The 71,373-nt window shown below is 33.4% G+C and overlaps 5 protein-coding genes, 1 long non-coding RNA gene, 1 other non-coding gene and 1 pseudogene across 9 annotated transcripts; 4 read left to right on the top strand and 4 right to left on the bottom strand.

The window, feature by feature from the left end:
- The first annotated feature begins 7,249 nt into the window (after positions 1–7,249).
- Positions 7,250–8,007, top strand: LOC128281677 (uncharacterized). The gene is made up of 2 exons (XR_008271932.1): positions 7,250–7,580; positions 7,917–8,007. It is a non-coding gene; the product is annotated as an uncharacterized LOC128281677 (long non-coding RNA).
- Positions 8,008–12,116: 4,109 nt separating this feature from the next.
- On the top strand, positions 12,117–18,824 carry LOC108483566 (casein kinase 1-like protein HD16). Of its 2 annotated transcripts, none has more exons than XM_053019847.1 (17): positions 12,117–12,215; positions 12,517–13,062; positions 15,008–15,139; positions 15,229–15,302; positions 15,399–15,468; positions 15,561–15,616; positions 15,721–15,792; positions 15,965–16,059; positions 16,146–16,212; positions 16,305–16,434; positions 16,547–16,765; positions 16,961–17,103; positions 17,291–17,465; positions 17,624–17,714; positions 17,792–17,949; positions 18,036–18,224; positions 18,304–18,824. In XM_053019847.1, exons 2-17 carry the CDS (start codon positions 12,610–12,612, stop codon positions 18,361–18,363), a joined length of 2,184 nt encoding a protein of 727 aa, XP_052875807.1. In that variant the 5' UTR covers positions 12,117–12,215; positions 12,517–12,609; the 3' UTR covers positions 18,364–18,824. The 2 variants fall into 2 exon arrangements, with proteins under 2 accessions (XP_052875807.1, XP_052875806.1); XM_053019846.1 differs by lacking the exon at positions 12,117–12,215 and adding an exon at positions 12,229–12,430.
- A 309-nt stretch (positions 18,825–19,133) lies between these two features.
- Positions 19,134–22,323, bottom strand: LOC108480746 (protein SAWADEE HOMEODOMAIN HOMOLOG 1). The gene is made up of 9 exons (XM_017783839.2): positions 22,108–22,323; positions 21,800–21,885; positions 21,683–21,728; positions 21,452–21,587; positions 20,821–20,881; positions 20,229–20,280; positions 19,911–20,054; positions 19,713–19,832; positions 19,134–19,570 (listed from the first exon to the last, which is right to left on the bottom strand). Exons 1-9 carry the CDS (start codon positions 22,156–22,158, stop codon positions 19,526–19,528), a joined length of 741 nt encoding a protein of 246 aa, XP_017639328.1. The 5' UTR covers positions 22,159–22,323; the 3' UTR covers positions 19,134–19,525.
- A 5,184-nt stretch (positions 22,324–27,507) lies between these two features.
- On the bottom strand, positions 27,508–29,500 carry LOC108482372 (S-norcoclaurine synthase 1-like). Its single transcript, XM_017785504.2, has 3 exons — positions 28,649–29,500; positions 28,187–28,547; positions 27,508–27,800 (listed from the first exon to the last, which is right to left on the bottom strand). Exons 1-3 carry the CDS (start codon positions 29,191–29,193, stop codon positions 27,570–27,572), a joined length of 1,137 nt encoding a protein of 378 aa, XP_017640993.1. The 5' UTR covers positions 29,194–29,500; the 3' UTR covers positions 27,508–27,569.
- Positions 29,501–34,001: 4,501 nt separating this feature from the next.
- On the bottom strand, positions 34,002–39,016 carry LOC108481237 (17.3 kDa class I heat shock protein-like; annotated as a pseudogene).
- Positions 39,017–45,144: 6,128 nt separating this feature from the next.
- LOC108483166 (ABC transporter G family member 35-like) lies at positions 45,145–52,775 on the top strand. 2 transcript variants are annotated; one of them, XM_017786402.2, is made up of 21 exons: positions 45,145–45,925; positions 46,045–46,254; positions 46,343–46,427; positions 46,587–46,746; positions 46,853–46,929; positions 47,034–47,087; positions 47,360–47,450; positions 47,643–47,944; positions 48,092–48,690; positions 48,822–48,982; positions 49,084–49,193; positions 49,327–49,480; positions 49,584–49,724; positions 49,815–49,984; positions 50,113–50,445; positions 50,541–50,915; positions 51,015–51,148; positions 51,240–51,467; positions 51,582–51,753; positions 51,881–52,135; positions 52,231–52,775. In XM_017786402.2, exons 1-21 carry the CDS (start codon positions 45,546–45,548, stop codon positions 52,501–52,503), a joined length of 4,464 nt encoding a protein of 1,487 aa, XP_017641891.2. In that variant the 5' UTR covers positions 45,145–45,545; the 3' UTR covers positions 52,504–52,775. The 2 variants fall into 2 exon arrangements, with proteins under 2 accessions (XP_017641891.2, XP_017641890.2); XM_017786401.2 differs by having other exon boundaries at positions 49,812–49,984.
- Positions 52,776–53,794: 1,019 nt separating this feature from the next.
- LOC108481236 (secreted RxLR effector protein 161-like) lies at positions 53,795–54,355 on the bottom strand. The gene has a single exon (XM_017784398.1). It carries the CDS (start codon positions 54,353–54,355, stop codon positions 53,795–53,797), a length of 561 nt encoding a protein of 186 aa, XP_017639887.1.
- A 14,535-nt stretch (positions 54,356–68,890) lies between these two features.
- LOC128283152 (small nucleolar RNA R71) lies at positions 68,891–68,997 on the top strand. Its single transcript, XR_008273493.1, has one exon. It is a non-coding gene; the product is annotated as a small nucleolar RNA R71 (small nucleolar RNA).
- The last annotated feature ends 2,376 nt before the right edge of the window (positions 68,998–71,373 follow it).

The raw sequence follows: 71,373 nt of genomic DNA, 5'->3' as shown, positions 1-71,373 counted from the left end.
ATACTTATGCATATAATCTTTAACGTCATATTTTTTTCCCCATAATGGTAGCAATTTCATGTGGACATGGGATATTAGGGAGGTCTCGAGTCCTATAGTTGCAAGACTATCTCTAAAGGTCAACAACAACCAAATCTCCCATATGTTTGACTTTAAACCTTTTTTATAACACTCCTCATCTGGCCTGATCATCAAGTCTGAGCTACAGGGTGCTACATTCGTTGTCGAAGCAACTGCAGTTAATTAGGTAGCGCTTAATCATTTGCACGTGTAATTTAGTATCAATCACATGCAAATTATGTTATACAATAATTTTTGGGTGTTATACAAGCTTACAAAAGCTCTTTTGTAAACTCGAGCATGAAATAATACTGAATTATAAAGTTTGGAAAATCTCGGGCCAATGTCGCGACCTCACAATTTTCACGTCGTAACGTCATCAATACAATAAATCATATTGCAACTTGGGTTGTTACTTACTATCGACGTTGCGACGTGGGATGTTGCTCATCGAGACATGACCCTTATTTTTGGCAAAATGCACATTTTGGTACATATCCCATAGCTTCTAACCAAAATCTTTCAACATTAACACCCAACGAGAAAAAATACCTAACCAAAACATGACAAACAAGTTTATTACAAATTCGATCAATCATTTAACATGGCATTCAATACATATTCATAATTTATCCTAAGAAAATCATTTGTTCACCAAAGCAATTCAATTATGGCATTTAAGTTTATTACAACTTACCTACTCATTTCATTTTATACCTTATGAACCTATAAGACTTTATTAAACAAGGCATACATTAAACTTACTTCTAAACAATCAATGAACTTGACCTACAATTTACCAAAACATACAACAAGCTACATTTCATGCTTAGCATTCCAAACTTACCATTTCTTCTATATGCAATTCTTAGCATACATATATGACATATGCAAGTTTAAAGATCATCAACTAAATAACATCAACCATAGTTAAACCATACACTATTTGTCACATACCAACCTTTACATACAATTCAACCTTTTCCACAAACATCAAGCATACCATTTAACAAGAAAATGATCAGTTCCATGTCACATTATCCCTTTTTACATGCCACAACTTTAACGACCAAAAAGAACATATTATTATCAATTTGATAATAGTATGAGCTTCGTGATGATTCAACTCGATGAGTTCTACTAGGTGACAATCTACAAGAGAGAGAAAACAACAGAGGTAAGCATATAAAATGATTAGTAAGTTCATATGTATCTTATACAAGACTTACCTTATTCTTTTACCTAAACAATTTAACTTACCTTAGCTTGGTATAATTTTGGTTAGACATGGCAATCAAAAACACCAACAATGTGAACATTGAATTATAATCAAAACAATTTAATACCACAAGCACTTAAAATGTCAATCATGTCACTTTTTTTGTAACTTATTTCAAAGGCACATTTAATCAACCATCATAAGATTTTAACAAGTACATATAAATCAATCATCAATACTATCTCCGATCATAAAAATAGTTGAAGTTTTTGAATGTTTATAGTATATTTTAAATATTAGAAATGAAATAATACTAATTTGTTAAGTACATTTTGTTAGTTTTGTTTATAAAGACTAAATTACAATAACGTAAAATTTGTCATGAAATTTCTGGAAATTATGTTTTTAGAGGGCTGTATAGTGATGAAATTGTAATGGGATTGAAAATCAAAGCTTGATATTCAAAGATATAATAGTTCTGGTTGTAAGGACTTAATTGAATAAAATGCAAAACTTTAAGAAAATTGTGTAAAATGAAATTAAGTTTTTATATGCATATAATAAAGTGCGATAAGGTTGTTGGAATTGATAAATTGTAATGAATCATTATAGATTTGGAATTGAATCAATTGGAAGTTAATCGAGAAATAGGAGAAATTGCATATTAGCCCCTAATACTTTGGTGGTTGTCATTTTTTAGGTAAGTTCATATAAGACTTACTTCATTGTTTGATGGTATATTTGTATTATAATGTTATGTTTCATAATTGAATTGTTATTATATAATGTTTTGACATAAAAAAAAAGTGAGATCAAATAAAAAAAAATGAGATATCTATATGTGAAATAGATATTGACTAGGTAGCTGTTGATTAATGGTATGGAGTAACTATATGTAGTTTAATTGATGGATTAAGTTTTTGGTGAAATGTTGATTCTCATGATGGAGGACTAAACAGTATAGAATGGAATATAGTGTATTTTGATGCAAGTAAGGGAAAGACAAAGTCATCGGCGAATAGCTCAGAGTATACAGTTTGTGTTTCTATAACCCAAACTACTCGTAATTGTTGCATATTGAATTGGTTATGCATGGTAAAAACATAAGGTGGGACATTTTATGATTGTGAGATATATTGGATTGATTTGAATTGATTTATGTTCATGTGGCATGTTGATGTTGGATGAGTCTTTAAAGTTCAAGTGATTGAATGAGCTACAAGAGATGTGAATTTGATATTGATATGGAAAATGGTTAGTAATTGGAAAGTGAAATGGAATGTGTCATATTATAAATTTAAATGTCAAATGATAAGTGAAGTTATTAATCATGTTTAGATATTGCTAAATTATATTTGCTTTGATTCAAGAATATAAGAAATGGTTAGATGACATTAAATTGCATAATGTCATCCATTTTTATCTTTTTTTCTAAAAGGTTTTATGTTATGTTCTTGGATTATTGAAATACCACTGAGTTGTATCAGCGTACGGTTTTATTTTTTAGTGCGCAGGTTAAGTATTTAGTGGTTCAATCGTTGACTCAGCATCCAGCAGCCATCCCGAGCTCAACTGTTAGTGATGTTCTTATTTTTTATTTGGCATGTACTTAGGAAATCCTTTAAGTTATAAAGTTAGCTTTGTATTTTAATGGTCATTTTGTATCTTGTTGGTATTTGGGTTTCTATGTTATAAGTATTACATATATGTATGTGTGTGGTTGGTAGGATTGGTTATATTGAAAATGTCTTGTTAAGTAGTTTGATTATGTGCATATTGATCAAATGGTTGAAAAGTTATTATGCTAGGTGAGCTTTTGGTTAATGCATAGTTATGAGAAAGATGGATGATAGATGATTTGAACTCGCAATGGATGATAATGCTTTGGTGTATGTTTACAAATGAAATTGGAAGCTTAGTTATTCATGTTGAAGTTCCTTAATGGTTGATTGTTTAGGTGGGTTGAAGTTAAGCATATGTATTTGGCTTAGATATTGATTATTGAATTGAGTTGTACATGAATGGAATGTTTGGATGTTGAGTTACATGCCTTTATTATGCTTAGGTAAATTTTGAGCATAAGTGGAACTTTTAAATATAAGTTTTTACCATTTCTCAACTCAAGTATCGATATTTTTGCATCTGGTATTGATACCTTCCCTTATGTACAGTTTTAAAATAAATAGAATGCCAAAATGTTATCGGTTTTTATTTAAGTATCGATACTTTTTCATAAAATATTGATACCATAAAATAAATGTCGATGTCATATATTTTAAGGTAAACATAATTGAATTTTGGTATCGGTTTTCAGAAGGTGTCGATTTGGTATCGATACCATCTGTGAATTTCTATTATTGACTTTTAACTTTAAAATTTTACAATCCAATCTTACTATATGCTTGTATTTCGTAATTTGGTCATTGTAGAATTCTTATTATTTAATATATTTCTTTATATCCAAAATTTATTGAGAAATAATTGAATTTTCATTAAATAAGGTATTTATTAAATTGTTGAATTATGTCATAGCATCTTATTACTCGGGTCCTACAACTGGGACATGTAAGGGGTGTTACAATATCCGTGTATCCAATTACGTTTCTATGATTGGTTAATCGAGACAAAAATCTATCTGATGTGCTAAAGATTCAATGTGAAAAGTTTAATTGTCAAACATTTGTTATAATAACTTGATAAGAAATATCACCTTATGATTGTATGCCTTATAGACATTACTTGGAGTTAATTACCTTTTTAATTTGTTAATGAATAAGCAAAGCATGATGTGAGCACATTGATTTTGCTTACTAATGATTGGATGTTGTAACTTGTTTGCTAGAATGCTTTTGATTTTAGCGTCATATATGGTATCGATGGATATTTGAAATGCACCATTTAGCTTTGAAGAAAGCTTAACGTGTGAATTTTTGTTCCTTGAGCAGAATTGTAGGAGTGGAAGTGTGGTCCTTAGTTTTGTGCAGCATCAACTTTATAGATCTCACTTGATGATATCATTGATTGTTTTGTTTGTATTACTTCGGTGACGAATGTGATATTTTACATCAGATTATCTTTTAAGGTGGGTGTAGGGTGTTACAAGTCCAGTTCTAAAAACACTGATACTATATATAATGTGTTTGATTGAATTGTTATCTTGAGTCAACTTAACACCAATTCAGTACAGTAAATTACTTAAAAGTCTTTTTTAATTAAGTAATGAAATATTAATTTAATTGTATTTTTATGGAAAATAATGGTATTTCTATTTTTTACTATTTTATATGAAATGTTTAAACCATACAAATAAAATTAAAATATCTAAGAATTGAACTCTTAGTTAAAGGATTTATTTATAAGCACTTTACTATTTTACTTACAGCTTAATTATTAATTTTTTTATAAATATAAATTTGATATTATGTTTTTCTTTCACTTATATATATAATGAGTGTATCGAATATTTTTTTAAGAATAATTTTTCATTCTTAATCAGATCACACCAATTATTAAATTCATAAAATAATGAAAATTTTATATAATATTTTAAAAATATATAATAATCAAATATAATTTTAGTTAAAATAATAAATTTAAAGTTGTTAAGCATTACAATGCTTTGGGTTCAAAAGTCATCAATATAAAAACAAAAAAGATAAAATTATCCTGACCGTAAACTTAATTGAATAATAAACCATTAAACTATACCATTTATTTGAGGTTAAGTACTTAATTTTTGTTGTGTATTTTTTTTGTGCCTTATAATAATAGGGTAAAACCTAAACAATTAATACAATTAATTTAAATTTAACTCGAGCTACATCTAAAATGATGAATACCCTTAATTATCTACCATCACATAAAATTTATTTTTGTTGTGTATTTAAATTATAATTTGGTAGCTATTATGTGTCTCAATTATTACCTTCCGAAGAACCTTTTTTTGAGCGAATAAAATTACAACGCGTGACACATTTATTTACTTTATTATTGATTTATTCTTTCATTTAGGATTTTCACTTTTTTTTTTCTTTTTTTCTCTTTCACGTTCTTTTCCATTTTTTCATTTTCTTTTCTCCTCTCTTCTTCTTCCCACAGCGTCTGTAGATTAGGAATCCACCATTTCCATTCATCATCGAACCCACCTCCGGTCACTACCAAAACATCACCTTCATCCCCTTCCCACCAACAACCCAGTCGCAACCCATTTCCGTTACCTCGTTATCCCTCAAAATTGTCATTCTTTGTCACCTAAATTTTTTTTCACCTTCATAAGTGTTTCTTCAACAAATTAGTCTTAAAAGCATCTTTTGGGAGAAAAATACCTACTGAATTATATAATATCCATGCTTATAAAACACACAATAAGGGATATGAGGGAGTTTCATCTCAGAATGTTCCAGATGCAGGAAAAAAACATCATTTATCACCTCAAGACAACATTACTCTTACCTTGAAGCTTTAATTGTACCAAGCTTAAGAGTATCTTTTATCATATATCTCAAAGAGCAGAAGCAACTAAACCAATAAATTTGCATCACACAACCATATAATCATGTAGGAAAGAAAAGATGAAAGAAAATGTTAACCGAATCATTATATTTTCTTCCATGATTTCTAACATTGTTACAGTGTCGAACAAGTTAGCAGAAAGATTTAAAGAATAGTTGGGGCAAAAGTTGAATGCTTTTCTTCTATGTAGAACAAGCCTTGTAGACAGAACTGAAGAACCTAGGGCAAATCAACAAACAAAAGATTGAAAGAAGAAAAAAAACTGCCCATTTACAGAAGATTTCAACAACGACCCATATCCATAATATATGTAATCCCTTTCTAAGCTCAGTAGATTATTCGTTTTTCTCAGTCTAAAAAAAGAACTCCCTAAAATGAATTGAACTGCAGACCCCAAAAACTTGGCGGCAATTTCATGAAGAAGAAGAGCAAGTATCATATGTAATTGTGGGAAGCAGAAGAAAAAAGAAATTGATCTATTAAACTGAGAAGAAGTAGAAGATACAGAGGAGAAAAAAATATAACTAAAAATAATAAATATGCCAAGTGCCACAATTCAATTGGCTTCAATTTTTTCAGGGAGGATGTAGCCCATAAATGGTTAGAGAATTATAGTTTAGTGTCTATTTTCGATAAATGTAATTCCCTCACACAAATTATATATTTTATGGGTTTATTATTGAATAAAGACTTAAATAATATAAAATAAATTATTCTAATGGGTGATATAAATTTAGTGTTTGGGATTTAATCAATGAGTGATACAAATTAAGTAAAAATTTAAATTTAGCATTGGAATTCAATTAAGTTGAGACTTTATTAATGAGTGATAAATTTATTCAGAATATTAAATTTAGTATTTATTGTTTTGTAATTTAACTACTGATTTGAAACTCGGTTAATAGGTAGCACTTTTGACAATTTCACGACTGAGATGTCTTTAGGACTAAGTTTTTTATACTAAGGATATGTTTGTTTACATGTAAAATATTTTACGGAATTTTTTTTATATTTTTCTATTTTTGTTTTCACATAAAACAGTTTGGTCTACTGAAAATGACGTACAGGTCAACAAAAAATAAACCATTTTTTCTGTAAAATGACTTACCCTTTTGAAAAAACGTAAGTCATCCTCCAAAAAAAATTCTCTATGGATAATTTTATTTTCATATAAAATTAACTTAAATTATTTTTAATATTATTATATTGATAATAATTTTATTTTATTTTAAAAATATTTAAAATATTAATTTAAAATATTATATTTTTCAATATTGTTAAACATATCTATTTATTTATATTTATTCATATAATAAGCTATTAATATAATTAATATAATTTATTATTTTAATAAGTTATTTAATATTTTAATTTAATTTTAATAACTAATTTTAAAATAATAATTTTAAATAATATTATTCACATTTTATTGAAAATATTCAATATTACATCACGTTTGGTTGGAGGGAATGGAATAGTCATTCCCTCCTTATTCTTAAATGAATAGTTAAGCCATAGTTTGCTTCACCGTTTTCTTCATTCGACGAATGGCTATTCCTCTCCTATTCATCTAATTTGCCGAATCATCATTCAGTGAAGGGGGCTAAGAATAATCTATTCAACAATGGACGTAATAGCAAAATTTCCCCTCCAGACAATTTTACCCTGTATTTGTTCAACCATCGTTCGTCAATTTCGTCGTTGTTGTGAAAGTGGTGCCTCTGTCGATTCATCTCCGACTCATTCCCTGCCTCCGCAAAGCTGCCTCCTTTCCCTTGTGAGAACCTCTGTAAGTTCCCCTTTTTTCTTCCTCTTCTTGTTTTATAATTTCAACTATGTTTGTATTATTGGTTTTGTTTTTCCTCTTTTCTTTCGAATTTTTTTTCAATTATCATTGTTATAAGAATCACCAAGAAGAATAGTGAGAAATCTAGTTCACATTAAGTAATTATTTTCCATAATTTTCTTGAATTTTGAAGAAAAATGGAATTTTTTTAACGTTCCTCTCTTATAATCTTCCAAAGTGGCATTTGGGTTACATTTTCATTATCTCGAATCTTATTTTTCTTGAAGTTCTTCGTTCACGTATAATGTTGTCTGAATCTGTGTTTATGGGGATGAGCAGAGAATTTGGACCAATTTGAACGTGATGGGTTTATAGTGGATGATGAAGAGGAGGAGGAAGATGAAAATGATCAAGTTTTGAAAAGCAAGAAGACGAAAAAGAAAATGAGGGAAAGGTAAACTTTATATCCCAATGTGTTATGTTGATTGATTTTAATCTTATGACTATCTTTGCCATTTATGAAGTGCTACTGGCTTTTAATTCTCCAGGAGATCAGTGAAGGATCCTGTTATGTATGATGATGATGGTGAATTTGTTTAAGAAAACAGAATTTCAGGCATTTGTCAATTTCCAAAAGTAAACATTGAACTTGATCCATACACTCAATTTTATTCGTTGCTATCATTTGTGTTACTAATCATTGTAAGATAGTTCTAGCATTCTTAAGAAAAATTCCTATGTTTGACATTTGATATGAGCTGCCGAGGTTACAATATTTATGATTTTCCCTGATGGCTTTGTTGGATGAAAATTTACTCAGGAAACTGAAATGTTTAAGCGGCTTAAAAGGGCTGGAAAACGTACTAAGGTGGTTGAGCAATCTGGTTCTTCTGATGATGAGGGTAATTTCCTACTCTAATTTGAGTAATCTTTCTCTTGTTCTGCTGAATGATGTTGGAAACAATTTTACTTGTTGTTTGCCTCTGATTGTCACTAATTGCTCAAATGTTTTAACTTGCCTATGCATTGCCTACCAAGAAAGAAAGAATGAATAAAGCGTTATTAATGTAGTTAGATATTGTAGGCCTGCTATTTGATAATATATTCGGAGAAGAGAAAGTTTCATTCTGTGGTCAAAACTATGAGATGAGTGATTTTATTGTGGGTGAGGAAAAATCTTATGGAGAGGGATCATCTCTAAGGTACATATTACTCATCATAAAGTCACTTTTTATGAAGCTTTTGACAAACATTAAGTACCTTGAATATTGGTTGAGTGTTAAACATTTTACCTTATATTATCTGTTTGTTAATGCTAACTATCTTTGTACGTGGTTGAAGATGAACAAAAAGAAGATGGAGCAAGTCATAAACATTTGTTCATCTACCTTAGATGACAAGGTTCCTATTACTGATGATGCCAATTAGACCCTGAATCATCAGAAGCAAGTTCAAGCTTCAAAAGTGAACATGGATAATTCTAGTGAGTTTGAGCCCTTTTTTTCTAGCCAACAAGTATATAACTGAGAGGGATGATCTTATCAGGCAGACTGATATCCCAGAGAGGATGCAGGTATATTTTGTTGCATTCAATCCCTTAAGGTACCAGACTTGTATTAATTTCTCTATTTCTTTTCCTTGGATGATTGAAGAAATCGTGGGGCCTCCTCCACTTGATAAAAGGAGCATAAAAGAGGGGACTATTTGGATACATAATCAACTTGTAATGAATTCATATATATTGTTCGCAAGAAAAGAACTGAAAAAAGATCTAGAGGTATCATTCTCTTGAACAAAATTAAGAAGGAAGATATTATGAGGTTCCTGGAATTGCATCATGTGGAGAAGTTTGATGTAAGTATACTAAAACTTTTGTTCAAAGTTTGAAATTAAAATGCAAACTTACATGCATGTTTTCTCTCTATGCTAGGTTCCATTTATTGTCATGTATCGGAAGGAGCAATGTTTGAGTCTGCTGGATGATTTTGAGCAAAATGAGGCTGAGAATTAAGATAATAATGATGTTGGACAAGCAGGGCAATTGAAGTGGCATAAGGTAAGTTTTTTATTAAATTTTTGCTAATGTGCCAAGAGTCGAGAGTGGCTCAGATGCCTTAATCAATGGCCGAGCCATAATAATGGTCTCGATATTGTGATGGTATACTGAAAGTGTGACTTCCAAGAACAAGTTCTATTTACTGCATTATTTTCAGGTACTTTGGATTATAAAAGAATTAGACATGTGGTTGCTCTTTCAGAAGCGTATGAGTGTGCTTCAGATGCACCAAAGGAAAATTTACGATGAGGAATGCCTGAAGATTGATAACAGTGAAAAGTATACTTTGAATAAGCAGTTATTCGAATCAATATCAAAGTCTCTCAATGAAGCTGAAATGAAAGAAGAGATTGATGACGTGGATGCAAAGTATACTCTGAATAAGCTGTTATCTGGGTCAACATAATCTGCACCATCTACAATTTATGTTATTTGGATTCATTCGATTGTAGGTGTTGAGTAGGGTATGTATTATGTATCTAGTGTAGGTCTATTCATTATTTTTGAGATTTTTATATACAAAATTCTTAAAAGATCCATGTTTAAATGTTAATAATACTATATGTTATTTGCTCAAAAAAATGAATTTGACAAAATGAAAAAAAGAAATTTGGTAGCTCCGTAGTAGAATCACTAGTCTATCTCTCGGCATGTAATAATTTTGAGAAAGAAAATATTGGTATAGTTATTGTTTTATTTTGTATTCACATGTACGTGTCGATTCAAAGTTTTAATATTATTCCATACTAAGATTTTTTAATAATCTTTTACTTTTTCTATTTTTAATGAATTTCGGATAATATTGTTAAATATAATTTTGTAAGTTTTATAATTGATTGGATTTAATATATTCCTCATATAGATATTATGCAAAGGTACTCCTTGATTAAATTCAATTTATATCGTAATAATAAAGTCATGAAGACTTGACTCTCCCAAAATAGTAAATTTGTTATAAAACCTTTTAAATTTTATCAAATCATAAATTAATATAATTATAAAATTATAATTTGATCTCTTATAAATTAATTATTCATTTTAACCCTTAAAATAATTTTTAACTTCTCCCTTGCTTTTAGCACGTTAAATTGTAATGCAGTTTAAAAATAATAAAGTAGATTATATATTATTTTAATAATATTATATATTATGATCTTTGAATTCATATAATAATTATATTAAGAATATTATTAAATTGTATATTATTTTATTAAATTATATTTAATAATAATTATGTTAAAATATGATTAAATTATTTATTATTTTATTAAATTATTTTTAATAATAATCTTATTAAAATTTAATAATAATAACAATAATCATCTACCTAACAAAAAATTCTACTAAGGGTATTCTAGTCATTTTAGTTTTTTTTCTTATTCTATTACAACATCATTCCATTCAACCAAATATAAAAATACTATTACAGTTCTATTCCATTCCATTCAACCAAACAGTTGAATTACGATTCTGACTCTATTTTATTACAACTCTATTCTATTACAGCTCTATTCAATTACAGACTCTATTCCATTACAGATGAACCAAACGTCTTTGTTAATATTTTAATAATCAATACTTATTACAATTATAAATATATTAATAATAAATGTTTTGTAGTATAAAGGTTAAAATATGTTATAAGTTTAGGTACTCTTCACAAATTTACAATTTAGCCTTTATATTTTTATTTTCAAGAATTTAATCCTCTATTTTTCACATTTGAAAATCAAGTCTAATTATTGACATTGTTAATTTTTTTTGTCAATTTTGTTGATGTCACATTTTAAATAAAAAATACTCACTTGATAGTCATGTAATTAAAAATGATGTTGTAGTGAACTTGAATTTAAGAAAATATTTTTAGCATATGCAAAAAACAATGTAAAATATAAATTTATAGATTTAAAATATACTCAATTAAATAATGAAAAGATAAAAAAATCAAATGTATGCTTGTTTTATTGAAAACAACTATGAAATATTTAAAAAAATCATCAAACAACATAAAATATTTTACATAGATTCATCTAAATACAAAAAGAAAATTATCTTTTCTAAGAAAACAAACCGGCCCTAAGTGTAAAATTATCTATAATCCCTCTCTAAACCTTTAATTAGGTGAATAAAACAAGCTTGAATCATTACCCTCCTATATTGACAGTAATATCGATATCAACTGAACTAAAATCTAATTGAAACTTTAAGATTAAGTTAAATGCGATTTATTGACAATACTGACTTAATCCTAGAGATATTAATATAACGTTGGAACAACAACATTATTCGTAATTAGCTAGGTTTTTTTAATTACATAAAAAATTAATAATTCATAAACAACTTTAAAAATTAATATATATTTTTAAAAAAATATTTCTTTTTAACATTTTATTATACCTTATAAAATATTTATGAATTTAAATCTAAACTCCAATTTTAATGTACGAAATAATTTCCATATATATAAAAAGAATTATAGAACTTCCAAGCCTAAGTTTAGAAATTATTTGTAATCATTAAATGAAATAAACCCGTATCCACCCATGTCTTACATCTCCCTGCAACAGGCTCTATTGTACCACGTAATTATTATTATTATTTATTTTTTCCAGAATATTATATAATCTGAAGAAAAACTGATAGGGAAAATAAAAGCCCTTTTCTTTACTTTGTTTGTGCACAGGACAGATCTCTTAACTTTCACAATCATCGAATCTCCCATTTTTCTTCTTTCTTACATTACTCGATTTTTCGCTCCATTGCCGCTTCTTTCTTTTTCTCCCGTTCCTTCATCTATGTATTATTATTATAATTGTTAATTACTAATTATTAAATAATTTGTTAAGTTTCTTTTTCCTGAAAATAATTAGCGCTGTAATTTAGGTATTATTGAACGATTATTTGGCAAAGAGAAGGAGAAAGGGACAGAAAATATATTTTTTTTTTATGAGAATTGACGGAGAAGAAGAATGAACGATGCCGGTACTGCGTAACGGAGCACGCAGGGGCCGGGCAGCAGCACCGAAGCGACAACAGCAGCAGCAACAGCAAAATCCGATCGAGGAGGGGGAAGCGATTGCAACGCGGACTAGGCGGCGGCGGAGGGCGGCAGAAGCGGCGGCCGCAGCAGCAGTTGATGTGCCTGTGACTAACAATAACAACGGCGACAGCGAGAATAAGAATAAAAATAAGAAACAGGGGGCGCTGGGGGTCAATGAGAAGTTAGCCGTCGGGGCGGCTGGGGAGGCGGCAGCTGGGAAGGAGGACAACAATAATAATCTTAATAGGGTTTTAGTGGAACGGGAGAGAGCAGAAGGAGAGGAAGTTGGGGAGAAGCCGATGGACGGGTGTGGTAGCGGAGGAAGGCGGAGCAATGATAAGGGTAATGCTGGTGAGGATGAAGGCAGCACCGCACCGCTTCCTGAAATGGTTTGCCATTTCCTTATTAAATTTATCTTTTCTGGTTTCCTATTGTTAAATTAGCTTATATTATATCGGTTTAAAGGCTGTTAGATTATTATTATTATTATTATTATTATTATTATTTTGTGGAAATAGTTTGATCTTAGGATTTGGTTGTATTCTTGTCTTGAGTTCAGAGTCTGGACTTAAAGAGTTCCGGGTTGCATTTCTTTCATCAATGTTTTCAGTGTTTGGATATGGATGCTAAAAAACTGTCAGATTTATTATCTTATGAGTTGCTTTGTTTCAAGGAGCCAGATATTTGGTACCAAAACATGAAGGAATATGCATCTTATTAATATGGCTAATTACGCAGTTGTTGGTGTTAAAAGTTTATAATTTTTGTATTATTGAATTATATATATTGTGGAAATTACTGGACGTATATTGTGTAAGATTGGTAGAGTACTGACAGCCTTTTTTTTTTTTTCAAGCTAATGCTAGCTTTTTAAGCTTTTGCAATTATATATATATATATTAATTACTTATCTTTCCCATCTAGGAATCATTAAATTGAAGTCCCTATTGTCCGAGAAAAAACAGTTTTTATAACAAGCTACTACTTTGTCAGATGATAAGGACTTAAATTATTGGAAATATTAGGGCAATCTTGCCATGAAATGAAAAAAAGAATGTGCTTAGAAAATGGATACAATATAGCCTTTTATTGAATTACAATTGAAGTGTTTAGTTTTGTCCCTTTGGTGTTACCTGTTAACGGGTTTGGTAACAAATATGGAGGTGTTTTGGCTTGCTTGTGAGAGTTTCTTGTTATGCTTATAGTTTTATCAATTGAGTTCTACATTTGGTTGCATGTTCATATACTTGATGTTTTCAGCACTCTGATAGCTTAATTCCCGAAATAAGGTTTTTTCTTACCAATATGATTACTATCTTATTTTGATTACCTATCTACAAATAAAAGTTGTTCTTTAAATATTGAGAAAATATATACTTCTTGTCTAGCATCTTTTGAAGGTTTTCATTTTTATTTTGTTTGGTTATTTTGATTTATGTCCAATGGTATTATAATCAAATCAATGGAAGGTTATGTGCCGCTTTTCCAATTGTGATGTGTAAAATCAAAGTTGTTTTTGGGTAGCAACTGCTGAAGTAGATAAGATCTCCAAATGGAAGTGAGAATATTCTTGAACTGTTGGACCTATTTCCATTTACTTTCTTTAGTTTCTATATACTGGATTTTTTTGTGAATCTGCACATACTTAGTTCTTCCATTTCTTTTTTTTTTAACTAATTCTTTATTTTGTTTCTTCCATTATTCAATTCAGAGTTAAGAGAAACAAAAGAAATTTTATTCAAAACCCATAGTAGTAGGCTGGATATTTTGAGTTCATAATATCTAATGTTTGGTTACATAACATAAACCGACTATTCATATGGATTCAATCAGATCTAGAATTATTCCTCAAAGAATAGACTGGAGTTGGCCTATGGGCAGTAGATTCCATATCCCTAATTCTGTTCATCCATTTATATTTTTCCTAATCATTTTTCTAATACTGTTTATTTATTTATAAATTTGTTTCTTTAGCTATAATCTTCTCACATGGATACCACCTAAATGGACAAATTCATTAGAGCAAATCATTGTGTAAAAATAAAAATCAATATCGGTTTTGATTGAGCTAAGTTCATGCAACTTATTTCTTTATATATTAGAAATTTCTTTTGGTCAGTCTTGGACTGATTGAAGTTGACTGAAACAAGAATCATTTTATAGAAAGAATAGATTTTTTTAAATCATATACCCTAAATATTTGGTCTTCCCCTCCTGATTTTTATGTATGCTTTTTCAGCGAATATTTAGATCTACAGTTTATGGCAAAAAGATTTTATTTAAGACCTTTTATTGTATCATTCTTCTGAAAGTTCTATAATTACCTTGCTGCAGGTTCAATTTGGAGGTTCTGCAGTGTATAGAATTGAAAAGAAGTTGGGCAAGGGTGGCTTTGGACAGGTCTGTGTAGGTCGACGTATTTCTGCTGTAAATACAAATGATAGAAATGGCTCTGGGGCTCTAGAGGTATGCCCTTTTTAATAGATATTGTGTTTGATCTTCTTTAACGACAAAAAGTTTTCTCTTTGCACTCTACATGATCTCTTTGTTTTTAGGTTGCCTTGAAATTTGAGCATAGAAGTAGCAAAGGCTGTAACTATGGACCACCACATGAGTGGCAAGTTTACAAGTTAGTCTTGTTGCACTTCTAATTTGTTTGTAATTTTTTAAGTATGTATCCCTACTTATATTTACGATATTTGCTTGCTTCTTGTCATTGCTGTAGCACTCTTGGTGGCAGTCATGGTATACCCCGAGTGCACTATAAGGGTCGTCAAGGTGACTATTATGTCATGGTATGTATTGTCGATTTGTTGTTCCTGTTCATCTTGCCTGCTTTTGGTATTTAGGTTTGAGCAGCTTTCTGATTAGACCTTTTATCATGCAGGTTATGGATATGCTGGGTCCTAGTCTGTGGGATGTTTGGAATAATAACAGTCATACGTGAGTGATACTAAACTAAGATGTATTCTTTAATCTTATACTGGCTATTGTGTTCATCTTCTTTGAAATTTTAGTTGCATAATTAGAATATGCTCTTAACACAGAATGTCTGTTGAAATGGTTGCTTGCATTGCTATTGAAGCAATATCCATATTGGAGAAGGTGCACTCTAAAGGGTAAGCAGTTCAATCCCTGACACCTTTTAACTTATGTTGGCCTGAAAAGCATTGTTCCCTCACCCTTCCCAGGATTGTTGAATAGCTTAACAAGAAAATTGTCATCTGGATCTCTAATGGCCTGTCTTATAACAACAAAAAACATTAATAGATTTTCTGGTACTTTGGGCAGCTATGTGCATGGAGATGTGAAGCCTGAGAATTTTCTTCTAGGTCCTGTGGGAACTCGTGATGAAAAAAAATTATTTCTTGTTGATCTTGGATTAGGTAATTTTAAGTTGCATCATTTTTATATGTCAAATACCCCCAGCTAAATCATTACCTCATCATTCCTAACCTGTTTTCTCAATCAGCAACTAGGTGGCGAGATAGTTCAACAGGTTCACATATTGAATATGACCAAAGGCCAGATGTTTTTAGGTATCACGAGTTCTTACCTAATGATTTTCATAAGATAGTTTTTTGTATATTGCTTCATTATCTTATTTAATGGGAGTGCTTTTGTGTATTAGAGGCACAGTCCGTTATGCCAGTGTGCATGCTCATTTAGGGAGAACTTGTAGCCGGAGGGATGATCTAGAATCTCTTGCGTATACACTTGTTTTCCTTCTTAGAGGCCGTTTGCCTTGGCAAGGATATCAGGTTGGTCCTTCAATGAGATCAACTTTTTTAACTCAAATATTCTTGTTTGCATTTTTCATGTATATAATTATTTGAGATTTTCTATTAATTTTTTTAAAAAAATAAATGTCAGGGAGAGAATAAAGGGTTCCTTGTTTGTAAGAAGAAGATGTCAACATCTCCAGAGGCCTTGTGTTGCTTCTGTCCGTTGCCTTTCAAGCAGTTTGTTGAATGTGTAGTCAACTTGAAGTTTGATGAAGAACCTAATTACGCAAAATACATTTCTCTGTTTGATGGGATTGTTGGTCCAAATCCTGATATTCGTCCAATTAACACAGAAGGTGCACTGAAGGTACAGATTATTCTTTGTCAATGTGAAGATTCTTTTTGTTGTACTGGGCCTTGTTTTTGCTATCGAAGTTGTTTTAGCTGTAAGAGTGTAATTAAAAAAATAGTAAATGAAACTATTACAAATAAAATATGTTGCTTTTTTTCTTGGCCTGTAAAATTTGACACTCCTGACTTTTTTTATAAATATATTGTAAAGCTTATTTATCAAGTTGGTCAAAAGAGAGGCCGGTTGTCTATGGATGAGGAGGAAGATGAACAACCAAAGAAAAAGGTTCGTATGGGCATGCCAGCAATGCAATGGATTAGTGTTTACAATGCTCATAGACCTATGAAGCAAAGGTATTTATGCCTTAGGTTATTTGTTTTTCTCTTTTGGCTTTTTTGGTTGATTTAATACCTGCTTCAATTTACTGTTTCATTCGTCATCGTTCTACATTTCAAATCTATTAGTAAACTAATTAGTGATCCAGTTGGCTCGGTATAGAAAATATTCAAGGGTGAGAAGTGTAATTGGTCATTTTTTCAGGTATCACTATAATGTGTCAGATGTAAGGCTTGCACAGCACGTCGAAAGAGGAAATGTGGATGGCTTATTTATTAGCAGTGTAGCTTCCTGCCAGAACCTATGGGCCCTTATAATGGATGCTGGCACTGGATTCTCTGCACAAGTCCATCAACTCTCGCCGTATTTTCTTTATAAGGTACATCTTTTTATATATTCTGTTGATGTTGAGCAGTTCTCTAGTTTTAATGTGTTCTATTTTACTTTCTCTTGTATGCCTTTAGTATTCCTCTAGTTAGAAGATGCTTATGAATTTAGATTCTACCAGTGATTGATTTGATGTTTTGCTGTCTGAAGGAATGGATAATGGAGCAGTGGGAGAAGAACTATTATATCAGTGCAATTGCGGGGGCTACAGATGGAGGCTCCTTAGTAGTAATGTCAAAGGGTAACGTTCCAGTATCTGATTTTCATTGGTCAAATCTGGTTGGTTTCATTTACTTGGTTTTGATTCACTGCATTCAGGTACATCGTATTTGCAGCAGTCGTACAAAGTGAGCGAATCTTTTCCTTTTAAGTGGATTAACAAAAAATGGAGAGAGGGTTTTTATGTCACCTCAATGGCCACTTCTGGTAGCAGATGGGCAGTTGTTATGTCTCGTGGTGCTGGATTTTCCGACCAGGTACTGATCAGTTTTAATGGAAATTTATCCCAGCTCATTCCTTAAAAGAAGCATCTATAACAGTGTTTTTTGTATGTTCATTCTAGGTGGTTGAACTTGACTTCCTTTATCCTAGCGAAGGCATCCACCGTCGGTGGGATTGTGGGTATCGTATAACTGCTACTGCAGCAACGTGGGACCAGGCTGCTTTTATTCTTAGTTTGCCAAGGAGGAGGCCAGTAGATGAAACACAGGAAACTCTCAGAACATCAGCATTTCCAAGCACTCATGTCAAGGTTGATAAATGATTATCTGAACCTTACTAGCTTTGGGCTTCTGTTTACTTAATTAACTCTAAGTTTCTTTACCTTGCAGGAGAAGTGGGCAAAGAATCTTTACCTAGCTTCCATTTGTTATGGACGTACAGTTTCATAAGCTGCCCCATTCTTTTGTTTAGGATCTCCTTGGTGACATGGTTGAAGGTGCAGGCCTGTTAAACTCTCTACTAGCTATCCATACAGTAAAAGCTCAAACCCTCCGTCTTCTGAAGGTGCATCAATGAGGGTATAGTGAAATCTTAACCAGTACAGGCTTTCAAAGTCAATTGTAACTAAAATATAGGTGCTTTTAGTTGAACTTTTCTGTTGCATTCCTCCCACCACTGTGTGGGATCTCTTCGTCTCATGTGCCCCGGAATTCCAGAAATGATGGGTCAGTCTGTTAACTCTCCGTAGTTTCTAAGTAACAAGAACTTTGTTTAGGTCAGATGCAAAATGGCAAAAGTTTCCTATTTTCTTGGTTTGCTTGTTGATGTGAAAATATTGCCAATGTTCCTTTGATCATATTGTTCAATTTAGTGAGTAATGGGACAAGTAAAAGCGAGCAGCATTTTTAAAGTTTTGAAACTTTTGGGGGATGTAAGTAATTATTATTTGGGTTAAAAGGATTGGGTGGATGAATCTCTTGTGCACTTGTTTTACCTCCATCAGGGCCCCTTTCCTGATCCAAGTATTGCTAACAAATACAAATCTAGATTTATTATACCATTTCAAAAACATGTTAACAGGTGAAATGACACTTCGACGGCAGCAGCTATCACGTTCAGAAAATGTACTATCCTGCATCATTACTTCATTTTTTTTCCTCAAATATGTATTCAAATTTTGATTCAAAAGTGTGCAACTTTATACAATCATGACACATCATTAAAAAAAAATTATTTAATTTATAATATTGTCATAATTTAATATTAAAGTTATTATTCACTGTTGGATTACCTTTTTAAAAGGATTTGAGACATCATTGGGTTACAACTGTTATGCTGCTACTAAAGATGATTGTGTACCAAGAAATTGTTATTTTCTTCTTTTCATCATAGACTTCAATGAAGGCTTACATTAAACTTACAAATTGCTCATCAAAGGAGAGACGTATTCCTCCTTACGAACTACATCACTCCCTCAATAAGAAAATGCCGTTTTAAGAAGCTTGGATGAAGGCCCCTGACATCTCTTGTTTGCGAAAAATGTAAACACCAACTCATTGAAGAGTTGTTTACGGTTAATTTCGTCAATTTGTTTCTGCACAACTTCAGCTTTTAAGTAATAGGCCTGCGACATATCCTCTCCAGCGAAACATTTTCCTGGTGTGTATAACCAAGATAAATGAATGCGTGACAACATTAGTATGATTAAAACATCAAGTTGCAGCTATCCGTAAGGTGGATGGACACAAGCCAAAACAAAGAGAGGAGATGGAAGAGTGTGGTTATTGAGTTTGTATACCTCAGAGTAGTCATGGTCATAGCAGACCACGAATATGCATGTACATCCTTTATCATCATGTGTCTGCCTTTGAATATCCACAACATGCGCATCACAGTAGAGTTGATAATACTCTCTATCCTAATAGATCAACAGAGGTGCCGAGTGATTCAAATGGCCACCAACATCTAATCAAATAAGATAGTAAAAGGAAAATACCAGGTAGCACAGCACAAGGTCCCCAATATTAACCATACCACATTCCGAAGGTTCTAAAGGAATAGATCGTTCACGCACTGCAGTTTCTACATTCACCCACTCATCCTCTGCTTTATCAAATCCAGCAAACCGTACACGTACTTCCTACAATATATAACAGGTCATATGCATTAATAAATACTTGCAGTCTCCTTTTTTATAGTTAACTATAACCAGTAACAAAGGAACCAACAAAGGAAAGCATTAAAACAAGCACAGTAAGATACAGGAGCCTGCTACTTTATATCATAAAATACAAAACCGGTACAAGAATCTTACAAGTTCACCATTACAAAGGACCCTATAGTTGAGAAATGTTTCAACATCATACCTGAAAGCCAAAGAAATATTAGTCACATGCACTAGTTTAAGCCGCAAGGACCTTCATAAGATCCAAAAATAGTTTGGGTTTTGTCCTAATTCTATTAAAATAAAGATTCAATAGAATTACAACGTCTATATGTCCAGCCAAAAATTTGGAAGGCCAATCCAAAATCTATATCACACATCATTGGATCCTAAGTGCACCTCGTCCACAAATACAAGCCGCAATATCACTTCATTTCTTTACTATTTCCGGCTTTCTTAGTTTCTTTTCTATTCATCTGGGAGATTAATCTTTACCATAAATGTCCATGATTCCACACAACTTGACTAATAAGGGGTGCTTTATTAGATTCCTATTTTGGACATCCTCTTAGCATTCTTGATAAATTAGATACTGAAATCCAATCTAAACCTGAAATTTCGAGTCAATAATTTACTTCAAGATATAATAGCGAAGGTGTAGGCTTATAATGGCTTCTCTGAAGGTTAGACAAAAAACATTTGAATGACTTTTGCATGCCTTCATCAATATAGTCTTCCTCACCATGCATAATCTTTTGCTGATCTGGCTTCAAATGACAACTCCTTAAGGTCTTCAACTGTACCTGCATTAAAATGAATACAAGAAAATCCATACAGTTTCAGTTTCAACCAAAAAATAGAAGAACTTTGCAAGTTGGATAAAACACTACTTTTAAAATTTTGTGCTATTCATGATAGTGATAATTGTAACCATCGCCTCCAATTGTATATGTATATATGGTTGCTTGGCCTTAGAAATGAACCAACTTGAATGGTAGCTTTGGCTCGATTAGTTGACATAATTCAGTCAAGAATGCAGGCTAATCATAATAGTAATCTCTGCTTCTAAACTGAGTTTGAAAGAAGGGTATTAACATCAGCCTAATTTATGACAAGTAGCGGTCAATCGATAATGGTTAAACTATCAGACATTCATTTCATTCTTTTCGCTATGCAAGTTTTAAAATATTCCTTTTAGCACTTGTAAAACTTCAAACTTTATGAAAGTGACATCTTGATGTAGCAGCTAGCAAGTAAAGCTAGACAAAGCTAGGTCATATAGGATGAATCAAGCAACAATTCCCGAGTAACCATAAGATATTTACCGATAAATTAGACTAAAAAAATGTAAACTATGATGCCAACAAGTAAACCTTTTCGCTTTTGCATGACCTCTAGCGGTTTGCTTGAATCTTCACCAGAAAGATCAACAAATAGCTTTAAGGCCATTGCTGATGACTCTTGCTGAGTTTGTACCTCCATTTGTTTTTCTTGGAAAAAAAGTTGGACCTAAAAGACAAAAAGAGAGAGAGAGAGAGAGAAGATTTGTGAATGCCATTATGAACTTAACATGAAATCCGTAGGTACAATGAAATAAAACAAACCTGTTGCCATGTTATAGTAGATTTTCCAAGACGGTTTGAAGAGCAACTGTAAGAACAAAAAAACCCAAAGTAAGGAAAAAATAATAATCTTTTTATTTATAAAATAGAAAAAATCACCTGAATCTGGTAGCTAGATTGTTGCAGAATTCCTCATTAAGCGTTTCATCTCCTATTGCCTTGTACTTGTTCTCCATTTCCAGAATCTTTTAATCAGAGGGGAAAAAATGAGGATGTTTGGGAGATTAAAGAGGGAAAATCAAGAGGAACAATACAAAAGGGGAATTCAAAGAGAGGAAGGCGCTTCCATTTATGCGATGATCAAAACAGAAAGATTAAGCATAGGTAGAGAGGGAATTGAGGGTGGTCAAGAAGTTAGAAAAAAAAAAGAGGGGAAATGAAGAGGCCGAAGAGAGAGAATTACTTACCTCAGCTAAGGTGAATTCAGAAAGGGAATCCCATGAATCGTTGTCCACCATGTCTGACCAAAATCTGAAAAATCTTTGCCGTCGACACGACAGACACAGAATCTTCAAAAGTAACTTGGGTTTTGTTTTGAGGTTTACTTCTACTATTATTAGTATGTAATATGTCGGAGGTTTTTAATTTTATTGCTATCTTTTCAGCGAGTATGGACACTCAAACCTGGCCCAACCCAATTCTTTTCCATTGAATTTTTCTTTTTTCTTTTTAATTTTTTAACCAAGCATAGAGTCCACCATCTCTTCTTCTTTCGAGCTAAATATTGATGGAACTCACATTCCGTATTCAGTATTGGCATTTTCGGCAGCAATAGCAAAAGATGAATACTGTAGATGAATGTGAAGATAGGATATGCTAATTGCGATAGAATTATTGTTGAAATTGGAGGTACTCTAACTGTCGAAATCTTTCTTTTGAAAACGGAGTTATTTTTATTTTGAAAATGAAAAATAAAAAAAAAAGTCACGATCAATTTTTTTTATGAAGTGTGATTGGATCACATCATAATTTGATCATTTTAATAAGAGATTTGATTTCTTAAAATGATATTTTTAGTTTACGAAAATTTAGAAAATAAGTTCGGGAGTCAGTTACGTACGAGGAAGGATTAGCACCCTCGTAACGCCCAAAATTAGTACCTAGTTGATTAATTAATGTCTTAGCCTCGAAAGTCGAAAATTTGAAAAAAAATTTAAAATACGATCCTTTTTTGCATTATGCATTTTAAATAAAATCTCTTGAATTACTGAAAACATGTAAAAGGACCTTTTTTTTCGAAGTAATTAACATGTCATTTCCCGTAAGTTAGGATACGACACATTAAATCCCTGAAAATAAGTTGTCCTTTTACTTTATTATTTGATCGAATCTCATGTATTTAAAAATTTAAAGGATGTTCGATTATTTAGGATTAACGAGAAAATCGAAACCCCGTAAGTTATGGTACAACTTCTCAAATCTCCAAATACGAAACATTGGCTATTTTGAAAACCTTTTTTTGAATAATATCAAACGTAATATTTAAAACAATGTATTTTTCTTATTCGGGATATAACATAAAACGGCTTATTATTGAATAATACATTTAAATGTGATTTTTTGACGTGATTTTAACGAAATGAGATAAGAAAACGAAACGATGATATAGAAAACGAAATGACGTATACTAATAAAAACAATTTACAAGCATCACATAATGTACACTATTTTAACAATAATATGAACAATCAAAGATAAATGAAATAGATAGTAACAATGGTAATAATACCAAAGCATACACATAAAAGGACAACACCAACTTAAAAACAAAGAAATAAATAAAATAAATACATAAATAATGTAAGAGAAAATAGTTTATAAAAGTATTGAAAATATAAAACCAAATTAAAATATAAATGAAATTTAAAGGTACAATTTGGAATAAAATATATAAATAAATGAAATAATAAAATAATAATAATAATATATGTACAAGTAAAAAAAAATCTAATTTTAAAGGTATAAAAAGGGTAATAAATAGATAGACTTTAGAGATGTGCATGAACCGGGCGGCCCGGCCCAGCCCGAAGGCTCACCCAAAAAATAGAAGGGTTTGGGTAAAAATATAAGCCCGAAAAATAGGCTTGGACAAAAACGAGGCCCATTTAGAAAAGCAGCTGGGCCCCGGGTAAGATTTTTTTTTTGCTCAGGCTCTACTGATTTTAATATTAAATTATTTTTAATATTTTTATTTTAATTTTAAGTAACTTTAGTACTTTGACTTTACTTTTTTGTTGTTTTTAATGTTACTTTGATATTGTAAAACTTTTGTTATTAATATAATTTGGTTCTTAATTTAGTTCTAATTTGTTTCAATTTTTAATTTTAATATAATTACTTTTTATTATATTTTTAATTTATGTATTATTTTAAGAATTATTTTAGTCTCATTTTTATTTGTTTTTTATTTTAATATTTGTTTTATGTTTTTAAATGTATTTGATTTATTATATTTTAAATTTTTTATTTAATAAAAAATAAAAAATTTAATATGGTCGGTAAGTGTTGTGGCCTACTATTTTTTCCTGCAGGCTTGGACAAATTTCTAGACCCATATTTGGCGGGCGGGCCCTGCATTGAAAATGGGCAGAATTTTTTGTGGGCCCGACCCTGCCCATGCACACCTCCAAGATAGAGGTGATCATGGGCCGAGCTGGGCCGGGTTCGGGTCGGGCCCATACAAAATTTTAGGCCCGTCTACTAGGCCGGGCCCGAAATATGGGCTTAAAAATTTGTCCAAGCCCGATCCAAAATAAAATTGCTAAGCCCGAGCCCAACCCGGCCCGACCCATATTAATTTTTTTCTTATTTCATTAAATAAAAAAATTTAAAAATATAATAAATCAAATATATTTAAAAACATAAAAACAAATATTAAAACAAATAAAATGATACTAAAACAATTATTAAAACAATACATAAATTGACAATATAATAAAAATGGTTTTATTAAAATTTTAAAATGATTAAAATAAAATAAAAATATATTAATATATAATTAATTTGGGCCGGGCCAAAAACTCTTACTCGAGGCTGCCCGTTTTCTAAAAGGGCCTTTTTTTGCCCAAGCCATTTTTTAAGGCGAGCCTTGGTGGGCCGAGCTATCCAAACCATGATCACTCTACTCTAAGATAGATGAATAGATAATAAAAAATAATAATAGATAACAAAATACCAATAATAATGAAGGCATAAATGAAAGAAAATAAAAATGAAAGAAAATAAAAATGAAAGAATAATAAGTGAATACAAGGATAAAAATAAATAAATGTATGAATGAATGTAAAAATAACTAAATAAAATAAAGCAAGAATAGTGTGCAAATAAAAGAATAAATGTTTGAAATTAAGCAAATAAAGAATTAAATTGGAATTAAAATGAAATTTGGAGCCTAAATTATAATAAAATAAATGAATAAACACAAAAAACACTAGATTGAAACTCGAATGGAATTTAAGGGGCATAAATCGGAATAAAAAATGAGGTAAAGGACCACATTGAAAAGCGCCAATAACTTAGAGGGACCAAAAGGGAAAATATTTCTGCCCTCCAAAACGCAGCACCTTACACGAGGCTAAAATGCAATAAAAGTAAAATTCTAGGGCAAAATCAAAAGAAAAAAAGAACAAAAATGATCTAATTGAAGCGGGCCAAAGAAGCGGAAGGACTAAACAAGGAAATATCCCTTCCGCTTAAAAAAACACAAGGATCCTTAACCTGGAGCGGGTTGGGTCAGCCTATTTCGCATCAAAACGACACCTTTTAGCGTCTGGGGTCATTAAATCAAAACGACGCCGTTTTGATAAGTTATATAAACCAAATTTTTACCCAAAAATTTCATTTAGCCCATTACTTTAAAAAAAGCTTAAAAAAAACCTTTCAAAAATTCTCTCAAGCCTTCCCACGTCCGGCCATAGCTCCGACCCGATTAGCCACACCGCGTCACGGTCATTGACGAGGACGCCGTTGTCTCTGAAATTAGAAAATTAAAAATTTTCTTTTCTTTTTTGGCGATAGAAAATTAATAAGTCTTCTTCCTTTTTTTTATTTATATTATATAAGTATATGAATAAAAAGAAAAAACATAATCGAAAAAAAGAAAAATAAAAAAATAAAAATAAAACTACCTTTTAGTTTCTGATTCGATTTCCTCTTTTGTATTTCTTTGCTTGTTTTTTGTGAACTTCTTTCTCTATTTTTTTATTTAAAAAATCTCTCCTTTTACATTGATCTCTTTGTGGCTTTTATAACCACATTGATACAATATTTTATTTTTGCTACTGTTTGTTGTCAATCTTTGCTACTGTTTTCTTGCTGTTCTGCTTTTGTGTTCTTTGCAGGTTTGGTGGTCAACAGAGCGAAAGCTTTGGCTTTTTTCATTTTGGTGCAACGGAGACAGTCCTCGGGCAATGTGCGCATCACGAAGGCACGTGGGTGGCAGTAGGGAATCGCGACACTGAAGGCTAGCTAGGGTTTCAGCTTTGTCGAAACTAGTTTAGGGCTGGGCCTATCAGGCCATTAGGGTTTAGGTTAATTTCAGGCCTTTTGGACCGAATGTAACTTGAGTTATTTGGGCCTTTTTTTTTTGTGTAAATGGACTATTAAACTTTTAACTTATTTCTTTGGGTTTTTTTTTTTTTTGGTTTATGATGGGTCGGGCAAAAATGGGCTTCTACACTAGCTATCAAGGAAATTCGAGGAGGCATTTAAAGTCAGTGGAACAGAGATTTGATTTTAAGAATTTAAGAACTATGCATAAGTGATTGGCATGTGGAAATTAAATAGATACCAAGGATGCGAATTTTGCTCATCATATTCTGATTGGATTGATGAAGGGAATTATCTATTGATCCCAAAATATTCCATGTAGCTCTTTCAAAGGTTGCTGACCAGATATGATTAGATAGACGATTCTTGATGCCTAATCTTGTTGATACTAATATTATTTTCTTATTGATACACTTTTATTTTTTTTTTGGTAAAAAAAAATCATAAACTTTGTTGAATTTCATACTTGTGATTCAACCACCTCAATTGAGAATTTTTTATTTTTATTTTTGCAAACTAAGCCTATTTATTTAGAGTAAATTACACTCAATACCATTAAATTAAAAAAAAATATACATTATATTTTCGACGCTGTTAATTTTAGAAAGTTATAGAGTAAACCCTAACAAATGGTACGAACAAGCATCCGTCAATAATAAAGAAGAAATTACATGAGACCACTCTTTACAAACATTAAAATAGTCCATACAATTAGAATTATCCCACGAAGCATCACTACTTCCAATTATCTTCTGTGAAAGTGTGTTTCATCAGTTTAATCTGAATATTAAAAAGTTGTATTAAAGCTTTTAGGATGATAAGTTGTAATATTTGTGAGGATATGAAACTTACAAATTGTAACAAATTTATTAGTAAATATTTGTACACATCCATGACTTGTAAGTAGGTAAAAGATTATTCTATAATAAAACTATTATAACTTGTAACTTGGCTCAACCGGCCAAGTTAATCAATAAGGATGTTCCAATAAAAGACAGACTATACACTTGAGAGAAGGGCACTTTGGTTTGGGTGGTGAGTTATGGATGTAGGTCAAAGCAACTCAACCACCTTCAAATATTTTCTGGAATGCTTGTTTTGGGTTTACCATGTTGTTCTCTAACGTATTAACATCCATTTATTTTCTAGGCACATCCCAAAGGAGAGGTCTTTGCATCTCAATTTAGGAAAGGTCATACCGGGACATTTTCCATTGGCTAAAAGTAAATAAGATTTAAAATCCGTGGCAAAAATTTAAGTTTATATATTATCAAGATGTGTAGTCTCTTCATTGCTTGATGGATGATGACTCTTAACAGCATTAGAATTTGTTGTAAACAAAGACTAAAATATGGTAAACAAGTGTCAAAACGATTGCAGCAATAGCCTGTTGGCTGAGTGAAATAATGTTCTTCCCCTTTTGTGGATCAACCTTGGTGGTGTTGGTGGTGCTTGGAGGAGAGTAAAGGAATGCCATTGAAATGCAGTCTTCTTTCTCTCCTTTATAAATGGGCCTCCCAATTACATGCTTGAATTGTCCACCACTTAATGCCTGTACCAGCAGCAACAGAAATGTATGTAGTAATGAGTATGGACTAATATTTCATATTTTTACATTTACAGGAGAGCAGAGATATGACACACTGATTGCTCATCATTTCCTCCATTCAGTTTCCACTATATCATGACATCAGACCCACATAGCTGTCATTGCTAATGTGTTACATTATCTAGCATTATGTTGTCCCATAAAGCAGATACATAATATATAATTTTTTTGTCATCAGCACCTACCAAAAAGACCCAAACTCGCTGGGTGACTGCATGAATCAGATGAGTTTAGCTAATCGGTCCTTTAGTTTGAAGTTAATTGGCAAAAAAGAAAAGCAGCAACCACATAAAAGGCCAAAGCAATCTTAGAAAGTATGTAAAAGTTACCTGAGTTTGATCCCCAACTGTTATGACCAAGGCATCTTTATCAGGGCAGAAAGATACCCAACCTTTCTTTGAATACACATGGAACTCAGAAGATCCATCACACACATGCAAACACAAGGCATGTGAATAATCAAACCCTCTTATTAGCATTCTGATCACATCATACCTTAGAGATCCACTGCATTTCTCAGCTGACATATTCCGGCTATGCTTGTACACATAACATCCAGACCCAATGCCACCTTGCCCTTGCTTCATATCATTTTCATAGTCTGTTTTTGGTGGCAAATTTTGCCTGATAGCCATCAGAATTTTCTCAGCCACTTTCTCAATGTCACACAGTAGACTCTCCATCTTCTCACTGAATATGTTGAAAAGAACAACGTCCCAAATATTTTGTATATTAAATACGGCCAAAACTAAATGATAAAACAGCAAAAGACGAGCATTGTTTGTCGTTACCTGAAATTGGAGTAGCCAACAGGCCAAATCGCCTCCATTTCCAACTTCAAGCCTGCACCTCTACACCACACAAACTCTTCACTCACTTTGCCTTCACCTTCTTCTTCTTTTTCCCCATGAGCTTCCTCGAAGCCGTATAACTTCTCTGGTGGTGACCTTGTCACTGCCCTTCGTTTCTCCGGTGGTAGCTGAAAAATGCCAGCAGCAGCTGCCAGGGCTGACCGTATACATTCTCCCTCAATTCCATAATTCACCAACTGAAAGCACCCGATTCTTGCTATGGAATCCAAAATCTTGGAAAGAGAGTCGCATTCCATGGAACTCAACAGCTGGAAATCAATCTTGGGTGGGTTTTCAATGAAGTTCTGCCTAGGGAACACCTTGTCAGGCAAAACCAAATCAGGGACACGTAGAGAATGTTGAAGGAATTCAGAGAGAACATCCTCATTGGTGACGCAGGACCTGCGGCCACTAGCGATCGGAGATGGCGGCGGTGCACGGAAATCGAAGGGCTTTTCAGGCATGGATTCAGGTGACAATGCCATGAGAAAATGAAAACAAGTATAAATAACAGAGGATCACACAACAAGAGAAATGTTGTTTGATTCTTTTGATAAACAGCTTAGTTTAGTTGTCAGTGTTTGGAATAAGCAATATATTTTGGTTGATGGTACATGGTTAAAGAAAAAGTGAAGTGGAAACACAATGATGGCTTGTGATAGGGGCATTGTATACAGTTGGAGAATCATCACAAACATTGTTAGCTTTTTCTCCTCCGCTGCTCTACTCTTTTTATTTTGCATCTTTATAACAAGATTTGCCTTTTTACGTTTGTGACTCATTGCACGCTTTGCTTCCAATGCCTTTTTCTAAAGGGCTGAATATGCTCATCTTGGTTTTATGGTTCATTACTTTTTTATCCAACTACCTACTTGGTTAATTTTATTTTGACTTCTTGGCCTAAAATGGTACATAAATTTGACTTTTTAGTTTAAATTAATATTTCCGGTAATTGAACTATTTGAACCAATTTGAACTATGAATTCAAGTTTAGTTACTAATTTGAACAAAAAAAAGTCAAACTTAGGTATCAAATTGAACCTTGAGGCCAAGTTTAGATACTTAACTAGATAAAGAAAAAACTCTTAGGTACTAATTTAAACTTTAAAGCTAATTTCAAGTACCAAAATATATATTAATCCTTTTAAACCAATACATATTTGCTTACCTTTATAACTTTTAATAATCTTTTGAAATTCCCATTAAAGTTTCTTTTTTATACAGGGTGATTAAAAACAACTATGAGAATAAAATTAATTATTATAGTCATGAAATTGAGATAAAAGTAAAAAATAAAATAAAGAACACCAAATTAAAATTAAGTTTATATATAATAAAAAATATAAAACACGAAAACCATATATATATTAAATAATAAATATAAACATAATAAAAGTTTTATATACTTATTAGACTTTAATATAAAAACAGATCTTATATATAATAACCTAATTAATAATATATATATTTTCTTATAACTGCTCAATTTATATTTATATTCTACAATATATTTAATATTTATAAAATCCACTTTCAAAAGAAAAGGTTGTAAAATCAAGCCCCACGTAACGTAAAAATGGAGCGAAAACTAAAAGAGGTTAAAATTGTAATTAAAAAAAAAAAAAGTAGATCCATTGGCATGACTTTTGCCCCCGCTGGCATATTATTGTTATCCTCCACCAGAAAACTAAAGCTGGAGTGAGATTAAAACTTCCAAACACTTTCCACCATTTGCTATCCGGATAAGATTTACATTTAATATAATTTCAATATCATTTTTCATATTATTTATACATTGTTTTAGTAATATTTTTAACATAAACCTTGAATTCTGAATTTTAAAACTTTAAACTTTGACTCTCAATTCCTTAAACCTTGAGTCTAGGATTCAAAGTTCAATGCTCAAAGTTTAAAGTCCATGGTCAATGATCCAAAAGTCTAAAATCTTAAATTTAAGATTTAGAGTTTATGATTTGAAATTTAGAATTCAAGGTTTAAGTTAGAAATATTATTAAAATTATATGTAAATGACATTAAATAATTAGTAAGAGAAATAAAATAATATATCGCCTTTGTTTCATATAATCTTTTTTCAGTAATGGAGGAGGAATATTCTCCAATATTTTATCTCCTTTTTTATCCAAAGAGAACCTAAATCTTGTCACTAAATGGCGAATTGATTTTTTCTTAAATTCGGCCTCGTTTTATAGGAAAACAGAAAAGCTAGGTTGAATTTCCATTTTAAACCATGGAAGCTTCTTGCTGCTGCTGATTACTAATAAGTAACTAGCATGTGGCTCTGAATTGATTAATTACATGGCATCGTGGACATGAGAGAAAAGTTAAGGGGCGAATAAAACTTTATTTTACTTTAAAAAATTTAAAAAAATTTAAATTTTAAATTAATTAAATCGAGTTATTCGACTTTTTCGAGTCAATTTGATTAATGAATTTGAATTTTAAATTGAGTTGAGTTAAATTTTATAACACAAATAATAGATTGGTATAAATACCTATTTAATTCTGTTAAATTTAAAAATGAGCAAATTTGTCACTTTCATAACAAAAATTAAAAGAACAAGAAAAATAAATTTTAAAATTAAAAATATTTATAAAAATTTCAGAATTTATATTTTTAATAAAATTAAAAACTCTAAAAAATCTAAAGAATAGACAAATAAACTTTAAAAATTTTAAAATTTATAAAATTATAATTTTAGGACCTAAATAAGTAAATCAACAATTCAAGTTTATCATTTTTTTTCTTTTATTTTGCTTTGAAAGAGTTTCAAATATATATGGTTTTAAATTTATGTGCTCTAAGATAAAATTTGTTATATTGTAACAAAATTTTAATTTGAAGTGTTTAATTTTTAAGTTAACTCGAATAATTTAACTTGATTCGATTCGATTCGACTCGACTCGATTTTCATTTTACTCTAATCAATTTGAAAAAATTCCAATTGAATAAAATGAGACTTGTCAAGTCAACTCGATTAACTCAAAAAATTTTCGCTCGATTTGATGTAAATATTAAATCAGATTCTCCTTAATTTTAGAGTTAAAAAGGGTATGCTTTGGGCTGGGACCATGACAGTATGATTGTTTAATTCAAGTTTTGAGTATAGACCCACCATCCTACTTTTAATTGGGCTGATGTCATATCTGAAAAGGCAAAGTTTGAGCCCAATGTTTTGTTTAAAATGAAAATGGACCCCCAGTGGCTCAAAGGAATCAACTCTGTAGGCCTATTTTGCAAAATTACTTTTATCTGTTTTTCTGGCCCGCCGAACATGGCATCTATTTGTAGATTGTTGAAAATCTTTTTATTGGGATGAAATAACATTTTATTCTTCCAACTTAGCAATTTTTTAAACTTACTCCCTAAATCTTTTCTTTTCTTCCAACTTGGTAACGATTCTCAATTTTGATCAATGTTATACTTTAAGATTATATCAATTCAGCACTTACAGGTGAAGCCACACAGAAGATTATAAGGTCAATTGACCTAAAAAAAAAAGTATATAATTGGTGAATTTACCTCACAAAAAAGTTCAAAATGTCCCCCAAAAATTTTAATTCAAAATGTCACCCAAAAATTTTAACTTCATAAAAAATATGAAAATGACCTACCAAAATTTTTGAAAACAAAATATTATTTTATATAAAATAAATTAATTTCTCTCCACTACTAAAACTCTAAAATCTTTAATCTTTTTGATTTTCTTCAACATTTATCACTTTTTCTCAAATTTCTCTTATTCTCTCGCACACTCTCAATAATTTTTACAAGATAGGTGATTAATCTTCCAATACTTTCAAGTGGGTCTCTTTAATTTGGAAATAACTTTTATTTTCTTTTTAAGCTTTATTGTTAATCACTAGAAAATAAGGGTTGTGACTAACTTCTAGAAAATTAGGATTGTGGTTTTTCTTATAATTGATTAGGATTTTTTATGCAATATCTAGTTTTTATTTATTTATTGAATGAATTTGAGATATTGACTTTGTATGAGATTCATAACATCTTGACTAAAAATTAGTTTTAGAGGTTGATTAATATAAATCATTAAAGAAATTAGGATTGATTGTATTTATAATCTTGAATATTGATTAGAAATTTGCTAGTGTGATTATTGTGAATCTTGTATTTGAAAACTAACATATTGCATTCTCATTACCCAAAAAAAAAACACTTAAGTGATTTTTTTTTTTGTAAATAAAAATTGCTAATTGTATGTTGGCTTTGGGAAAACCTTTGTGATTAAAGCTTAGATTTATTTGTTTTAAATGTTTAATAGGAATAATAAAGTATTTTAAAAGAAAGTATACTAGTGAAATAGGGTATTTTCTAAATTAAAGAAGACTTGGATTTATTCATTCTAAATCCATAAATTATTGGCAGCTTTAATCTGCAAACCCATTGTGTATTCATAGGCAGCATATTAACTTGTAAGCACTCGCAGTTTATCCACAACTTATACTGACAGCTATCATTTGCAAATTCGTTGTGTATTCACAACTATTAATAGCATATTAACTTGCAACATTGGTTGTTTATCCACAAACTGGAGTATCCGGGATGTAAGAGTTCTGGGAAACTCTTACTGTGGAGTGTAACAGTGGGGTAAGACCTATTTATACTGCTAAACTGGAATTGCTATGTATTGCATCATTACGCATAAGCATGTTGGAATGAACTGTCACTTTGTGTTATGCTATGATATTGCTAATGAAATGTATACTATTATTACATATGCTTGGTTACTGTTTGGCATTGATTTACTTGTTAAGAAGTGGATGCGGCATCCAAAGAGTCTCAGCTCAGTTTTTTTTTCCTAAAATAGTTTTATATATATTATTTGATATTCCATTATTTAGAGTTTGTATTATTATTTTATATCAAATTGTGGCATGAGATTTAAGATGTGATAACAAGATATGTTTATTATTGAGTTATGCATGAATTCCCGGTTTTTATTCAAAAACAAACCACTGATCAATTTTTTGTTGCTATATCTTAATTAAGGCTTTGAAGATTTATAAATGGGCATTTAACTAAGTTTTCTATAAAATTAAACACATGTTTTAAAATGATTGTTTTCAAAACTACGATAGCTCCTTGAAACATTTCGGTAGCTAATGTAATCTTCTAAAATCGGGTTTAAAGTCTAAGCCGAGTTGGAGAGATTACATTTACATCATTTAACCAACATTGTTTTGTAATGGTAATAGACTCTATTCAAACATCATTAAACCAATGATTTTTTTCTCAGAAATCTTAACCAAAAATCTAAATGGCTTTGACATCAAGCTTCTTTACTTCCACATTAGGAACAATAACAATGAGAACCCCATTTTCCATGGATGCTTTAACTTGTCTGTCTTTGCATTCTCAGGCAACCTAAACTGCCTTGAGAACTTGCCATTTCTCCGCTCTACACGATGTCACATCTCGTTTTTCTCTTCCTTCTCACATTCCTTTTGCCACTTATTTGAATCACCCTTTCATCTTTGATTTCCTCTTTCTTAAGTCCAGGAAGATTGACTTTGAACACAATAGCATCCAATGTCTCTTTCTAGTTGATGCGAGTGTTGGCCAAGGTCGAATTTTCTCCGAAAAGTGATTCCAAATTCTTGAAATGGTCCCTCATACGTCGATGGCGAATCAATTGAAGATGTTACTCTGTTGGTTGCCAAAGAAACTCGGGATCAAAGACTTTTTTAATCGGAAAAGTGATTTCAAGTTCTTGGAATTGCTTTTAGGTGTGTTGGGGTGAATTTGAGAATTAAGTAATTAGGTTAATTATTCTTTGAATTGAGGTGAAGATGCATAGGCTGGGTATTTGAAGGATGCATAGGTGGTGGAGAGAGGGAGGGGGAGATGATGGTGGGGTGAGGGAGGTTCATTGGGGGTGAGAGGGACGGAGTGGGAGGGTTTTTATTTTATTTAATATTAATATAATTACATTTATATGATATTAATATTAATATAAAATTTAATTTATTATTATATTTTTTTCAAAATATTTATTTATTTTTATATATAATTATTCCTTGTCAACATTTTTTTGAATTTTTATAATTAGGACCAAGTTGAGACCATTTGTAAATATTACGAGTTAATTTTTTTAAAATTATGACTAAATTGATATAATATGTAAAACTTGATGGCTAAATTTATTATTATATTGATTTTTAATGCCACTTCAGCTTGTCGTTTGTGATTTTTACGGGAGTAACCAAAAGAGCCGAACTAAGAAATATGGGTCCTTAAATTGCAAACTTTTTATTTTGGATGCCTAGAATAATATTTTTATGAGTGAGTGACTATTTGTGTAATTTACCTAAAATATTAATATATAAAAATTTCTATAAAATATCTTCAATTTTTACCAATATATATATATATATATATATATATATCTTATAATGACCTAATTTTCAGTTGTATCGGGAATAGAGATTTGAGATCACTAAATCCGACGGGTGAGTTGAAAATTTAATAAATTAATACCTATGAGTCAAATGTGAATATAAAAGTTATTTTGAATTAGTGAATTTGGTGATTTAAAAGAATTAATTAGGTAAATTGGGTCGAGAATGAGGTATCGAGACCTCGACTTCATAAATCGAGCCATAAATATTTTTACAAATATTTATGGAGTGTTGGTGAGGTAGTAATAAAATTTAGTCAGAAAATTTTGACGTTTGGGTGGTTAATTAAATAAAAAGGACTAAATTGAAAAGGGTGTAAAAGTTGCTAAAAGATTAAATAGCTCAATTTTCAAATGAGGAAGGACCTAAAGTGTAAATAAGCCCAAAGGAGATATTTTGGGCGGCAATAGCTGAGAAAAATCAGGAAATGGAAGGGCAAAATTGGAAAATTGCCAAAATTGGCTAAATAAAAATGGGACTAAATTGGAATATCTAGAATTCTCTTCATTTCTCTTCATATTCATCAGCTGAAAAACAGCCATGGAGGAGGGTTCAAGTTGGTTTTCATACTCTAGCTTCATTTAAGTTTAATTCTTGCTTTCTCCTTGAAACTTTTATGTTTTTGGACTTTTACAATTGGGTCCAACTTACTATTTCATTAGTTTTTGATTCCATGTCTAATTTTTGAAGTTGTTATGGATAAGTGCTGGAAGTATATGATGATTTGGCATGGAATTAGAGCTTTAAATTGTTTATATTCTGATTTTATTGAAAGAATTGAATAGAAAGTGAATGTTTGGGACCTAATTGTAAAAGAGTTTGAAGTTAGAGTTTTATGTGGAAATTATGAATTTCAATAGTTATGAAATAACTTATAATGTCTAGAAAAAGTATTAATTGAGAAAATTATCTTAATTGAGGGGTTAATTGAGCAAGGACTGAATTGTATGAATTGTGAAATTTGGGGTAAAATGAAAATTAACATTTTGCACTAAAACTGTTTTGGGCAGCAGCAGTAGTTTAACTTTGAAAAATCACCAAAAATTTTATAAATCGAATTATAGGATGAATAAAATATGAAATTAAAGCTTATTGAATCTAGTTTCTTATAAAAGAAATTTTGTAAGCAATGAAATTGTAAATCATGAGATACAATAACTTTTGTGAGACAAGGTCAGAATGATTTCGGGTTCCCCTGTTTTGAATTTGGAAAATCATCAAAAATTGGATAAAAATAATTAGAGGCTTAAATTTATATATTTAGAATCCTGAATGAGTCTATTTTCAATAGAAACAAAATAAGACATCATTCAAATCTTTTACGAGAAGATAATTAATTTTTAGTGAAGAAGGGTCGGAACTGTCAGACAGCAGAACAGGGGAGACTTCAATGAATAAACTTTATTAATTGGCCCAACCAAAAATTATGAAATTTTTATGGTAAGAATACATATAAGTCTAGTTTTTGGGAAAATTTATGGATCTTAATTTTGAGTTCTGTAGCTCAAGATAAAAATAATTTAGTGACTATGACACAGATGGACAACTTAAATATTCACATAAGTAGATAATGAAAATTATGGATAATATTACCTACAAGTGTGTTGTTTATACTAAGGATGTGGATGGAGAGGAGGAGGAGAAAAAATACAAAAATATATGAATGACTCGTGTATAAATTGATCACATGCCGGATTATAATCGATAAGTGTTGGATTTGAAATGATATAATGTTTTATTTGGAATATTTATTATGAAATTATAATTATCATTATAATACAAAAATTGAACTTGTGAGTTTATATGGCTAAATTTTAGTGATTATTTGTTAATTTTATGAATTTCATGATGTGTTATTTCATATGTATTGATGATAAAATCGTGAATAATGTAAAAGCATGAAAATTGAATAAATGATCAAATTGAGCATTTCAGTTCAGTGACAAGATGAATTGAAGGAAAAGACCATGGTTGGACCATGGCAACAAGAGATAAGTGATAGCTTCGGCTACACTTATCTGATCAAGGATAAATGAAAGTGATAAGTAATAGCTTCGGCTACACTTATCTGATAATAGCTTCGGCTACACTTATCTGATCAAGGAAAAGTGAAAGTGATAAGTGATAGTTTCGACTACACTTATCTGATCAATGACAAATGACAAGTGAAAAGTGGTAGCTTCAGCTACCTGATCAGTGAAAAGTGGTAGCTCGGCTACGATCGATGAAAATGGTAGCTCGGCTACGATCGATGAATAGTGGTAGCTTCGGCTACAAGTGACAAGTGACAAGTGACAAGTGATTTCCGTATAAGACCATATCTGGGATATGGCATCGGTGTGATATATGCTACTGTATAAGACCATATCTGGGATATGGCATCAGTGAGATATGTGATTCGTGTAAGACCATAGCTGGGCTATGGCATCGATATATGAATATGTGTAAGACCATAGCTGGGCTATGACATCGATATATGAATATGTGTAAGACCATAGCTGGGCTATGGCTGTGAAGATGTGTAAGACCATAGTTGAACTATGGCATCGAGAAAACGAAGTACTCAATACCGTAAGACGTTCACTAATTTGACAAAGTTTGGTAAGTGTTACATGGAATTATGTGATACAAGGAAGTACGAGTTGATAAGATACGAGTATAGAACTTGGTTGATAAATGAATTCATTTGTGATTATATGATTGTTCATCTTGAATGTACTGTCCATATGTATTGATAATTCAAATGTTTTAATGTATAAAATTCCGATATGGAATAAATTGAACACGAGACAAATAATTATGAAATTGAACTCAGAATTCATGAAAATGATGGTTATTGATATATGGAGACATGAGACATTGATATATGAATATGGAAAATGTTTGATAAATGTGTTTATTCATAATTATAGAATTATATACCTCATGTGTACTATTTGCAAAAGATGATATTTCAAATACTTTGGTTATTTAAGTTTAAATATGAAATAGTATGAAATCAAGATAAGCTTTTATGAAAATATATTTAGATTACAGAGATATGGCTGATATATGTTGTATGATTACATAACGTGAAATTGTGTATATATATGAGAAATTTAATGAGAATTAAGCCCATACACGTTTCTTGTTATTTATATGAAGTGTACGACTAACAAGGGTGATGAAGTTATAAACAGAGAGTTACATGGGTTGAAAACACGAGCGTGTGACTCTCCAAAGTGTGAAAATTTTCTAAGTGTTGCAAAAGTTTCATATGTTTACGGTTTGGTCCCGAACGACCCTGAATGTATGTTTTGGGCCCCGTAGGCCCATATAAAGGACATTAAACATATGTATGAAAGTTTTTAATTTAGAAAAAAAAATTTATGGCTGATTTTTTTTATATGATTGATCATATTAAGTTCGGTAATGCCTCGTACCCTATTCTAGACTCGGAATACAGATAGGGGGTGTTACATATCTTCAATACTATTCTAACATAAAAAAAAAAAGAGCACAATAATTATTATGTTGCATCTATTATATTTGAAAATTTCAAACACAACATTAACATAATATAAAAAGTTTAATTAAGTCAATAAGCTCTTGACAAAAGTATTATAGTAATATAGCATAAAAGTTGAGTTCAATTGTAGCAACTCATCTTTTACACTAAAATATTAAAAAAGGCCAAGACCCTAAACACATATATTTCGAAATGGATGTAAAAAGATAGATTTCAAAGCACAAAGCAGGATACCATTATTAACACCCATATATATATATATATATATTATTCTTTTCCACTCTTACCTTTCTTTCATCAACAAAAAGTATGAGCCAATATCCTACCTTTGGCACTCGCACACTCAAACTCAACAATCTCATTGCTAGAGATTGGTTTTTTATAAGAAGTTACAGGTAAAGTGGTCCTTTTATTGATTATATGTAAAATTTTAGTTCAACGTTACCATACTTAAAATTTTATTAATTTTACATAAAATGTAAATATGAATTAAACTAATTTAATAGAAAAGGTAAATGAGAGAGTAGTAGTGATATTAATATTGAAGTAAAAGAGTGAGAGGAAAAGTTAGCATTGTTGATTATAAAGTAAAAAAAGGTACGAAATTGAATTTGAAAAGAGTGCAGGAAGCATTCTAGAATACTTGTTATTATGTAATTCAACATTACTTGTTGAGATATTGTCCAGGAAGAAATTGTCAAATAAATACAAATTCAACTTGTGAACCGCTGAATAATTTAATGATATTAAAAATTAATCTTCGACATATTTATGGTTTAATTTTGACTCAACATGTGCTGACGGGGCTTGAATCTGAATTTTTAGGTTGCGACTTTCCAAAGCATCAAATTTGACAGACTTTTCCTTTCTTACCTCAAAAGCAATCTACTTCACTTAATTCTCAATATGTTTTAAATTTAGGGTTTATATTAAATACCCACATCATTTGCACATGTATATATAAACGAAGCTTCTTCGCACGTGGGGTGCATCAACTCTGGATTGGTTCTTCTATTCTTCTTAAATTTAAAAATTAACTCTTATATTTTAATTTCATCTCCTTAATTCTTTTATTAAAATTTTATGCCTTTATATATTATTTGAATAGTTTAATATCTTGAACACATGAAAAATAATAATACAAACATATATAAACGCTTGAAAGGAGTGATAGGAAAGTGAACACTTCTTTGACACTATGTCTGGAAACATAAAAACAAATCAAATACATTGGGATTGTTTACGTAGTTTAGTTTCCTTGTAACTTAGTGAGAAATATTCACTCTCTTCAATAGTTACAACAAGTGACTATCACACATCCGTGATAATTCTCCACATTTCCTAACCTTGAAAATCGATACTCTCACCACACGGCAAGTAAAACCTTAACACAAGTGGTTTTACCATAAACCTGCACTCTTAGTGTTTCTTACTTGAATAAGGTAAGTGCTAAAAACTTTGAGAACAAAAACCTATATAAGTCTCTCCCTTAAAATAGATTTATGCATGAGACTTGTTAACATAGAAGATTTATAACAACCCCATTAAAATAATAATACAATAAACAATTTACAATATAATAGTAGAGAATAAAATAATTGTAGACTCTTGGCAATTAATCACAGACTTTCAATTCAATCCAAATGTTCAAGTTGCAATGGATTGTCTTGGGTGATTTAATTTAGTATAATCTTCAATATAAGTTCCCTAAGTAATATGACCTTCAATAAGATATTCTCCAAATAATTAGCACAATCCAACCAAACCGTTCAATAAATTGCCAATAATTCAAATATGAAAATGATCACTTATGCATCACCAAAACAGAAAAGTGGACTTAAAAACCAATTTCATATTTTTCAACAAGATATATATACTTACAAAATTTTAAAAACACACATAAAAAAAAGCATAAGCATCATATTAAAGAAAATATAAATATTACACAAACAATTCTTTTCCATTGAATTTCATAGAATAAAAGAGAATATATCTCCCATTTGTCAAAACGAGCCAACCTAACTAAAAATCTAAAATGACTTAAAAAAAACTGACATTGCGAAACTGGTGTTAAATCCATTGCTGAAATAAGAAATTCTAGAATGAGGTTGTTTAGGGATAGGTTTAAAGGTGTTGTATAAATTGTACAAAATAGGCAACTCGCAATAAAATTGGTATGACCATATCGTGATTTTTAAAAAAAAAAAATGACATTGCTAAACTGGTGTTAAATTGATTGCTCAAATTTCTTAATTCTAGAATGAGGTTGTTTAGGGATAGCATTAAAGGCATTGTATAGATTGTATAAATTAGTCAAACTCACAGTAAAATTGTTATGACTGGATAGCAATGCATCGCGTGAAATGCGGTAATCTCACATCAATAAATGTTTAAATTTTTAAAAATTTCGTAAAACTAAATAAATTTTAAAACTTACAAAAATAAATTATGAAAAATCTAATTTTATAATTATTTAAATAATCACTCTAAAATGAATATGGATAAATATTTGTCTAGGTTTATTTGAGCATAAACATTATTTGTCTAAATTTATACTAGACGTTGTTTTTATTAAGTTTTATAACATCTTATAGTTCTTAAATAATTTTCTATATTTTATATCTTTTTATAATTATTTTGGTGATTTTCTCTAATAATTATTAAAAAATTACTTTTAGGATTTTTAAATTTGTTTAAATATTATCATTTCAGCATGTGGTATATTTGACATACCACATTAATATTTAATAATAGAAATAGATGAAGTTTTTAACAAAAGAAATAATTTGTTATTTGATCTAATAAGGTTAAGGAAATTTAAGATTATAAGAGGAATGTAAGATTTTGTTATTTGTGTTTGGTTTACGGAATATAAAAATATTTAAAAGAAAATTTTATTAAATTGTCATTGATATAAAATTTTTATTTTTATATGGTCAAGAGTTTAATTTTTTCATAAAATTATACTAACTTAATACATTCATTTTATTACACCTTGATTTTATTATATAAATTCAATTGAAAAACTATTCAACCTAAACGCGTAGTTAATTTATATGGTTTATAATTGTCTATTTTAGAGAATTTAGTTTGCCTTTAACACCAAAAGAGTAGTGAAAATAAAATTCATAATACAAACCTCCAAGTTTTATGTCTATTTAGGAAAAAGGATCCAAATAACCCTCCAACTATTTCAAAAAATACATATCAATTAAGCCCCATGTAATCTTTTACACTCAATTGAGCCATCCAACAAGAGAATTTCATAAAAAAAAACCCTTTGATTCTTATCTCACTTATGTGTTAGTGTCACGTCAACAAAAAAAAAAACTTAAATTTTTAAAAGATAAAAAATATATTTAATTTTTTATTAGAATCAACTTGAAGAACTATTTGTATAAGTTTATTTGAATTTAATTTTTTAAATTTGAAAAATATATTTTTAAAATTTTTATATATTTTAAAAACATTATTAAATTTTATAAAATTGTTAAATGATATTCAAAAGTTCAAAAATAATAAAAATTTAATAAAACTATTTAAATGTTAAGTCCAAAATGAATTGGACATGTGGTTGTCCCAATTCATTCAAGACAATTTTCTAAATTATATAAAATTTTAAAAATCTAAAAATATTTTTCTTTAAAGATATGATATGTGTATGAAAGTTTTTAATTATATTCATGCCTTCTAGGATATATAAAATATGTTGCTTTAATTCAATTCAATTCAAACAATATTGGATATGATTTAGAGAGGAGATCAAATATAACTCCAATCCTCATTTGTCACTTATAGTATGCTTGGTTGGATGGAAAAATGGAGAGATGGGAGGAAGGAGTGAAGAAGTGAGAGGAAAGAAAATAGGAGGAATGGTCATTTTCCATCCTAATGCATAAAAATCAATCATTGTAAATTGGAATGATGAGAGTAGAGAAAATGAAAGAGATGCGTATGTTAGTTCAAAGTTATGTATTTTCAAATATTTTGTTTTTTTTTTCCTTTTATTTTCCAACTTTACTAAGCAGTGGATGGAAAGAAAATTATTTTTTCTTTTCATTTTTCCTTCATTCCTACCAAGCATACCTATGAAAATAAAAATATATTTTTCATTTTTTATCTTTTCAAATTTTATTCTTTTTAATTTTCTTTTTACTCTACCAAGCAAAGTCTTAGAGTATGTTTGATTGGGTAGAAAAGTAGAGAAATGAAAGAATGGAAAAAAATAAATTTTGAGTGTGTTTAAAATATGCATTTTTAATGTTTTATTTTTCTTTCTTTTCATTTTTCAACTATGCAAAATAATGTATAGAAATAAAATTAACTTTTCCTTCAATTTTTTCATATTTTCTACAAAACATATTTATAAAAAAAAAATATTTTTACCTTTCTAATTTTTCTCTCTTTAAATTTTTATGTTTCATTTTTTAAATCATTTTAGCAAGCACAACCTTAAAATTAAAACCACAAGATGATATCTAGGGCTCTCGAGCCGTCAGATAAGCTGTTCACGTCTTGCTATCGACAAGAATAAATTATTTCAATTATTACTTAATATTAATCTGTTTGTTTATTTAATATTTTTATTGTTTTTATTAAAATAATAAAGAAAAAACATAATATTTTAACTAACGACGATTAACAAACATTATCATTATAATCAATTATCACCAAAATTAATCGTTACAAACTAACGATCAAATAAAAATATATGTAAAATAAAAGCCTAACATAAAAACTAAAAAAAATTGTTCTGTTAATACAAACAACGAACAGTCAAGACTAAAGAAATTAATCAAATAATTGTAAAATTCAACAAAGTTAAAAAGAAAATTCTACATTCTAGAAGCCGGAAAACGACTAAAACAAAAAATTAATATTCTAATACCTTTTGTTTATTAAATTCTAATAGCTTTTAATGCGTCAAAAAATAGTTATATAATAGGAGCAACAAGTAGCTGTAGCCTACAAACTATTATTAAATCAGATGCCGCTTTGAATTTAATTAAGTTTGGGTAGAATAGTCACTCAACTGTTTGACAACTTCTATTTTCACCGTGAGTTTTATATTTTATTGGCTTAATAACAGATTTAGCCTCTAATATTTATACATTCTATCTATTTAATCCTAAATTTAAACAATTCAATAATTTTAATCTTTAATATTTATAAAATGAAGCCAATTCAACAAAAAAGTGGAGTTGATACAGTTGAAGGCAAAAAGAATGACAACTTGCAGTTGAGCCGGCGAGCCAAAGGCAGTAACGACCAGTAGCTGGTACACATGAATCCAATGGTTAGGAAAAATGTCAATAAGTCAAGATTTTTGTTATGAATCAATTTATGTAAGAAATTATATATTGTAATTTTGTCATAGCCGCCTCCTAGGTTGTGGCATATTTCAATTTAATACCCACAAAACCCAAATTCTTTTAGTTAACTGATTCAAGTTTAAAATTTTAAAAAGAATAGATTAGAGAATATAGATTAAATTTACAATTTATAGGATCAATAGTAAAATTTAATTTAATAAAATTAATTAATACTATTTGGATTAGGACTGTAATATTAAAATTTGAAAAGGAGTAACTAAATGTGACCAAATTAGAATAGAAAAATTATATTTATAAATTTATAATTTACATAGAATATAGGGATTAATAACATAATTTCACCTAATTTTTAACCACTATTTCTTCTCATTCCACAGTCCTTGAAAACGATACGGATATTGAACTAAATGTATCCGATTGGTGCGACTTCTCGGAAGCCAATCTTTTCTCAATACAATTTGTTTCTGCTACCTCAAACGTGTATTAAATGTCTTATATCCATTTAGAAAAGTCCATGGAATCTTCCAAATAGAAGATGTTTTTTAGAAAGAATTCATATTTTATGTTTCGATTTATTAATATTTTAGACTTAATAATGTTTTGTTTGACGTTTAAATTAAGAATTTATTATTTTCAGAATCAAATTGGATCACATATTAATTTGAAATATAAAATTAAATTGATTGACTCACGAATCGATACAAATTGATGGAATCAGACTGAAAGATTAGTCAAATCAATCATATTGATCGGAATAAAAATTAATGATATCATCGATTTTATCACCAATCTTATTTTAAAATATTATTTATCACTACATCTAATGATTATTAATTCGAATGGTCCGATTTTATGCTATATTACTTTTATATATTACATATTTAAAAATTATATTTTGCAAAAAAATAAATTTACTTAGTTTTAAAATGATTTATCATTTCATTTTAGATATAAACTTAATAGTTGTTCACGGATGAGGTAAGGCGGCGACCTAAACTTGATAATTTGTTTTGGTCCAATCTCATATTATACTCAGCCCAGCTTGCACAGTATTCCCAAATTTAATAATCATTTAATAATAATAAAAAAAAATGGAAAGAAGGGAATATGCAAGGTCTTGTGATGGTTGGCGAATAATATTATGGTGATATGAAAAATGAAATGTACTTGGTCTAAGATGAGGTATGAATTGTTAAATGTTGCAAGAGAAGAACCGCTATTGACTTTCAAAGAATCCAACAAGCCCCTCATATTTGAATTCCCTAGTTTTCCTTCAACAAAAGGCCAAATAGCCAACCTTTCAGCCACCAAGCTGGCTGCCCCTTTTTTATTTTTCACTCCGTCAATGACTCGCACTGCCTGTATATATATATTCTCCTTCAATCTCTATTGAACTTACACTTCTTTATCTGCTCCCTACCCCCCAAAAGAAAGGAACCAACACTTGTCTACATTGAAATAGAGGGTGAGAACATTTTTCTTTTGGGTTCAAGAATTAGTGGGAGGAAAAAGTAAAAAAAAAAAAAAATAATAATAATAAGAAGAAGAAGGCAAAAATATGGATGGTTTAGAAAGAGTTCGAAGTCGAAATCCCAGCAGAAGAACGGGGCATAGCAGCATAGGGAGGAGCTTAAGTAGGAGTAGTTGGAACATGGAAGATGTGTTTTCAGGTTCCAGAAGAAGTAGCCGTGTGGAAGATGATGAAGAAGCTCTAAAATGGGCTGCTATCGAGAGACTACCCACATATGATAGGCTGAGGACAAGCATCATGCAGTCCTTTGTGGATCATGAAATCATTGGCAACAAGATGGAACATAGAGAGGTTGATGTTAGAAACCTTGACATGAACGACAGACAAAAATTCATCGACATGCTCTTCAAGGTTGCTGAGGAAGATAATGAGAAATTCTTGAAGAAGTTCAGAAACAGGATCGATAAGTAAGTTTCCATCTTTCTTCATTTACAAATATAAATTTAAAATCTTGGTATCGTATATAAATTTAATAATGTTTTAAGTGTTTTCTGTTAATTGATTACGCAATTTGTTGGGATGACAGGGTTGGGATTACACTTCCAACAGTAGAAGTTAGATTCAACCATCTGACGATTGAAGCCGACTGCTACGTTGGCAGCAGAGCTCTTCCAACTCTTGTAAACTCTGCTAGAAACCTTGCAGAATCGGCTCTTGGGCTCCTTGGAATCAGTTTTGCCAAGAAAGCAAACCTCACAATTCTTAAAGATGCTTCTGGGATTATTAAACCATCAAGGTACCTGCAACTTTCTTCTTGTCACGATATAATAATTTAGTTTGTCATTACATTTTGTCTTTACCTCTCTCTATATATATATTTGTAGGATGACACTCTTACTAGGCCCACCCTCTTCTGGGAAAACAACCCTTTTGCTGGCATTGGCCGATAAGTTGGACCCAAGCTTAAGGGTAAGTTACAGTCTAATCAAATATATTCGTTTAAAAATTATTGCGTTAATAATTTGTGTTTTATATAGTATTTTTATGTTATGTTGGTGTGTTAATTATAAAGTTTGGTATTAGTTAACAGTAAACACAACCTGATGTTTCTGTTAATGTATGAAACAGGTTAAAGGAGAAGTCACATACAACGGATATAAACTAAAGGAATTTGTTGCTAGAAAGACATCCGCATATATCAGTCAAAATGATGTTCATGTTGGAGAAATGACTGTGAAAGAAACCTTGGATTTCTCAGCAAGATGTCAGGGTGTTGGGACACGATACGGTATATATATATATATATGTTTAACACAATTTGTTCATAATTAAGTACCAAGTGTTTATGCTTTGGCTAATGATTTACTGAAAAATTATTATTAATTTTTTTGAAGATCTGTTAAGTGAGCTTGCTAGAAGGGAAAAAGATGCAGGGATTTTCCCAGAAGCTGATGTAGACCTTTTCATGAAGGTTTGGACAATAACATAAATTCCACAATATTCTTACATAAAGCAAAGATTTGTCATTTCAAATTTCCACATCATCACGTGCTTTTGAACGTTTGAATTTTTCAGGCAACTTCAGTGGAAGGAGTTGAAAGCAGCCTTATCACTGATTACACACTCAAAGTAAGTAAATTCAATGTAAAAAGAATCATGAAATTCCAAACTTTTTTGGGTCACCGAAGAAAAGAATTTGCCTTAATACAAAACAATCACTTTCCTAGTGTTAAAAAATGAGAGGAAAATGATTCTGCCAAATCACTATACGGTTAAAATTAATCTGAAGCAGTAAACCTTGGAATTAAAAAGTACAGAATGTGGACCTACAATGGCAGAAAAAACAAAGAGTAGATTAACTTTTCTAACGTCATTGTGGTCCCTATTGTTGAATTGATCAGATATTGGGGCTCGACATATGCAAGGATATCATCGTTGGAGACGAGATGCAGCGTGGAATTTCCGGAGGTCAAAAGAAAAGAGTAACAACAGGTTGATTATTCTTCATTTTAGTCCCTAAACCTACTTAGTTTTTCTAATCCATTATCTTATGATGTTTATCTCATCTTGAGGGTTTCAATAATATTGAAAACTAAGCCATAATATTTGATACTAAAAGGAGCCTGGGTTTTGTCCTGATTCAAGATTTATTGTAATAACGTTAAAATTTTGATTTAACTATAGGGGAGATGATTGTTGGTCCCACCAAGACACTATTCATGGATGAAATATCAACGGGTCTTGATAGTTCCACGACATACCAGATAGTGAAGTGCTTGCAGCAGGTTGTGCACCTAACAGAGGGCACAATCTTGATGTCACTATTGCAGCCTGCTCCAGAGACTTACGATCTCTTTGATGATATCATCCTCTTATCTGAGGGTCAAATTGTCTATCAAGGTCCACGAGAACACGTTGTTGAGTTCTTTGAGAGCTGTGGTTTCAAATGTCCCGAGAGGAAAGGAACTGCTGACTTTTTGCAAGAGGTAACCTTAGACCCTAAACACGAACCATTGCATCGCTGATGGTCTTGAGTTTTCGACTCTTTAGTAAATAGCAAATTGTGGTTTAGTTTAGTCACAACATAAACAATTTGTGCAACATAAGGTGACAAGCTAGTGAAACTGTGACAGGTTACCTCAAAGAAGGACCAAGAACAATATTGGGCGGACAAAAGAAAGCCATACAGATACATTACAGTAACTGAATTTGCAAACAGGTTCAAGCACTTCCATGTCGGAATGCAGCTACAGAGTGAGCTAGCTGTGCCTTTCGACAAGTCAAGAGGCCACCGAGCGGCATTGGCCTTCCAGAAATACTCTATGTCCAAAATGGAGCTTCTTAAGGCCTGTTGGGACAAAGAATGGCTATTGATCAAAAGGAATTCTTTTATTTATGTGTTTAAGACGGTCCAAATTATCATCGTGGCATTCATCTCGTCTACTGTCTTTTTGAGAACTGAAATGCACCGGAGGGATTTGAACGATGCGCAACTCTATATTGGCTCACTTCTGTTTGGAATGATCATCAACATGTTCAATGGCTTCGCTGAGCTCTCGCTTATGATTAGTAGGCTTCCAGTGTTCTACAAGCAAAGAGACCTCTTATTCCACCCTGTCTGGACTTTCACTCTGCCCACTTTCTTGCTCCGGGTTCCGATATCTATTTTGGAAACAGTTGCTTGGATGGCTGTAACTTATTACACTGTAGGATATGCACCTGAGGCCAGCAGGTAAATTGAATTGTAGCAATTTATTTACATGTCTTCTCACTGACAGAGTTCTTTTTCTTACTTGAACAACAAGTTAAAGTAGTACATGATGAAATTAGTATTAACTTGCCAACTCTTAAAACTATTGCCAGGTTTTTCAAAAACTTCCTGTTGGTGTTTTCAGTACAACAAATGGCATCTGGTCTATTTCGGCTCATTGCCGGATTATGCAGAACAATGATCATAGCTAACACTGGTGGGGTTCTTACACTTCTCCTCGTGTTCTTGCTGGGAGGTTTCATCATTCCTAAACGTAAGAATAAAACCATAAAAGAATAAGCCTTTACATTAGAAAATTTCTTCATTTTGTAGATTAATAAAAAGTTCACTAATATAGGGTATTTATTTTGACAGGTGAAATTCCAAGTTGGTGGGAGTGGGCTCACTGGATTTCACCTTTGACTTACGGTTTCAATGCCTTTACTGTGAATGAAATGTTTGCGTCAAGGTGGATGAATAGACAGGTATGTTATTCAGTTTTGCTTGTTCAGTAACACAAGTCAAAGATATCAATTGGTGGAAAATATTAAAAGTACATATATATTTTCATTTCAAATAAAAAGCAAGTTACAAGCTGAAACTTTGTCTACAATGCAGGTTTCAAACAGTTCGACTAGCCTGGGGGTACAAGTGCTTGATAGCTTTGATGTCCCAAACGATGAAAACTGGTATTGGATTGGTGCAGGTGCTCTTCTAGGGTTCGCAGTGCTCTTCAACATTCTCTTCACCTTTGCGCTTATATACTTAAGCCGTAAGTTTAAACATTCCATGGGCTAATGCAATCTCTTTCTTGACTATCAGTATCTTCTTTTAGGTAGCTAATGTTCTATGTTTTGTTGGTGTTGGCAATACAGCCCTTGGAAAGCCGCAGGCTATAATTTCGGAGGAAACAGTGGAAGAGCTAGAGGCTAATAATGTGGATTCTAATGAAGAACCAAGGTTAATGAGACCAGAATCAAGTAAATATTCATTCTCTGCAGATGCAAGCAATGCAGGTAAGAAACATGCAGCTCTTATTTTCTCCTTTACCTGTGTCTTCAATATTGATTATAATGTTATTAACATCAAATGAAAACTTTCAGTAGAAATGGAAATCCGAAGAATGAGCAGTCGAGCTGATTCCCACGGAATGAGCAGGAATGATTCCCAAGTTGATGCAGCCACTGGTGTTGCCCCAAAGAGAGGAATGGTTCTTCCCTTCACTCCTCTAGCAATGTCCTTTGACACTGTCGATTACTACGTTGATATGCCACCTGTAAGATCCCTTTTCCAAATCTTGTTTCTTCATCAATATGCTTGTTATCCAAAATAAAAGTAAAATTCAATACATAAGCCTTATAATTGGCACCAGAGACATAGTTTAAACATCAAGCATTTAAACAGGAAATGAAGGCACAAGGAGTTGGTGAGGATAGGTTACAACTACTTCGGGGAGTAACAGGTGCATTTAGGCCTGGAGTGTTGACTGCATTGATGGGAGTCAGTGGAGCAGGGAAGACAACATTGATGGATGTTCTAGCAGGAAGAAAGACCGGTGGATATATTGAGGGTGATATCAGAATATCCGGATTCCCAAAGAAACAAGAAACCTTTGCAAGAATTTCTGGATACTGTGAACAAACTGATATTCACTCACCACAAGTGACTATCAGAGAATCCTTAATTTACTCAGCATTCCTACGACTTCCAAAAGAAATCAGCAACGACGAAAAGATGGTAAGAACTTTGATTTGCATAGTTGTTAGTGAAAATCAAGATTAGCGTTAGTTATTTACTTTAGCCCCTAAACATTATTTGTTATTATCTTTCAGATTTTCGTGGATGAAGTAATGGAACTAGTAGAATTAAGCAATCTCAAGGATGCCATAGTAGGGTTGCCTGGAGTCACAGGGTTGTCAACAGAGCAAAGAAAGAGGTTAACAATTGCAGTAGAGCTTGTTGCTAATCCCTCGATCATTTTCATGGATGAACCGACATCCGGTCTTGATGCGAGGGCAGCAGCCATTGTCATGAGGACTGTCAGAAACACCGTGGACACTGGAAGAACGGTTGTCTGCACCATTCATCAGCCTAGTATTGATATCTTTGAAGCCTTTGATGAATTGCTACTAATGAAGAGAGGAGGTCAGGTGATTTACTCCGGACCATTAGGCCGAAATTCTCATAAGATCATCGAATATTTTGAGGTATGAAACTATAACAAGATTTCCCATATTTGATACACTGATTTTGCGGAGAGAAAAGAAGAGAAAAAGTTATCTGACTTGCCTCGTAATCAATTGCAGGCAATTCCTGGAGTTCCCAAAATTAAGGAAAAGTATAATCCAGCTACATGGATGTTAGAAGTGAGCTCTATAGCAGCTGAAGTTAGGCTCGGAATTGATTTTGCTGAACACTACAAATCATCTTCCTTGTATCAGTAAGTCAAGATATAAGCTATACCAATACTAATTCAATTTTTTACCTTTTCTTCTTTTGGATTTGAGCTAAATACATGTATCTATGGGCAGGAGAAACAAGGCGTTAGTAAATGAGTTAAGCACACCACCTCCAGGAGCTAAAGACCTCTATTTTGCCACTCAGTACTCACAAACTACATTGGGTCAATTCAAATCATGCTTTTGGAAACAATGGTGGACTTACTGGAGAAGTCCAGATTATAACCTTGTCAGATACTTCTTCACTTTGGTCACTGCTCTCTTGGTTGGTTCTATTTTCTGGCAGATCGGCACTGACAGGTCTGTAGCTATTTCCCTCTTATGTAGTTTGAATTCTTACCCTTTCTTGCTTGCAACAACTAAACAAAAGGGTTTTAGATTGTTTACAGTTTTTGTCTTTGTTCCATGGCTCAGGAGTAAAGCATCTGATCTTACAATGATCATCGGTGCAATGTATGCTGCAGTCATATTTGTTGGAATCAATAACTGCTCAACAGTTCAACCAGTCATAGCCATTGAAAGAACAGTGTTCTATCGTGAAAGAGCTGCTGGGATGTACTCTGCATTACCTTATGCCCTTGCGCAGGTGAGGATTCACCTACATTTAGATTGATGCTATCTTATCATATGAAAGTTTGCATAACTTGGTCTCTTTAATCTCCAAGTTGACCAACATAAGTTGTTTAATTAAATTTTAATTACACGACATGCAGGTGCTTTGTGAAATACCTTACGTATTTGGCCAAACCGTATACTATACACTTATAGTGTATGCTATGGTGGGCTTTCAATGGACAGTGGCAAAGTACTTCTGGTTTTTCTTTGTCAGCTTCTTCACCTTCCTTTACTTTACATACTACGGAATGATGACTGTTTCGATCACACCAAACCATCAAATATCATCTATATTTGCTGCAGCATTCTATTCAGTCTTTAATCTTTTCTCCGGCTTCTTCATTCCAAGACCAGTAAGTTTACTTCTTTCACAGGCAATTATATTTTTAACCACTTCTTAATCATCCAAGATCGAAGCTGATACAAACACATTACTTTGAATTTTCAGAGAATTCCTGGTTGGTGGATCTGGTATTACTGGATTTGCCCGGTTGCATGGACAATTTACGGATTGATTGCGTCACAATATGGAGATCTTGAAGACAAAATTAGTGTACCTGGCGTCTCTCCTGACCCTACTATTAAATCGTATATTAAAGATCAGTACGGCTATGATTCAGACTTCATGGGGCCAGTTGCTGCAGTTTTGGTTGGCTTTGGAGTATTTTTTGCCACTTTGTTTGCCTACTGCATAAGGACACTCAATTTCCAGACCAGATAAAAGGGATTTATTCAGGAAATTCTTCTTCAAGTTAGCATGCTTGTAAATAGACAATACAATGCCATAAAAAAAATTAGTTTGGTCTTTATTTGGTTGAGGTTCATTAATTTTATGAATTTGAGATATTGTTTTGAACTTTATATTGCTTATGCATAAGCAATTAAGCATCATATAACATAGATGATGAGTTCAGTTTGCAAAAAGTTTGAAGAATTGTGCTAGGAAATGTAAAGTTTCGTTTGTCAGATAATATATCATCTTAAAGGAACAAATTCTTTTTAAGTACATGCAGCATTGTTTCTTTACTTTATTATTCCCTTTAGTTGTTTTGAGAAAACATGGTTGTATAGCAAATTTCTTATGGTAGTTTTCTGCACTAGGATCAAAATAAAACTATATCTTTAATTTTGAAGAGCTAAACACAAATAAGAATATGCATATATAAATAAATATCGTAGGTAAAGATGGGATCCTGGATTTGTCGAAAATTTCACTATTATCCCTCGGTACTACTTGTTGGGTTTTTCACACAGGAAGAAAAACAGAACAAAGTCATCCGGATGAAATATGAAGCTTTTGTTGAATCTAGAGCAACAAAGTAATAATTCCGGATTAAGTATGAAATAAGTTTGAGATTCAAAGAAATGAGAGTTGCAAGGAAAGCAACCAAACAAACAGAAGCAAAAGGGATGAGAAATTGAGAGAACAAGAATTGGCTATTCTCCTTAAATTAATTCATCAAGTGTAAAATGTACATATAGAGCTATTACATATGAAGAACAAGATTTTTGACTTGTAAAAGTGAACAAACATTAAATACATCCTAATGATAACCTAGGACCTGTCTAAAACTGGAAAGTACTTGACCAACTTTATCCAGTCAAAAAAGTTTTCTGTCAAATCATGTACAGGTCGCTTGTTACAAAAACGTACTTCATCTGGACAACATACGTACATTTGTAACCACTGTATTTCATCCGAGTAACATACTGCTGTTTGTTGCCACATTTAGCACTCCTCTTTGGCTACAAGACAGCAGACTCCAATTTGCTTTTTCAAATACTCGAACCTGGTGGCAGCTAACGGCTTGGTCAAAATGTCTGCCATTGAACTTTTGAGCAGCAATGGACCAAGTTGATCTCCTTTGAGAACTCTGCCTCCCTCACAAAATGGTATTTGATCTTGAAATGCTTTGTTTTGCCATGAAACACAGGGTTCTTAGCAATTGCAACAGCTGATTGATTGTCAACTTTGATATCTGTTGCTTCCAATTGTTCAGCATTCAAGTCATTCAACAGCTTTCTAAGCCAAATTGCTTGATTACAGCAGTAGCAGCTGCAATATACTCAGCCTCTATAGTGGATTGAGCTACTGTCTGTTGTTTCTTTGAGCTCCAGCTAAAAACTCTTGATCCTAGAGTGAAGAAGTATCCCGATGTACTCTTCATGTCATCAACTGAGCCAGCCCAATCACTGTCTGAATAACCAACCAGCTTTAGTTCTTCTGCTCTCTCAAAATTCACAACATAGTCTAAGGTTCCTTTGACATACCTTAAGACTCTTTTTGCAGCTTTAAAATGAGCTACATTGCAACAATGCATGAATCTCGATAGATGACTAACAGCATACAAGATGTCTAGCCTTGTTGCTGTCAAATAGAGTAGGCAACCAACCAAACTCCTATACTCCTTTTCATCTACATGATCATGCTCACTGATGCTTGAGAGTTTCTCTCTTAGTGCAACACGAGTGCTTACAGGCTTGCACTTTGACATGCTGAATTTGCTTAGAACTTTCTGTGCAAATGCTTGCTGGCTTATGAAAATGCCATGCTCATTCTGATTAACTTCCATACCAAGGAAGTATGTTATTGATAAACCATAATATATACATATTTTTACCCCATTCTTAACGCATTTTATGGATGATTTTCCCATAGAATTGGCGAATTCGATGCTCCTAATGCTTTAATTTCATGTTTTATACTTAGGAGAGCATAGGAGAGCGAAACGAATGAGAAACGGGCCAAAAACGAAGAAAATGGGCCAAAGTACGAGATCAACACGGCCTGGACTTTCTCACACGGGCAGACCACACAGCCGTGTCAATTTGGCAGATTCGAAACACAATTTACACGGGCGTGTCCCTGCCGAGCCCAAGTTGAGTCCAATTCAGAAAAGGCTAATTTTGAGGGTTTTTAGGCATTTTAAAGCCTATAAATACGCCCTAAAAGAAGAGGAAAAGGAGGGGGCAAGGAGAGGAAGGAAGGAATTACTCGAAGGAAGCCGATTGATCCATCTCAGAAGCCGGAGTCACTATCAAGACTGAAGATCTCCCCTCAATTTCCCTTCAGGAGTTTTGGGTTTTCTTTATGTTTTGTATTTGTTATTCTTCTAAGATGTTTTCCTTTTTAGTTATGAACTAAATCCTCTAAATACCTAAGGGGAATGAAACCTAAGACGAATCTTATTATTATTTTCTGAATTGTATGATAAATATTTAACTTGTTCTTAATTATGTGTTCTTGATTCTTGTTTTGATATCCCAGGATACTGATTCAAGATAAGCTCTTATTCAGAGGAGGAATAGACCCTGTCTAAGAGTACATTTTTCATAATTAAGCGGAGTTGTTTGCGCGCCTAGACATAGGGTGATAAGATTTTGCCAGATTAGGGTGAAACCTAATAAGGGGATCCATAGATCGAGTTAATGCAACCCTAGGGTGTTAATTAGAGAAAAGTCTCAATTATTCAATTTAAGGATTAGACGTTATTAGTCTTGAGTAGGGATAATAACATAACTTAGGGATCTCTACGGAACAAGTTAAATGAATAAATCGTTTGATTCGGAGCCAAAATAACAAGTTCAGTCTAGGTGGATTTTTCCTTAGGTCTTGTCTTAATTCAATCGTTTTCCAAAAGTAATCCCCCAATTCCATTATCTGTGAATTCTTAGATTAGTTAATTAGTTAGTTAAAGCAAAACCCCCTTATTCTTAGGCTAGATAATAAAAAGACAGTCATTACTAGTACTTTTAGTTCCTTTGGGTTCTACAATCCGGTCTTGCTAAAACCATACTACTGTTCGATAGGTACACTTGCTCGCATTGCGATAATAGTTAGTTTCAAGAACGATTAATTATAAATATTTAAAACTTACCTGTCACGAAAATCGCGATCAAGTTTTTGGCGTCATTGCTGGGGAACTAAGATATCAGGAACGCTAAATTTTTATTACTTTAGCCATTTATTTTTCTTGCAATTTAATTTAATTTTTTTTTTATTATTTATTAATTTACTTTTTCTTTCTCTTGGCAGGTTTTTATAGTTTATGACTAGAAGAAACCCGTCAGGACCACTACTTTTTGACGAAGAAATCGATCGCACAGTCCGCAGAAACCAAAGAGAAATAAGGCGAACTTAAGATACATAAAGAACAAGCAAGAGGATGATACTCAAACCCCAACCGTAGAGATGGCTGAAAACCAAGACAATCAGCTACCTCCTGTAATTGCGGTTAATCAAAATCCTGCTCTACGCACTATGTATGATTATGCTAAACCTTCTTTAAAAGGAACTGAATCAAGCATAGTTAGACCTGCTGTAGCTGCAAATACTTTTGAACTGAAACCTAACACAATTCAAATGATACAGCAGTTTGTTCTGTTTGATGGTTTTGTGATCGCGTGATTCGTAACAAGTAATAAATATTTATAATGAAGATCAAACCTAAACTAACTATTATCACGACGAAAAGGCAAGCGCACCTATCTAACAATAGTATAGTAATGGCAAGACCGGGATATCGTACCGAAGGGAACCAAAAGTACTAGTAATAACTATCTTTTTATTATTTAACCTAGAAATAAAGAGGGGTTGTTTATTAAACTGATTAACTAAACTAATTAACTAATTAAACTAAGGTAAAGAGAAGATTTGGAAAAAGACTTGAAGAAAAGTAATTGATAAAGACGACACCCAAGGAGGAATCCATCTAGATTTCACTTGTTATCTGACTCTGAACTAGATGATTTATTCACTTGACTTGATCCATGAGACTCCCTAACCTATATTATTATCTCTTTCGAGACTAATAATGTCTAACCCTCAGTTGAATTAATTGAAATCTCTTTCTTAATTAAAACCCCTAGGGAAGCAGTAAATCGATCTATGGGCTCCCATATTAGGTTTCACCCTAATCCGACAAAATCTCGAAACCCTATTTCTAGGCGTTCGATCAACTCCGCTTAATTATGCTAAATCTACTCTTAGACAGGGACTTTTTTGCATAAGTACATCAAATCATGAATTAATACCCAGAATATTAACTCAAGCATTAAGAACACATAATTAAGAACAAATCAAGTATTTATCATACAGTTCAGATAATAATAATAAGATCCATCATAGGTTCAACCCCCTTAGGTATCTAAGGGGTTTAGTTCATAATGAAATAAGAGTACATCTCAAAAGAATAAAAATAGCAAAACATAAAGAAAACTCAAAACCCCTGAAAGAATTCTGAGAGAGATCTTTAGTCTTAGAGTAGCTCCGGGTTTTGGGATGGATCGTCTGGCTTCCTTCAAGTAATTCTCGGCGTGTGGTTCTGTACTCCAGAAAAGTTATGGAGGAGAGGGCCCCTTTTTAAGTCATACTTAGGGTGTTTAAATAGGCTTTGGATTGGCTTTCTTCCTCTCTAAGTATCCTTTTCTGTGTAAAATACAGCTCCTTGAAAAAGAGACACGCCCGTGTGCCACGGCCATGTGACGTGATTGCCAGGCCATGTTCGATCCGTTAAATTGCACACAGCCGTGTGGGTCAATGGCCAGGCCGTGTGAATCGTGAAAGCCTTGGCCGACACCCTCGAAAGGCACGGGCGTGTGAGCTACCCGTGTGGCAAGGCTTAGGCTGTGTCATCTTCTCGATTTGGTCCGTTTTGTCCCCTTTTTAGCTCGTTTTTGGCTCCTTTTGACTCTTGGTGCTCTCCTGAGTATAAAGCATGAAATAACCGGATTAAGAGCACCAAAATCCACAAATTTAGTAATAAACATCCATAAATATACTAGGTATTTGGAGTAAAAATATGTATAATTTGGCGTTTATCAAATACCCCCACACTTAAGCATTTGCTTGTCCTCAAGCAAAACTCTCATTTACTGCTAGAATTCATTCCTTTCAATCACATAATTATTACTGATAATGTTACAAACTATTCCATGGAAAATCATACAGTGAGAATTCAACTATAGGGGCATTAAAAGCCTCAAACAATCTAAATCGAATATTTTGATAAGAAAAGCATAGGTAATCTCCTTCCTCTAAGTAATTAACTTTAGTCCTAAATATACAAGAGATGACATCCTCACTAAAGATTCACTCAAATCACTCAAAGTGTTTAAGGTTCAAGATTAAGCATTCGATCGTCTAACATGAGAAGTTATTACCATAGGCTTGCATGAAAATCAAATCTCCACCACTTGTAAATGATATGATAGACAAATCAAAAGGCCTTTGCATGGTTGTAATGAGGTTTAGGTTACAGGTATGGATATAAGCTGAAGAGACAAAGGTTAGAATCGAGATAATTCAATATATTACCCTACTATCAAAAACTTAATTATTGAATCACAAACACATATCTAGAACTATATTACATGTGCCTTTTGTTTTTAAGAACAAATCAAGTCGAAACAATATAGAAATCATACTTCATGATTCAGTAACAAAAAAATGGTGAACATAGTGAGGTAACAATATTAAATTTAATCTCGATAAAAAAAGGGTAAATTAAGTAAGAGGATTTCAACAATAATGCGTTAATGGGTTAATAATAAGGGTTAATCAATAAAAAAGGTTAGTAGGCTCAAAAGGGGTTCACTAAGGGTTTAATTATGTGGGGAAGGCTTTTTATGGAGTAAGTGGGTTAAATCCTAAGTGCATTTATCATCTCAATATATCAAATCATACGTGTGATCTCGATATGTATAATCGAAGCAAGTTTTAGAATAATAGTTCAATGTTGACACACTCAAACCACAAAAGAAGTGAGTAAGAAAGAAAGCTATATGCTCAAAAGGCTCAAAAATATCACCAAAAATTTGGGTTTGTGATGTTATTCCTGTACACTTAAGATTTCAAGATAATACCTCAATTTAGGAAAATGATCTAAAAATTTTAGTTCTCAAAATATCAACTTATCATGCTCGATTCTCTAATGTCTTATAATCAAATAATCATGCATAATTCCTATGGTCTAATTCATGACATATCAACCATAATTATAGATCACTCAGAATTCATTCGATCAATATTATGAGAAAATCACTTAAGCACAAGACCTAATTCAGGGATTTGAGAATAATGAAAAAACTTAGGCATCATGTTCATGTTCAACCCTTCCACACTTAATATGTATATTGCCCTCAATGTACAAAGATAAATTATTCAAAATAAAGAAAATCATAAGAGGAAAGGAGGTGAAACTCCCTATTATATGGATGCAGAGCTTGAATCTGAGGCTGGAGTGTTTGGGGAAAGTGGTAGCTGCCACTGTTCTTGGCTAGATGAAGAAATTGGGTCGTTGAACGTGGCACTCGTGAGGTATTGTTTCCCATTTGATTCCTTATTCCATAAAATATTCCTAGCAGCTTTGCTTGGAAGTCTGTAGAATCATGAAGAGTAAAATTTACTAATATAGATATGTCTTTCAAAATAAAAATAAAAATAAAAATAAAAATAAAAAGATAAGAGGATTCAATGATCCTCGTCAATGGGGCCCTAAGGTGGTGGCGCTGGAGTGACGATGTGAAAGTGTTGGCACAGCTGCTGCATCATGGCCTGTATGTTATCCATCTGTCTATCACGTCGCTGATCTCGCTCGTGGATCATCTCGAACTGGGTAGTGCAATACTGCTCAAAGTGAGCGAGTCGGTCAAAAAGGTGTGCCAATGAAGCAGCCGCATGAACTGGTCGTTCCCTAGGTGTCGTGGTAGAAGGCTCCTCGTGCTGTGGGGGGACATCATCAGGAATGTCCTCAAAATCCTTCTCGTCAATGGCATGAGTGAGACGGTACTGAGGAGGATCGGTCCCACGTTGGCGCTCAATCATCCTCATGTGTAACATAGTCGTGAGCGTAGTGAAATTACTTGTTAGAAATACCAGAAAAATGAAGAAAGTAAAATTTACTAATATAGATATGTCTTTCAAAATAAAAATAAAAATAAAAATAAAAATAAAAATAAAAAGATAAAAGGATTCAATGATCCTCGTCAATGGGGCCCTAAGGTGGTGGCGCTGGAGTGACGATGTGAAAGTGTTGGCACAACTGCTGCATCATGGCCTGCATGTCATCCATCTGTCTATCACGTTGCTGATCTCACTCGTGGATCATCTCGAACTGGGTAGTGCAATACTGCTCAAAGTGAGCGAGTCGGTCAGAAAGGTGTGCCAATGAAGCAGCCGCATGAACTGGTCGTTCCCTAGGTGGCGTGGTAGAAGGCTCCTCGTGCTGTGGGGGGACATCATCAGGAATGTCCTCAAGATCCTTCTCGTCAATGGCATGAGTGAGACGGTACTAAGGAGGATCGGTCCCACGTTGGCGCTCAATCATCCTTATGTGTAACATAGTCGTGATGCTCTGTGGGGACATCTGACCTATCAGTGTAAGCGCTGATGACTGGGCCACGATATTGAGGAGGCCGAAGTGTCTGACAAGACGCGTCATGTAGGGGCCGATAGAGATTACTCTTTTCCGATGCCGCTCGGTTTGATGGCGAATGGCAAAAGTGATGAAGTATGCCAAGTCAGTCATGTGTCCATTCACCATGCACCATAAATAGTAGGCGTCATGGGTGTTGACGACACCGGTGCTATCTCTCCTTCTAGTCAAGGTGTGTGCCAATATGGCATGGAGATAGCGTAGGGAAGGGGCGAGAGCTGAGGCCTTCGAGCGGCAGGGGTCGTAGGTGGAAGAGAGTGTTACCAAAGCCTTCCAGCACAAGGAGGGAGAAATGTGGATATTACGTGGTAGTGCATTCATGTCCTCCTCTTCTATAAACTCATCGGTGTAAAGTCCCAGAGTGACTCCAAATTTCGGGACACTCATCACGCGAACTAAACTGCCTAATCGAAAGTGAATGGTGCCGGGGTTGTCATTGTTCGTCATTACCACCTGTAAATGAAAAGTAGAGCATAATTCTAAAGTTAGCTCTAAATAAGTAGGTTCGGTAATAGCGAAGAACCGTTCCCATAGGTCTGTGGACATAAGAGAGCGGATGGCATCAGCTAGCTGGACTTGCTCTATGGTAGCCCAGTCGATGCAGCGACCTGTAGTGAGGGGTTACGAGCGTAGTATCTGAAATAGCTCCTCCTGCGAAGCTTGCGGAAACTCAAGGAATGGGTGCCGAACTACGGCTGTAGCACGTACTGAGGAAAAATCTGGTCCCCTACGTCTCTTTGAGGATGGGACCGCGGCCTTCTTGTCTCTCGATGATGACATAATGTACCTGAAAATGTATGAGCATTGATATAGTAGGTCCAAGATGTGTTAACATTTAACTATATCAAGCGAGAGGTGAAAAATTTATATGATTATTCAGAAGCATTTACTAGAATCAAAGATGTATATCAGTTAAGCAAGAATCCTAAAACTAGCATATGCTATTTAGTAGTTTAAACAATTCAAATATAGAAAATACTAAAGCAAATTCCGAAAGTATTCAGGTTGAGAAAGTGAACTAAAAGTTGCGGTAGGGTGGCGCACGGGCGTGTTGGTGGTGAGCACGAGCGTGTGACGTGGGTGTACAGCCGTGTGGAGGAAAAATGAAGGGAAAAGAGAGGGGAGAGTGCGGATTAATGCAGAGGGAGTGGATTTTAGGGTTTTTAAGGGTTGGGAAGTGAGAATCTGGGTAATGGTGGCCGGAATAGGGATTAGGGAGTGGGGAAGAGGAGATTTCAACTAGGATTTTGAAAGGAAGAAGAAAATGAACAGTGATTTGCTTATATAGGGGAGGTGCACACGACCTAGGGCCACACTCGTGTACTCTGAAGGTGAGCCCGTGTTTTTCGAATTTTACAATTTAGGTCGTGCCCGGCTACTATTCTACGCCCATGTGTCTAGAGCGTGTGTGGCACACGACCATGTCGCACGGTCGTGCCTAGCTTTATTTGCTTCTCCCACGCCCTTGTGTTAGGGTACCACGCCCGTGCATTATTGTCCACAGCTTAACGGTACGGGCATGTCGCACTCCCGTGTCGAAGAAACAGAATTGAACCTTACTCCTGGCACGCCCGTGTTTTTCCATTCCTACGCCACCAAGTTCACCCACGGCAATATCGCACGGCCGTAGGGATTTATCGCATCCCGTGTTTTGGAGAAATCATGTCCTGCTTCCACACGGCCATATCGCACGGCCGTGTCTCTTCTCCTGCTTGGCCACGGCTTTAAGCACGCCTGTGTGCCTGGCCGTGTGTGCTGAAAAAATTTACAATTCAAAGATAAATTTAATGATTTAAAGTGGTAGAAATTAAAAATAAAGAAATCAAAATATGTTAGTGCTTGGGTTGCCTCTCGAGAAGCGCTGATTTATAGTCTAAGCTCGACTTACCTCTCTAGTGAATGGTCAGGGTGGTTCGAGGAGTTTATACTCCTCATTCCTGCTATCAATCTCATCAAAATAGGTTTTTAATCGGGTTTTGTTTACCTTAAAAGTGCCAAACTTGGGGTGACTCACCTCCACCGTACCGAATGAAAAAATACTGAGTACCGTAAAAGGGATTTCCTCATTCTGTGTGGTAGTGACAATGTGGGGATCTGCGACATCTAGTAAGACTTTAATGCCAACTTTAAGTTGATTAGGAGAGGTATCGGGCTTGTTTTGGCGTAGTTTCAGTTTATCATGTGTTCTCGGTTTGTGTGCTCGCTATTCGTCTAGCTCCTCTATCCATAGCCTTTGTTCTTCATGAATGTGTCCTCTATCATTTCTAGAACATGGCTCGTGAACTTTTTTGAAGCTCAAATTCTGCAAAGTCATATTGTCAGTTTTAGTAGATTGGTGTGGACTATTACCTTCAATGTTCGATGTGGTGCCGGAATTACGAGCTTGAAGGGTGATCGTTTCGTCTCCCACACGAAGTGTAAGTTCACCTGCGCCAACATCAATAATTGTTTTTGCAGTTGCTAAAAAGAGCCTCCCTAAAATCAAAGGGGTGTTATTATCCTCTTCTATGTCTAGAACAACGAAATCAATGGGAAATATTAACTTATCTACTTTCACGAGTACATCTTCAATAATACCCTTAAGGAATCTTATAGTTTTATCTACCAATTGAATGCTCATCCTAGTTTGTTTAGGTTTCCCAAGACCTTGTTGCTTAAACATTTTGTAAGGCATGACGTTAATACTAGCCCCTAAATCAGCTAATGCATGACTTATATCTAAACTACCAATTAAGCAAGGAACTGTAAAACTCCCTGGATCTTTCAATTTGTGGGGTAACTTATTCTGTAGAATAGCTGAGCAGACTGCATTTAGCTCCACATGCGATGCTTCGTCGAACTTCCATTTATTTACTAAAAGCTCTTTTAAAAATTTCATTGCATTTGGAATCTGCGACAAAGCTTTAATAAACGATAAGTTAATATGTAATTTTGTTAAAAGTTTAAGGAATTTACCGAATCGTTCGTCTGAGCGGTCTTTCCTTGTTGCGTTAGGGTATGGCACATGAGGTTTATATTCGATAGTCACTGGTTTGTTTGTATTTTGATCTACCTCATCTCTCCTTTTGCTTACCACTGTTTCTTGCCTTGGTTCTGGTTCAGGCTCAACGAATCCTTCGTCATTTTGGATATTAATTGCGTTGAGCTGTTCCCTTGGGTTGGGTTCAATGTTACTTGGCAAGCTACTTTGTGGTCGGTCGGAGATTAGTTTGGAAAGCTGGCCTATCTGAGTCTCGAGTCCTTGAATCGATGCTTGTTGATTTTTAAGTGCTGTCTCAGTATTTTGGAAATGGGAGCAGCCTAAACCGTGAAAATGGGGTTGTGGGAGAGCAATAAAAGCGTCGTCGCTAGGCGAAGCGGTGAAGTGCCAAACCCTAGATGGCGATAGTCCAAGAGGCGAAAGCATCACTAGCTTACGCTCGACCCGAGTAGCATGGGGCACGTGGAATCCCATGTGAATCGGCAAGGACCACCTTGCAAGGCTAAATACTCTGGTGATCGATAGCGTAAGTAGTACCGTGAAGGAAGGGTGAAAAGAACCCCGTCGGGAGTGAAATAGAACATGAAACCATAAACTCCCAAGCATTGGGAGGAGCCGTGGCTCTAACCGCGTGCTGTTGAAGAATGAGCCGCGACTCATAGGCGATGGCTTGGTTAAGGGAACCCATCGAGCCAGAAGCGAAAGTGATTTTTCATAGGGTAATTATCATCGCTATGGACCCAACTCGGGTGATCTATCCATGACCGGGATGAAGCTTGGGTGAAACTAAGTGGAGGTTCGAACCGATGATGTTGAAGAATCAGCGGATGAGTTGTGGTTAGGGGTGAAATGCCACTCGAACCCGAGCTAGCTGGTTCTCCCCGAAATGCGTTGAGGCGCAGCAGATTGACCGAACATCTAGGGTAAAGCATTGTTTGGCAAGGGTCGCGAGAGCGGTACCAAATCGAGGCAAACTCTAAATACTAGATATGACCTTAAAATAATAGGGGTCGAGGTCGGCCGGTGAGACGATGGGGATAAGCTTCATCGTCGAGAGGAACAACCGGATCACTAGCTAAGGCCACTAAATGACCGCTCAAATGATAAATGAGGTAGGTGCAGAGACACCGGGAGGTTTGCCTAGAAGCGGCCAAATTTTGAAAGAGTGCGTAATAGCTCATCGATTGAGCGCTCTTGCGCCAAGATGAACGGGCTAAGCGATCACCAAGCGTGGGATGTAAAATGCATCGGTAGGGGAGCGTTCCACCTTAGGAGAAGCACCGGGTGAGCGGGAGTAGACGAAGCGAAGCGAGAATGTCACTTGAGTAACGCAAACATTGGTGAGAATCCAATGCCCCGAAACCCAAGGGTTCCTCCGCAAGGTTTGTCCATGGAGAGTGAGTCGGGGCTTAAGATCGGCCGAAAGGCGAGTCGATGGACAACGGTGAATATTCTGTATTACCCCTTGTTGGTCCCGAGGGACGGAGGAGGCTAGGTTAGCGAAAGATGGTTATTGGTTCAAGGATGCAAGGTGCCCTCGCTTTTCGGGGTAAGAAGGGTAGAAAATGCCCGAGCCAATGTTCGAGTACCAGCGCCACTGGCATGAAGTAACCCATGCTATACTCCCGAAAAAGCTCAAACGAACTTCAACAAAAGGGTACTGCATCAAACCGATCTGGTGGGTAGGTAGAGAATACCTAGGGCGCGAGACAACTCTCTCTAAGGAACTCGGCAAAATAGCCCCGTAACTTCGTGGAGAAGGGTGTCTCCTCACAAAGGGGTCGCAGTGACTAGGCCCGGCGATCGCTTACCAAAAACACAGTCTCCATAAAGTTGTAGGACCATGTATGGGTGACGCCGCCAAAGGCTTAGGAAGGTCAAGGAAGTTGGTGACTGATGATAGGGGAGCCGACGATCGAAGCCTCGGTGAACGACGGCCATAACTATAACGGTCCTAAGGTAGCAAAATTCCTTATCGGGTAAGTTCCGACCTACACGAAAGGCGAACGATGTGGGCACCGTCTCTGAGAGAGGCTTGGTGAAATAGACATGTTCAGAAGATGCGGACTACCCGCTTTGGACAGAAAGACCCTATGAAGCTTCACTGTTCCTCGGGATTGGCTTTGGGCTTTTCTGCGCAGCTTAGGTGGAAGGCGAAGAAGGCCTCCTTCGGGGGCCCGAGCCATCGATGAGATACCACTGAAGAGTTAGAATTCTAACCTTATGTCAGACCTACGGGCCAAGGAACGATCCTGTAGACAGTTTTATAGGCGAGGCCTCCCAAAAGGTAACGGAGGGTGCAAAGGTTTCCTCGGGCGGACGGAGATTGGCCCTCGAGTGCAAAGGCGAAGGAGCTTGTTGCAAGACCCACCCGTCGAAAGGGGACGAAAGTCGGCGTTAGTGATCCGACGGTGCCGAGTGGAAGGGCCATCGCTCAACGGATAAAAGTTACTCGGGATAACAGTGATCTTCCCAAGAGCTCACATCGACGGAAGGTTTGGCACCTCGATGTCGGCTCTTCGCCACCGGGGTCAGTAGTATGTTCCAAGGGTTGGGCTGTTCGCCCATTAAAGCGAGACGTGAGTCGGGTTCGAACGTCGTGAGACAGTTCGGTCCATATCCGATGTGGGCGTTAGAGCATTGAGAGGACCTTTCCTAGTACGAGAGGACCGGGAAGGACGCACCTCTAGTGTACCAGTTATCGTGCCTACAGTAAATGCTGGGTAGCCAAGTGCGGAGTGGATAACTGTTGAAAGCATCTAAAATAAATATAAATTGATATTGCATATAATAGAAATAAGAAAAATACGAGTTCGGTTCGTCTTTTTTGAGATAGTTTTTCATTAGTATACCTATAAAAAAAAATGTATATCTTGCATCCTTTCTAGAGTTTCGATATTCGATATAAGGATTCCTTTACCAACCGTCAACCCCATTTGTTAGAATAGCTTCCATTGAGTCTCTGCACCTATCCTTTCCTTTTTTTCTTATTCTCGCTTGCTGAAACTTTGTTCATGTTTATTTTTGTAAAATAATAAAATAATAGGATTTGGCTCAGGATTGCCCATTTTTCATTCCAGGGTTTCTCTGAATTTGAAAGTTATCACTTAATAGGTTTCCATACCAAGGATCAATCCAATTAAGTCCGTAGCGTCTACCAATTTCGCCATATCTCCTTTTGTGTCTTGAGATTAGGATCTCATTAGGATGCCCCTCCTTCCCCCTTTCTCCCTCCTTTCCCCCTTCTTTCATTTGTTTATTTTCTTTCATTTATTTATTTGCTTTCTTTTTATGCGAAATCGTTGAATTTAGTAGATATAGATACAGATTCTTATATCGAAGGGTCTTCACCTATTTTCTTGTTTGTTTATCCGTCTTTCGTCTCTATCGGAGACCCATATTAATTTTTATTTGGTCCAATCAGAAAATATTTTATCATTTCTGTATTCGCAATTCAATATAGATGGGTATTCCATAACATATATATGTCCCTCTTACTCTCAGTTTTCTCAGGCAACTTGGTGGAATACTCGAAGGGTCGATTCTTTTTTTCGTCTTAGCTTCTGTCTTTATGAATAAAAACAAAAGAAATGAGTCTCTCATTATGATCTGGATTTCATTTCTATGGGTTGCATCTTTTTTTCTTTAATTTCATTTTTATAATTATCCTTTTATTAGACTATCCTATATAACCATAATAAGATAACTAAAAAAATAAAAATGAAAATTGAATTTATTCATTATTAAAAATGAAAATGAATACCGATTCTTTCGTTTCCTTGGGTCACCGCCATCCCAGGGAGTTTCGGGTTAATACCGATATTTTAGCAACAAATCCAATAAATCTAAGTGTAGTCCTTGGTGTATTGATCTTTTTGGAAAGGGAGTGTGGGAGTTGTTTATTTCAAGAATAGGTTGGATTCACCAGCTTGTACTTTTTTCATTATAACTAGGAAAGAAAAGAGTGCATGATCCCTTGAATTACTTCAATAAAATTTTAAAATCATATTATAGAACCATAGCATTTCGTGATTCATTGGTACATCGACTTTGATTCTCTATTAACCAATAATCTGGGACCATTAACATGGTTAAGGCCAAACCCGCTTGAAGTTCGAGATGCAGAGGGTACTCTTTCTACTACTATGTTACTAAATACGAAATATTTTCAAAACAAAAATGTTTTTTCGATATAAAACACTCCTGTCGATAAAACGATTTGAGCCCCTTTTCCAATCTTGAATCGATGACCTATGTATAAAGGAGAAGAATTCTTTGAATTTGAAGAAAAAAAGAAACAACTTTGTCGACAAATTACAATTATACATTATACAATTCTAAGTACAATTAGAAATTCCAAATTATATGTAACTTTTTATTTATTATTTTTTATTATACTTTTTAGTTTTTGATATATTTTTGTTTTGGTCAAGAATCCTCCAATATTTCGGTCTTGGATTAGTAATCGCTTCGATATTTTGGAATATGAATAGAGACGAGAGGAGAGGGTAAGCTCATTACATTAGAAAAAAGATACTGGGAATTAATTCCCAATAAATAAGAAATAATTGAGCGTGAGAGCCAAATGAATCGAAAGGTTCATGTTTGGTTCGGGAAGGGATCATGGAATTTTTGAAATAAAAAAAAATGAATGGAAAGATAATCTACTTTCATTAAGTGATTTATTAGATAATCGAAAAGAGAGGATCTTGAATACTATTCAAATTGGAAGAACTACGCGGGGGCTATTGAACTACCGAAAAGGCCCGCCCACTTACGTAAAGTAGAAATAGAGGCGGATCGGCCGAGTGAATGGATACTCTGAAATTTTGGAACAATTAGAAAATTACAAAAATGAAACCATTTATTTTGAACAACAAAGAGCGATTAATCAAGTCCGACAACGGGTTTTCCAACAAGCTTTACAAGGAGCTCTAGGAACTCTAAATAGTTCTTTAAACAACGAGTTACATTTACGCACCATTAGAGCTAATATTGGCTTGTTTGGGGTGATGAAAGAAATAACTGATTAGCCCTTTTTTTTACCTTTTACTTTATTGTAGATTGTAGGCATTATTTTTTTTTCTTCCAAAAAATAATTAGGAAATACTCATGGTAACTATTAGAGCTGACAAAATAAGTAATAATCCTCAAGGTTTGGTTTGTTCTCTTGTTGATAAGGTGGCTATTGAAAACCCTGAGTATTTTGTGGCTTTTGATTCCCTTGACCACCCCAGGAGAAATTTGGGTGATTCCTCCAACCTGCATTATAAGTATTACTGTATGGGTTATTTTGATATCTAAAGTTATTGTTACCCATATAGTTGACTTGTTCCTCTTCGATTGTGGGATTGAAGGATTGATATTCTGTATGCATACCTCTTCCACTTGCGTCACACCTTATTACTGGATGTACCTGCGTAGAACCAAGTAAACCATCAATCTTTTTATTGAGAAGTTCTACCTAATTAGAAAGCATGGTGACTGAGTCAACATTATAAACGCCGGCTATTTTTGTTGGCTTTGTCCTCATAACTTGCCACTGATAGTTATTCAGTGACATCTCCTCAATAAACTCATAGGCATCTTTCGGTGTTTTATTGTTGATGGTTCCGCCAGCAGCTGCATCAACCATTTGCCGAGTCGAGGGATTCAGACCATTGTGGAATGTTTGTACTTGAAGCCAAAGCGGTAACCCATGGTGAGGGCACCTTCTCAGTAAGTCCTTGTACCTCTCCCATGCATCGTAAAGTGTTTCTAAATCCATCTGCACAAAAGAAGAGATATCATTACGTAATTTAGTTGTTTTAGCTGGCGGAAAATATTTTAGTAAGAATTTTTCGGTCATTTGTTCCCAAGTAGTAATTGACCCTCGTGGTAACGAGTTCAACCACTGTTTAGCTTTATTTCTCAGTGAAAAAGGAAATAACCGAAGACGAATAGCATCATCAGAAACGCCATTGATTTTAAATGTATCACAAAATTCCAGAAAGTTTGCTAAGTGAGCTTTGGGATCTTCATCCTGCAAACCCTCAAACTGAACAAACCGCTGTATCATTTGAATTGTGTTAGGTTTCAGTGCAAAAGTATTTGCAGCTATAGCCGATCTAACTATGCAGTTCCTGTTAAAGAAGGTTTAGCATAATCATACATAGTGCGTGGAGCAGGGTTTTGATTAGCTGCAATTGCAGGAGGTAGCTGAATGCCTTGGTTTTCAGCCATCTCTTCGATTGGGGGTTGAGTATCGTCTTCTTGTTCATTTTCTGTGTATCGTAAGCTTCGCCGTATGTCTCTTTGATTTCTACGAACTGTTCGATCGATTTCTTCGTCAAAAAGTAATGGTCCTGATGGGTTTTTTCTAGTCATAAACTATAAAAACCTGCCAAGAGAAAAAGAAAAAGTAAATTAATAAATAATAATAATAAAATAAATTAAATTTCAAGAAAAATAAATGGCTAAAGTAATAAAAATTGAGCGTTCCTAATATTTTAGTTCCCCTGCAACAGCGCTAAAAACTTGATCGCGTGATTCGTAATAAGTAATAAATATTTATAATGAAGATCAACCCTAAACTAACTATTTTCACGATTTAAAAGGCAAGCGCACCTATCGAACAATAGTATAGTAATGGCAAGACCGGATATCGTACTCCAAGGAACCAAAAGTACTAGTAATAATTATCTTTTTATTATTTAACCTAGAAATAAAGAGGGGTTGTTTATTAAACTGATTAACTAAACTAATTAACTAATTAAACTAAAGCAAAGAGAAGATTTGGAAAAAGACTTGAAGAAAAGTAATTGATAAAGACGACACCCAAGGAGGAATCCACCTAGATTTCACTTGTTATCTGACTCTGAACCAGACGATTTATTCACTTGACTTGATCCGTGAGACTCCATAACCTATATTATTATCTCCTTCGAGACTAATAACGTCTAACCCTCAGTTGGATTAATTGAAATCTCTTTCTTAATTAAAATGCCTAGGGAAGTAGTAAATCGATCTATAGACTCCCATATTAGGTTTCACCCTAATCCGGTAAAATCTCGTAACCCTATTTCTAGGCGTTCGATCAACTCTGCTTAATTATACCAAATCTACTCTTAGACAGAGACTTTTCTACATAAGCACATCAAATCATGAATTAATACCCGGAATATTAACTCAAGCATTAAGAACACATAATTAAGAACAAATCAAGTATTTATCATACAGTTCAGATAATAATAACAAGATCCATCATAGGTTTCAACCCCTTAGGTATCTAAGGGTTTAGTTCATAATAAAATAAGAGTACATCTCAAAAGTATGAAAATAACAAAACATAAAGAAAACTCTAAAACCCTCAAGGAATTCTCGAGAGATCTTCAGTCTTGGAGTAGCTCCGGCTTTTGGGATGGATCGTCTAGCTTCCTTCAAGTAATTCCCGGTGTGTGGTTCTGTACTCTAGAAAATTTCTGGAGGAGAGGGCCCCTTTCTAAGTCATACTTAGGGTGTTTAAATAGGCTTTGGATTGGCTTTCTTCCTCTCTAAATATCCTTTTCTGTGTAAAATACAGCTCCTTGAAAAAGAGACACGCCCGTGTGCCATGGCCATGTTCGATCCGTTAAATTGCACACGACCGTGTGGGTCAATGGCCAGGTCGTGTGAATCGTGAAAGCCTTGGCCAACACCCTCAAAAGGCACGGACGTGTGAGCTACCCGTTGGCAAGGCTTAGGCCGTGTCATCTTCTCAATTTGGTCCGTTTTGTCCTTTTTTAGCTCGTTTTTGGCTCCTTTTGACTCTTGGTGCTCTCCTGAGTATAAAGCATGAAATAACCGGATTAAGAGCACCAAAATCCACAAATCTAGTAATAAACATCCATAAATATACTAGGTATTTGGAGTAAAAATATGTATAATTTGGCGTTTGTCAAATACCCCCACACTTAAGCATTTGCTTGTCCTCAAGCAAAACTTTCATTTACTGCTAGAATTCATTCCTTTCAATCACATAATTATTACTGATAATGTTACAAACTATTCCACAGAAAATCATACAGTGAGAATTCAACTATATGGGCATTAGAAGCCTAAAACAATCTAAATCGAATATTTTGATAAGAAAATCATAGGTAATCTCCTTCCTCTAAGTAATTAACTTTAGTCCTAAATATACAAGAGATGACATCCT

The sequence above is a fragment of the Gossypium arboreum genome, chromosome 10, assembly GCF_025698485.1.
Source record: "Gossypium arboreum isolate Shixiya-1 chromosome 10, ASM2569848v2, whole genome shotgun sequence".
In the NCBI taxonomy this organism is placed as follows: domain Eukaryota; kingdom Viridiplantae; phylum Streptophyta; class Magnoliopsida; order Malvales; family Malvaceae; genus Gossypium; species Gossypium arboreum.
This window is presented reverse-complemented; position numbering and strand designations above follow the sequence as displayed.

Coding starts and splice junctions, on each gene's coding strand:
- LOC108483566 (XM_053019847.1), top strand. CDS start 12,610: ATGCCGGTACTGCGTAACGGAGCACGCAGGGGCCGGGCAGCAGCACCG. Junction 16,766..16,960: donor ACACAGAAGGTGCACTGAAG/GTACAGATTATT, acceptor TATATTGTAAAG/CTTATTTATCAAGTTGGTCA. Junction 17,950..18,035: donor GTGCTGGATTTTCCGACCAG/GTACTGATCAGT, acceptor TGTTCATTCTAG/GTGGTTGAACTTGACTTCCT.
- LOC108480746 (XM_017783839.2), bottom strand. CDS start 22,158: ATGGTGGACAACGATTCATGGGATTCCCTTTCTGAATTCACCTTAGCT. Junction 21,588..21,682: donor CTACTATAACATGGCAACAG/GTTTGTTTTATT, acceptor TTTGTCTTTTAG/GTCCAACTTTTTTTCCAAGA. Junction 20,055..20,228: donor TCCTTTGTAATGGTGAACTT/GTAAGATTCTTG, acceptor TATATATTGTAG/GAAGTACGTGTACGGTTTGC.
- LOC108482372 (XM_017785504.2), bottom strand. CDS start 29,193: ATGGCATTGTCACCTGAATCCATGCCTGAAAAGCCCTTCGATTTCCGT. Junction 28,548..28,648: donor GTTGGCTACTCCAATTTCAG/GTAACGACAAAC, acceptor CAACATATTCAG/TGAGAAGATGGAGAGTCTAC. Junction 27,801..28,186: donor CAGTTGGGGATCAAACTCAG/GTAACTTTTACA, acceptor CTGCTGGTACAG/GCATTAAGTGGTGGACAATT.
- LOC108483166 (XM_017786401.2), top strand. CDS start 45,546: ATGGATGGTTTAGAAAGAGTTCGAAGTCGAAATCCCAGCAGAAGAACG. Junction 49,194..49,326: donor CAAGGTGGATGAATAGACAG/GTATGTTATTCA, acceptor TCTACAATGCAG/GTTTCAAACAGTTCGACTAG. Junction 52,136..52,230: donor GCTTCTTCATTCCAAGACCA/GTAAGTTTACTT, acceptor TTGAATTTTCAG/AGAATTCCTGGTTGGTGGAT.
- LOC108481236 (XM_017784398.1), bottom strand. CDS start 54,355: ATGGAAGTTAATCAGAATGAGCATGGCATTTTCATAAGCCAGCAAGCA.